Source organism: Rhinolophus ferrumequinum, chromosome 24 (assembly GCF_004115265.2).
Source record: "Rhinolophus ferrumequinum isolate MPI-CBG mRhiFer1 chromosome 24, mRhiFer1_v1.p, whole genome shotgun sequence".
In the NCBI taxonomy this organism is placed as follows: domain Eukaryota; kingdom Metazoa; phylum Chordata; class Mammalia; order Chiroptera; family Rhinolophidae; genus Rhinolophus; species Rhinolophus ferrumequinum.
Window position 1 is genome coordinate 29,674,940 of NC_046307.1, and position 70,431 is coordinate 29,745,370.

At 42.5% G+C, this 70,431-nt stretch overlaps 4 protein-coding genes across 8 annotated transcripts; 1 reads left to right on the forward strand and 3 right to left on the reverse strand.

Annotated features, from left to right (window-relative positions):
* Positions 1–1,473: 1,473 nt before the first annotated feature.
* On the reverse strand, positions 1,474–18,343 carry C1QTNF2 (C1q and TNF related 2). Of its 4 annotated transcripts, none has more exons than XM_033096455.1 (5): positions 18,216–18,340; positions 8,973–9,084; positions 7,821–7,900; positions 5,249–5,504; positions 1,491–2,253 (listed from the first exon to the last, which is right to left on the reverse strand). In XM_033096455.1, exons 4-5 carry the CDS (start codon positions 5,493–5,495, stop codon positions 1,640–1,642), a joined length of 861 nt encoding a protein of 286 aa, XP_032952346.1. In that variant the 5' UTR covers positions 5,496–5,504; positions 7,821–7,900; positions 8,973–9,084; positions 18,216–18,340; the 3' UTR covers positions 1,491–1,639. The 4 variants fall into 4 exon arrangements, with proteins under 4 accessions (XP_032952349.1, XP_032952346.1, XP_032952347.1 ...); XM_033096456.1 differs by lacking the exon at positions 18,216–18,340 and adding an exon at positions 17,809–17,826; XM_033096457.1 differs by lacking the exon at positions 8,973–9,084 and having other exon boundaries at positions 18,216–18,306.
* Positions 18,344–31,596: 13,253 nt separating this feature from the next.
* On the reverse strand, positions 31,597–37,138 carry FAM200C (family with sequence similarity 200 member C). Its single transcript, XM_033097026.1, has 2 exons — positions 36,732–37,138; positions 31,597–33,625 (listed from the first exon to the last, which is right to left on the reverse strand). The coding sequence occupies exon 2, from the start codon at positions 33,575–33,577 to the stop codon at positions 31,793–31,795; it is 1,785 nt and encodes a 594-aa protein (XP_032952917.1). The 5' UTR covers positions 33,578–33,625; positions 36,732–37,138; the 3' UTR covers positions 31,597–31,792.
* Positions 37,139–39,833: 2,695 nt separating this feature from the next.
* Positions 39,834–50,314, reverse strand: SLU7 (SLU7 homolog, splicing factor). Its single transcript, XM_033096889.1, has 16 exons — positions 50,205–50,314; positions 48,334–48,519; positions 47,558–47,711; positions 47,149–47,229; positions 46,684–46,848; positions 45,302–45,370; positions 44,784–44,831; positions 44,428–44,559; positions 44,076–44,173; positions 43,830–43,897; positions 43,549–43,688; positions 42,559–42,720; positions 41,254–41,358; positions 41,030–41,101; positions 40,802–40,918; positions 39,834–40,140 (listed from the first exon to the last, which is right to left on the reverse strand). Exons 2-16 carry the CDS (start codon positions 48,501–48,503, stop codon positions 39,961–39,963), a joined length of 1,761 nt encoding a protein of 586 aa, XP_032952780.1. The 5' UTR covers positions 48,504–48,519; positions 50,205–50,314; the 3' UTR covers positions 39,834–39,960.
* A 2,772-nt stretch (positions 50,315–53,086) lies between these two features.
* PTTG1 (PTTG1 regulator of sister chromatid separation, securin) lies at positions 53,087–60,145 on the forward strand. 2 transcript variants are annotated; one of them, XM_033095607.1, is made up of 6 exons: positions 53,087–53,188; positions 53,648–53,748; positions 54,219–54,400; positions 55,868–55,961; positions 59,089–59,247; positions 60,003–60,145. In XM_033095607.1, exons 2-6 carry the CDS (start codon positions 53,658–53,660, stop codon positions 60,080–60,082), a joined length of 606 nt encoding a protein of 201 aa, XP_032951498.1. In that variant the 5' UTR covers positions 53,087–53,188; positions 53,648–53,657; the 3' UTR covers positions 60,083–60,145. The 2 variants fall into 2 exon arrangements, with proteins under 2 accessions (XP_032951498.1, XP_032951499.1); XM_033095608.1 differs by lacking the exon at positions 53,648–53,748 and having other exon boundaries at positions 53,146–53,188; positions 54,216–54,400.
* Positions 60,146–70,431: the final 10,286 nt, after the last annotated feature.

A 70,431-nucleotide genomic window follows, 5' to 3' on the forward strand; every position in this document is an offset into this window, starting at 1 on the left:
GGCTACAAAGAGTTAAGTCCACTGCCTTCAAATGTCTCTGTCCCAGTGGGAAGAAAAAGGAAGTGATTAAAGTTGACCCTAAAAAAGGTAAATACATAAATAAATACATACATAAATAAATAAATAAATAAATAAATAAAACTATTCACGAAGGTGCCCCTCAAGCTGAAAAGCTAGCCCCTTCCCCCAGGGGTGCCAGGCAGGATCCCGACCCACACATTAATCTGTTTGGGTCGCAAACCCCTTCCTCGGTTTCTCAGACCCACCCCAACCCCATACTTCTGTGGCCCAATGAGAATGCAGCTATTTTCAATAAACCCCATCTTATTGGTGAAGGGTGCCACCCCTTCCAGGACCACTCCAGGCAGTGTTCCCTGTTCCTGAGGGTCCCACTGGCCTCTCCTTTCCAGCTAGAGCTCAGTGAGAGCAATCTACCAGGGAACTGTGGCTCCATCAGAAAGTTCTCTCCAGCAATTGACCTGTGGGGCCCTCCACACCAGCCCTTTGTACTGTGGTGTCTTATGTCCCCCAGATCCCTGCACATTGGAAACCCCTGGCGCGGCAGCAAGATTCATTTATGTGCTACCCATGTCTGCTGTCTTAGAGCTGCGGTTCTCAGGCACGTGGGCATCCTGGTGTAGCTCACTGAGTGAGAAGTGGGCCTGCAGGGGATTTGTCAATACTAGTAAGAAAGCGCTTAAGTGTAGGGCTGACTTGACTCGTGCATGGACCATATTCAAGCCTACCCCTACATGCGTGTCGTGCTCACTCTTGCATGCTGATAAGCTTTCTTGAGCGGAACGAACTCTGTGAGGTTCTGTATAATCTCCCAGCCTCGTGCCTTATGCCTCCTGTCTCCTTCGTCACTTCACTGCATCTCTCTGGCCTTCAGGTCAGTTTCTCAGATGTGCCAAGCACGTTCCAAAGTCAAGGCCTCTACACTTGCAGCCCCTTCTGTCAGGACACCTCTTCCCCCCAGACCTCTGCATACATCTCTCTCCTGCTTCAGTGCTCAGCTTAAAAATTAACCTCTTCCTGGTACTGACTTGGAGGGGACTTAAGAGAGCTTTGGGGAGCTGGTGGGGCTGAAAATACTCTGTTCTTGATCTACATGGAGGTTACAAGGTGTGCACATATGTAAAAATTCACTGAGCTGCCCACTTAAGATTCGTAGACTTCACCCTATGTAAGTAAACCTAAAAAGATGGAATCTAAAAAAAGGAATTCCACCTCTTCCCTGCCTGCTGTTATTCTGAATACTCTCGGCCATGGCATGTGCATTTCCATCTTGGCACAATAATTACATTATTTGTTTATTTACTTGTAAAGTGTATCTCTCATTAGAATGTCAGCTCCACGAGGACAGAGCCTCTGTCTGTCTTGTTCACTGTGGCAGCTTCCAGAGTGTAGCATAGTGCCTGTCACACAGTAAATACTAAAAAAGAAAATCAGTGCATGGATAGAAGGCAGGATGAATAAAAAAAGCTTGGATTTAATGATGGGGAAACAGGGGCAGAGGAGGTAGGCCTGAGTGTGGAAGCTCCCAACAGCCAGCCCCCAGCAGACAGTTCGGGGGTCTTGGTCTGTAAGCACAAGTCCAGGAGCTTGTTCCCTCCATGGAGACCCAGTGCTGGCCTGGCTACACCTCGTTGGGGTCGTCCTGGTCGGCATAGATGAGGAAGCCTGTGAAGAGGCTGTCGGTCCAGTAAGGGTCATAGAAGAGCCCGTTCTGCTCTGAGTAGAAGATTTGCAGCCAGACCTCGTCATCCTGCTTGAGAGCCAGGATTGTGGAGCCCGAGGCCACGTCGTGGTTGCCTGTGTTGGCGTCGAAGGTCCGGATGCGGTACTGGCCGTTGTGCACCAGGCCGATGGCCAGGTGCTTGTTGGCCAGCGTGATGTCGTACGTGAAGTAGTAGATCCCTGGCACGCTGCAGACAAACTTGCCGCTGGATGCATTGTAGTGGCCGCCCTCGTTCATCAGGATCTTGTCAAACTTGATGGGCAGCCGCTCCCGCGGGTAGCTCTTGGTCACTGCCACCGAGAAGGCCGACCTGGCGTGGCTACTGCTGCAGCTGCAAGGGCCCGGGAGGCCCGGCTCCCCCTTCTTGCCCTTGGGCCCCTTCTTGCCTGGTGTGCCGTGCTTCCCCGGGGCACCACTCACCCCCTTGGGGCCTCGAGGGCCAGCCCGCCCAATGGCCCCGGCTTTGCCCTTTGGTCCTGGCTTTCCCCGGTTACCTGTCCGGCCAGGTGGACCTGGAAGACAGAGCAGCTGTTGTTATGGAGGGGCCCTCAGAAAACCAGGCAGAGGCAGTGGGCCTTGGCTTTTCATTCTTGGAGCACAAGCCTTCGGGTAATGGGAAGAACAGAGGCTTTGGAGTCACACAAAAATGAGTACTCATGGGATAACCTGGGATACTTCTCCCAGTCTTACCGAGAAAATGGGAATGGTGATATTTACCTTCCAGAATCATTGTGAATCAGGGCAAAAACAACCTGTACCAATTCACACCCTCCCCTTTTCCTGCCTTCTAAGAAAGAGTCTAGTTTGTTTGCCAGACCAGTCTTTCAATGGGTATTGGGTTGGGAAGAGAATTGGAAGAAGCCTCTTGATCTCAAAACATTGATCTTAGTGAAATCCCGGCCTCGTGCCCCAAATTCCTGCCCACATGTGAAGGGTATTTAGTGCAGCGGTGCTTGCAATAGCAAACACTCAAAACTAAATGCCCATCCCAGGGGAAATGAAAAAATTATGGTGCATCCATGATGTGCAATTCTATGCAAGAGTTTTAAAACTGAGGCAGATTTACGGGCACTGTAGGAAAACTTCTCTAAAATACACTGTTAAGAGAAACGACCAGGTGACAGAACCTATTTTTGTTAAAAGGAAACCACAATGCTACATATTTCTATCCCCATTTAACTGCATAGAAGAATGCCTGGCCCATAGTCAACAGTGGCTAAATACACTTGGCATATCCTGCAGAACACTTCCTGTACAACAATGCCTCTTGGTTTTTAATACCCATATTTCATAAAATGAGCATTTCTCTCAATACAACATTTTTGGCCCACGATTATATAGGAAAGATTTACGTTCATGTCCCCTAAACTCAGTGCAACATTTTAAACAAAACATAGTACAGGTGAAGATCTGAGTCACATCCAAACACAACTGTAAAATTGGGACAATTGATAGACTGGCAAAATTGGCTGTAGATGTTTTGAAAAGCGTGCTGAATGTCAATCAAGGAGCCTGCTTCTGAAGGTTGCTGGTGCTAAAGAACATTTTAGCATCATTGTGCACAAGGCAACTCTTTGTTAGCCACCACATGATGGGGTAATCAGAATGTAAGCATTTTACATCCTAACAAGGTCCTTTGCTCTTACATGTAGATATGTAGGCATTTTACAGTGTTTTAGAGTTTTGGGTTAACATGTAATGCATTTAAATTTTTTCTATTTTAAGTAATTGGGGAATAGATTCCCAAATAGTATTTTCTCACTGAACATCTAATTTTCAGGAGCAGAGTGCTTATACTAAGTGCCTGGCAATGCCTGGTATTATTATACGCATATGTAAATACATAGAAAAAGGCCAGGAAGAATACCCATTTAACTAGTTATCAGTGGTTACCTCTGGAGGATGAGGTGAGGACAAGAAGGGGTAGGAATTAAGGAGGACTGTTGCTTTATTTGTGGTGTTTGAGTATATTACAATGAAAACGTATTTGTGTATTACTCATAAAACGAAAAAATAAATACAAGGAATGGGGGAAAATAAAACTTAGAAAGGTCACAAAGCTGTTCCTTGAAAAAATGAAAATAAACAAAAGGTGGGAGAAGGGGTTGAGGGATGAAGAGGAGTAAAGACACAGACGTCTTGGATTTAACTTTTTGAGGAAGACAAATAAGGAAGCTTATTGGGAAGCTTCTACCATGTGTTATGTGATGTGTTTCCTTCTTGATTACTTTTCTGAGAAACTTCAGGAAAAGCTGACTTTACTTTTCAAGACCTTCCTGGAGATGGATTTGTATGTGTCTGTGAGGGGTGGGTGGTTGGATGTTGTCCTGTACTACGACTGGGCTCAAGGTGACAAGGCTTTATCTGGGTTACACATGTCAGGACTCTCTATCTCTCAACTCTGCCTTCCTTGGTATATTGGCTGAATGCTCAGCAGAGACTCAATACATGGCACGAGAGGTGGCCCAAAGCAGCCCCAAGCCTACATCCTCATAACTCTTGATCAAGGGGTAAAAGTCAATAGCAGAGATACCCTCCCTTAGGGGCCCCCCGAGACCCCTGAGGTGAATGTCAGGGAAAACTCGGGCTGGCCCTGCGTGGAGCACATGCCCAGACCTGAGTTTACCACTGTGGTCAGGAAGTGGGATCATGCTTTGTCAGTGTTAAAGTGCCATACAAATAAAAGTCACGATGATTTCCCTACTGCTTAAAGTGTACACTTTGGGATATTGCTGACACTGGAAAGTACCTGGTTACTGGGGTGGAATTCAGAGATATAAGGAGTGTCAAGGCCGAGAGAACCTGCCGAGAGTATGCAATCTCCCATATCTGCTGGCTGCCTGGCATCCCTTCTTCTGGGAGCAGCACTTGGCTGTTTCATGGGGTCCCAGTGAAGCTGTCAATCAATGACCAACTGTCCTCATCACCCACCCCCACACATACACCCAGGGGTGGGCACATGACCCAGTCCTGGCAAATGGTGGTACCTCACCTCCATGGTCAAAGGGACTGGTCCAGGACGCACATTTGATCAAGGAGGATAAGTTATCCTGAGATTTGCTCTATGGATTATGTCCTGAGGAGGAAGGCTTGAGCCCACCAGTAGCTATTTCAGAACTTCCAGCGAGAATGTTGTGAGAACAAAACCAACACACAGAGAGAAGCAGGGCCTTGACAACAATATTTGAGCTCCTGGACCCAGACACTCCTAAAGCTCAAGCCAATGAATTCCATTTGGGGCTATCAATTGGGTTTCTGTCACTTGCAACCAACGGAGTTCTGAAGAGTATTTCAGGAAACTTGCCCAACATTACTCAGCAAATCAATGTTGCAGCTGGGGAAGGAACATAAGCTTTACTACCCACCGTTCCTTTCGGGAGAACATGTTAATTTGGTTCGTCATCAGGTAGGATTAATACGAGTTTTCACAACTTCACAAGCCCCCTCTGGGCCAGATGCTGCCACCCCCGGGGTAGAAACAGGAGGGGCAGGCACTGGGCCTCTTACCTTCCTCTCCGATGTCTCCCCGGTCTCCATCCTGGCCATCCTGGCCATCTTTGCCGGGAAAGCCCATTCTTCCCACCATTCCTGAGGGCCCTGGGACTCCCGGGGGGCCGGGCGGGCCCTGGGGACCAGGCAGGCTGCAGACAAGCTGAGGGGAGCCCTTCTGGAGCCCTTCTCTGCGGGCAAAGGCACCAAGCAGAGGGTCCGCCGCACAAGGGAGCGCACAGGCCAAGAGCACCCAGGGGATCATGGCGTTCACCTGTGGGAGGCAAGGGAGCTGTGAGCAGTGGGTCCCATCACTGAGTGGACTGTGGTCTGTCAGGGAGGCGCCAGGGGGAGGAGGTGGCAGCTGAGACAGACTCAGTTTCAGCTGTGGCTCCTGCTTTCTCCTACATCACGTACAAGTAGCTGGGCAGTGCCGTCGTGTCCTGGGTACATATTTGGATGAGCTGAGTTGTGGGCTCAGAGTATACTTTGGAGGGGCCCTGGGGGTGAGGCAGCCATCCTCACACCGCCATCCTCTGGAGTGGCAGGACTTACAGCCCAGTGACAGCTGACTGGGGGGCGCTGTGGACACAGAGAAACGATCCGTGGTTTTCCTCACATATGAGGCGCCAATGGAAAGCTACAAGGGCAGAAATACTTCAAATTGCAGGTGATGATTGGCAACCAGGATGCTTCTCCCAGGTGACTCGGGGTGGCACATCAGCAGGTGAGGAGAAGTGAAGCTTCCGTTCTGAGTGACGGTGCCCCAAACCTGAGCAACGACCCCCCGCCTTTATTTTTTTTTTTAAGTGAAAAGTATTAATTGAAATAATACACTCACACTGTTTACAAAGTCAAATGATACTGTGTGGCTTACAATGAAAAACTGTGGTCTCCCACCCATCCTTAACCTCAACCTCCTGCCCCAAACTCTTTGGGCTGTTTTTCTGGGTGTTTACTTCCATTAAAAGACAGTATGCTTCTACTCATTCTTTTGATTCGTCGATTTTAGATATTACATTTTGAATCTTACTACGAAAGATGAGGATTCCGGTCTCTTCCATCACTCACTCGGCCCCTATTTCGTCTCCTTCATGGAGTTCAAGTATAATTTTTGACTTAATCAAAATTCCCTCTTTGAACTATTATAAAAGTATTGTTTACTGCTAAGCTAAGCACCGTCCTATATACATAGTTCCTTTTTTGTACACACTTTTCTTACTGGAGGTATTAATAACGTTTATTCTTTCATTTGCTTAGTGTTAAATGTCACGATTAACTATAGTGTCAAATATATCAGATAATCTATCAGTTCCATTTATTTTCCTGAAGGCATAAGTCTGGAACCCTTCATTCTCCTCCTCTAATCCTTGAACATGCCAAACACTTGTCCCCCCAGGATCCACTTTATAATCATTGTGGTGATTCTCTTTGCCTCTCTCCTCCGTTTATCTGTTTTACAAATCCCACGTCTCTCTCTTTTCTTAAAAAAAAAAAAAATTATTATTATTTTTTACTTCCTCCTTTTGGTGACATATATCCTGTAATAGCTTCCTAGGAAAGAGGTAGGGAAGTAATAGTTTGGAGACTTTGCAAGTCTCCGTGTGTCTTAATTGGACATTGTGTCCCTAAGGCTGGTGGCAGCAATCGCATGCTCGCAGCAACACTGGTGTTCCATGCCCGGAGGGCTCCAGTCCCTGGCCCTCGCTGTGCAGACGCAGAAGCCAGGAATAAGTGGCCTGTCCAAAATCTCTCAACACACTGGCTCAGTCACTTTGCAATCAACAGCCTCTCCCCTGAGAATGAAGCCAGAAAGGGGACTGTTCAGGTATGGCTTCCTGCCACGGGGATGAGCTCCTCAGTGGTAACTTGCTGTGTGACTTCAGGCAAGCCCTTTCCCCCTCTCTGGGCCTCAGGTTCCCTCCCTGCACAATAAGGGGTTGGTTCCCACACTTGTGCGTGCATCAGACTGTCCTGGAGGGCTTGTTCAAACCCAGATTGCTGGGTTCCCCCCACAAGTATACGATGGATTTGGATTTGCATTATTGTTAAGTATCCGAGTGATGCTGCTGGGGGTGGTCCAGGACCCCCTTTGACAACTACTAGACTAGATGGTCACCAAGGCCAAGGCGCCCTCCCCTCTGATGCTGAGCCTTTCCCACTCCAGTCTTTCCTCTTTCCAGATATGAAGCTTTGCTGGTGTCACTCTTCCCACACAGCCTTAGGCGACTGGGGCCCCTCCGCCTACCTACAATGCTGGGGGCAGGGCAGAAACCCTGCTCCGGGGTGGCCCTGACAGCTCACATTTCCCTCCTGGGTCCTCAGCCTCCCTTCCCATCACACTCTGCTTCACCCTGGGCCTGGGAGCCTGTCCAGACCTGTGGGCCACCTCGGGAAACAGGCTGACGGCACCTCTCCTCCCGGCCTCTCCAGAATTGTTAACCCTGGGGACAAATGAAGAGGAGGAAAAACCAGGCTTCTCCTGCCAGGGAGGTGGGGGTCACAGCACTGCAGTGACCCGGGACGGGGGGGTGGGAGGTGTGGGGGTGTGTGGGGGGGTGTCTGTTCCACTTTCAGCCCCGATGCTTACCAATAGTGTGACTCTGGACAAGTCACTCTCCTTCTCTGAAACTCAGAGGGTTTCTGTAGGGAAGTGTCCTAGAGGTGCCCCTAGATAGAGATGATTCAGTACCAGTTATTGCTCGATATATTATCACATCATATAGTAACTAAGTTGTTTTCTTTCTAGTTTCTTCAATCCTGATTAAGTCCAGAACAAACAGTTCCGGTCCGGGCACGGCGTAGCTTTAATGTCTCCATACCCATTTCTAGTATCCCTTTTTAACGAGGAGCACTCTCTGTAACTGAACATCCATTCTAAAGGAACCCTGGTCAAGCCCCCACAAACATGCACGCAGACCTTGGAAACCCCCAGACAGGAACACGGCGGCAAGGCCCTGAGGCAGAGCCTCTGCGGAGACGTAAGGAAGGCCTGTGGAACTACGTGAGGAAAGAGACTTGCACGGAGGCACGGTTCCGGGGACCAGGTCCTTGGGAGATGGTGCAATGAAAGACAGTGGATGAGTGTTAGAGGGGCTTGAAATCAAAATTTCTGCCTGGGCACCAGGACACATGAGACGCTACATACCCAACTGAGGACCCAAATCAGGCCAAAGTGAAGGATTGACAAAGGAACCGTTTAGGAGCTCCTCGTGTGACTCCTGGCACTCTTGTCAGATCAAGGATTTAAAAAATGTAACCCCTGTCGCGGGGAGGGGAAGGAAGAGTGAACATGCACCTGAGGCCTGTGTGAGGAAGAGAGAAGGCAAGAGACTGGCTGTCTGCCTGGGTGGACGGGGAAAGAGAGCTCACGGCTGCTGCCTGGGAAGGGGGCTGTGAGCCTTCTGGCCCTGCTTGGTAGATGGGGTGCGCCAGACATTCCACAGTGGGAGCTGGCCTGGGACAGAGGCATCCTGACAGAGAGCGAGCAATGATAACCACGAGGGGCTGCCACCTGAAAACCAGAAACTGAGGACGAGGCTTGGACATGGCAGCGATAAAAAAGTGTGCATGGCTGGCCCCAGGGCCATTCAGCCATAGGGCCAATATGGGAACTCCCACAGAGCCAGCAACCCCACGAAAGAGGCAGCTTCAATATTAGCCAGCACAGAGAGGCAGGGCAGGTTAGTCTCTGTCCCAGTCGTGACACATGGAAGAACCCTCCTGCTGTCTGTCCCCTTACCTGTCCTTTCTCTCCTTCCTTCCACCTGGAAAGAGGTGAGTTGAGAAAGGGAGCAGATGGCTCTTCCAGCTTTGCACCTGCACCTTCACTGGGGGACAGAAAGAACTCGCACCTTTAAATGAAGATCAAGGAAGACAGATTACCTGGGAGTGGGTTACCAGTGGCTAAATTATAAAGCGGCAGAGGGAGGCAAAACTAAAGCTGCAGCCCCTGGTGTCACATATGCTCACCATGGAACTGTTACACACATGATGTACTTTTGGAAAATGGTGCCCTAGACACAGCCCAGGCCCCGGGAATGGAGATCTCCTCCCTCGCCTACTTGATGAGAGTCTTGGAAACTGGTTGGTGTGACTAGTGAGCTGCGACACCTCTGGGCCCCTAGAAAAGAAACCGAATTCTTAAAGCAGGTTTGAAATTGGAAAGTTGCAATCTGCAAATATTTTGGACGATATAGAGAGGGAAGAAGGGAGCAGGAGCCAGCCTCCGAGGCAGGTGAAAGTCCTGTGACCGGCTAGATGAAGACAGGCAGGAAAGAGAGACCGCTTGATGAAAGGAGAGAGGGGATTACCCCTGTCCGTTTACCACGCCCTGCCCTGGCCTCCACTGTCAGCCACACAGGCCCGGCAAGAGGGAGGAGGCTCTGCTCTGAGAGCCTCCTAGCACCAAGGCCCAGCCTGCCTAGCACCAGCCCCTTTGGACAATAGGGATCGTGCTCAATGACGGCTGGCCCAGGGCAGGCCCCAGTGGAAGGGTGGAGGAGCAGGGCTCTGGAACACACAGGGAGCAAGGGATTTCTCAGCGCTGGAGCGGAGAAGTTCCCGCAGCGCAGCCGAGCCAGGAACTGTTTTGGAAATAAAGGCAGGGAAAATAGATTCTGGTTCCAAAGCTAGAGGGAGGGAGAGGTGAGACCTTGCCCCCAAGGCACCTCCAAGGAAAACAAGGCTCCAAATAGCCCTGCTCCCAACCTGTGCCCCCACCCCTCCCAGGTTTGGTCCCCCAGCCTGCTCTCCACACCAAGGTGGTGAGAAAACCTGCGGGTGGGGTGTCAAGGCACCAAGCAATCCAGATAGGTTACCGCCTCCAGGGTCTTTTAAATCAATTCAGAATCACAAACTGGGGAAGGCCGCAAGGAATGGTCTGATCCAACCCCTTCAGTTACAGACAGGAACCCCAAGGCAGAGGCAAACCGATGCACTGAACCCCTACACCATCCCAGGCCCTGTGTGCTGCTCTTTCCCTGAATTCTTTTGTTCGAAGTTTATAATAAACCCTGGGAAGGTAGTCAGCTTAATTGTTCCATTTTTCAGAGGAAGAAACAGAAGCTCTAAGAAGTCAAATGATTTACCGAAAAGGCACATAGTCAAAGCAGTGGGGATAGCGTTCGAACCCATGTCTGAGGGGCTCTGCAGACCACACGTAACCCACTGCACCTTGCTCCCATCCCCTGCTATTTTTTCCTCTTTCGGAGAAGAGGAAACTGAAGTTCAGAGAGGCTACTTTGCTCATGTTTACACAACTAGTTCGCGGCAGAAGTTATATTTGAACTCGGGTTTGGCTGACCCTAATGCCCAAATGCTTTCCATTATGTCAGCGTTTCTTTGATTTTTCCTCCTAAATATCCCGAATTACATAAGAGGCCTGGAAGTACATGGCAAAACTGCACAGAGCATGAGAGATTTCTTTGATATCCTGTGTTGTCATTACACACACACAACTTTGAAAATGTAAAAGTGATGCTTTTTGTCCCCCTCAGGATACTTGAGTAAACCGATGCTTGAAGAATACCTCCTGTTCTTTGAGAGGCCTGTACTTCGCTTAGCCAAGATGAGGAGGTGGGTGGCCAGAGGGGTAGCCTCCTGGACCCTGACTCTCCTCTGCAGGCCCCTTTGGAGTGTTAATAGTGTGTTCCCAGGGGCTCAACCAAAATACCGGGGTGCACAGAGCATACCCCTCGCCCCATCAGCTCATTTCCTTGCTCGGATCCTGCAAGAGCCTCCTCCCTGATCTCTTGCTCCCCTCCATGCTCAACATGCGCTCTCCACGTTGAAGCCAGAGGGATCCTTTAAAAACATAACTCAGCCATGTCACTTCCTGCAGGATCTCACTCCAGTGGCTGCTGGCTGCAAATAGCAAATTTCAGAGACTCTGACATGGTCCACAGGGCACTAAACGAGCTGCCCCCCTGGCACCACCCTAACCCCAGCTCCTCCTGCCCAGCACCCCCTTCTCCTTCAGGCTAAGCTCCTTTATGCCCCTCTGCCTGAAACCCAGGGGCCCCACCCTCTTGGCGTGCTGGCTCTTTGTTCTTGTGTTTCAGCTTAACTGTCACTTCTTCCAAGGACTTCCCTGACGTACTCTCTCAGACAGCTCTCCCTTTGGACCCCAGCATCTTGTTTCTGTCTTTCCAGCCCTTGCAAGCTCACCTGTATTCACCGTATTTGCCTGCTCACCTGCTTACTTGGGCCTGTTGCCTCTCCCAGCTGTCTCCCACGAAAATGGAAGCCCCATGGGAGCAGGGACCGCAACTGCCCTGCTCTGTCCCCAGGGCATCCAACTTCCTTGCACACAGTGGGTGTTCAAGAAACACTTGCTTAATTAGTGAGTGTTTGAGACCCAGCGTCTGTCCTCAAGAAAATCCACAGCAAAGGGAAGACAACGCAGTGGACTAAATCCAAAAAGGCCCTGATCCTCTTGGATTTAAATAAGTTTTCTCCCTTCCTGTTTTTTTTTTTTTTTTCCCTAACCCAAACCAGATCTAACCCCTCCTTGCTTTTGACCTCCGAGAGCACAGGGCCCCCACCCCTACTCGGTGGGGGTTGGGAGGGGGTTTGCAGAGGATTTTACATATAGCAGGTGCTCCATAAATATCTGTCCAACTGATCAAACAAAAAAGTACTAGTCCTTCCAAACCTTTTTAAAAAACCTTAGTTCCTAAATTGTCCTTTCTGATGTGAGTTGAAATGGGAAGTCTCCCTGCGGAAGGGAAAAACAATTGTTAGTTGGTTAAACCCCCAAAATGGAATCATGAGGTGCCAAACTTGGATGAAGTTCTGTGGTCTGGTTTTAATTTGCCTAACCCCTGGGCCTCATCTCTCAGTTAAGCAGCTAATGATTCAAAAATACACGTGTTCCAGGAAAACGCTGGGAGCTAAAGGGCCCAGCCTGAAGTCCACTGTCGAGGAAGGAGACTCCCTCTTCCTTCTCCCTCGGCCCCTGGCTCTCAGGACATGGTCCCCGGGTTCCTTCCCAAGGGCCTTCCACCCAGACTGTGATGTGAGAGGGGCCCAAAGTGGGACGTCGGTCTCTCGCTGACTCTACCTGAACAAGCTCTGTCCGTAGAAACTCTGGAGACGCTTGTCTGCACCTTGAGCAAGGCTGCTGAGACTGAGTTCTGAACAATCTCTCCTTGGAGATTAGAAGATATGAATTATGCTCAAATAAATTTGACCGGTTGGTTATCTGGCTGTGATACACTGATAGGTAGGGCCTGTTGTTTAACTCAGCGATGAAGAAACATAAGAAACCCAACCACTTACTTTCCTCAGCTATCCAATGGAGATAACAGTATACTTACTTCGTGGAGTTTGTGTAGGAATAATGAGATAATGTAGTCAAAGCGTCTAGTCCAGTGTGTGACACAGTAAATGCTCAGCAATGGGACAGAACTCTGCCTAAAACGCCCCCGAATGCTAATTGGCTCCCTCCTCATCCTTCTGGTCTCAGGTCTAATATCCTCCCCTCAGACAGGCCTGGCCCAGGACAGGATATCAAATAACCCACCCACCCCTGTTTAAAGGCTCAGACCACCCTGGTCTTCCTTTGAAAGCACTTGGCCCAAGTTGTGGTTATATATTTATTTGTTTCTTGAGTCGTGAACCGTGTCCTTGCCCTGAAGTGGAAGGTCCGGGAAAGCAGAGGTCCTACCGGTCTGGCTCCCTGGTATGTCACCAGAGCCTAGCACAGTGCCTGCCCTGCATGCAGTACGTGCTCAGCTCATACCAGTGGTTGTTCCAGCCTTAAATGAAATGGTTATTCATAATAAAAGAGCAACGGGATCAAAAGGACTTCAGCAAGTGTGTGGATGACAAAGCCACACGTGGCTACTGAGGGAAACCTAGTGAGGTGACTGGACTTGGATTCAGAAGATGTGGGTCCCTGTCCTATTTTTGTATCTTACTGGTCATGTGACTGTAGAAAAGTCATTTCCTCTTATCTGGGTGTCAGTTTCCTCACTTATAAAATGGAGGTAACACTCACACCACCTGCCTCACAGAGTTGTTCTGAGAATCAAACAAGATAATGGATGTTGAAAGCAAAGCGTGATACACAAGCTAGAGCCTTGTTTACAATTGTAATTGCCGCCAACTGCAGCGGAACTACTAACAGCACGCAGTCCTGACCTAATACTCGGTGCCCCTGGAACGTTTCACCGGAGGCCTCGTTCTGGGTAGGGGAGGACACAAAAATCTGACCCAACTGGGCAATTCTCTGGGTGTTTGAAGTTAAAAGGGAAGGGCTGGTGGTTGGAATGGGGCAGGGCTTGCTTGTAGACGAACCTCGCTAAAAATTGGCTTTGACGGGAGTGCAAATTCTATAATGAAAAACACTCCACACCCTCCTTGAATTCCAGGAAGAAAATTGGGAACAGCCCTCTCCGGCTTCTCTGAAGAGCCGAGAGAGACCAACTGCCGGAGAGAGGGGCTGGCTGCAGCGACTCACTCGTGGCTCGCCCAACGGTCCCCTTTCCTGGGAACTCCAGATTGATCCGCACTTGGAAACACTCCAGCATCCAGAGTCTAAATACAGAGCATTAGAAGTCATTGGGCCCATCTGCCAACAGGCTCCAGGAAATATCTGATCTACTGTTTTCTCTCTTCCACCCTCTATTTCTGGCTCAGTCTAGAAAAAGAGATCCAAGGCCAAACCATGACCTAATCTAATGAGGTCTCAGGCGCCAGGACCTTGTGGGTTTGTCTCAGCGGCGCTGCTGAAAGCACCCAGAAGTCAGCCTGGTGGTCATGGTATTACCATCCCAGATCCTTAGAGGCCAGCAAACGTATCATCTGGGCCCTGGGCTGCTTCTCATTGGACCTCAGCTGTGAGGGCCACACTCAGGCTTTGGGGTGGTTGAGGCCAAAGACATCAAGCTTCGGACCTGCCCAGCACTGCAGCGAGAGAGAAGGATGCAGCAGGTGTGGGGGGTCTCCTGACAGCCAGCCTCCAAGTGACAGGTCAGAGGGCTGGGGAGCACGTTTGAACAGCACTATCCAACCAGCATAGGATGTGAGGCCACATACGTCACTTCACATGACCTTATTGCCATGTGCAAAAGGTTAGAAAGAAAAGCAGGTGACACGAATTTTACTAAGGTATGTTGTTTAGCCTACTAGGTCTCAAATAGCATCATCACAACATGTAATCAATGTAAAAATGATTAATGAGAGACACTTTACCTTCTTTAATTAGTACTAAGTCTTCGAAGCCTGGTGCGTATTTACCACTGGAAGCACATGTTACTTCAGGCCGGCCACATTTCAAGGGCTCATTTCACATGGCAGCTATTGTACGAGCTCTAAGCATAGCTGCTTGACTTGAAATTCCACCAACTATCTGTGGGGCCTTTTACAAATTACTTACTCTCTCTCCCTCAGCCCTGTCCTCTCCAAAACGGGGACGACAGTAACAGTATCCATCTGAGAAGGTGGTTACAATACACAATGTTCCTGGAAGAAGGTTTGGAATATGGTAAGAGGTATAAAAAGCATTACCTATTATTATGCATTATTTCATTATTTTCTTGTCCTTAGAATCAAGCAAGACAATGGATGTTGGAAGTAAAACATGATGCAAAAATTTAGACCCTGTTTAAAATTGTAATTGTCACCAACTGCAGTTGAGCTCATGAGAAACAGTTCTGAGCTCCCTCCGTGCGTCCCGTGGCGTTTCAGGTAGAGGCCTCTGTAATCTTCTAATCAATTCTCCATTTTCATGTAAGCTAGTTTGAGTTGTGTCTCTGTCAGTTGCTACCAAAAGGGAGTCCTACTGAGGCCCCACACCTGTGAGCCGTCTGGCGTGTTCAAGCTCCATAATACAAAGACACGTGAGTCCGATGGGACAGTGCTTAGCTCGGCAAGTGACAGGAGGCCAAATGGGACATCATGCGTGCCGGTGCGTGGCACCATGGCTTCATGAGGATGCCCAATAAATAGTGTTGCTTATTCATGTTACCTTTGAGGCCAGACACTGGGGATCTGAAATGAAAATGTGTGGTTGCCACTCTTATAGGGCACAGCATCTGGTTATACCGAGGATCCAGCCTGGCACACCTGTGTGACTGGGAGAGAAAGCACACTTCGCTCCTCCTTTCTCTTTGTAACAGGCTGTCTCTCAAAGGGCAGCCAGGACCACGCTGAAGGCAGGGAAAGGAAATTTGGGGGTTAGATGATCCCTTGGAATGGTATAGCAGGAATCCAGGAACTGAGGGAGAGGAACAAAGTCTGAACTCTGTCGGGCTGGAGAGAAAAGGCTAGCTTTTCCTTGACTTCCAAGGGCTTGCTGGTCTTCATAGAGTCACTTCTGGTCAGACCCTGACAGACTTTTGGGGTAACTCTAAAGATCTGACACAAGATAGGCCTTTAAGAAGCACAGAGATGGTCTGGTGGTTAAGAAATGGTTAAGAATCATTTTCTAGCTGTTTGACTTTTGTCAAATTATTGAACCTCTCTGAGCCTCAGTTTCCTTGTCTGTAAAATGAGAAAAAAACAATACTGTATGGTCATATTTGAATCATTTGAATTTGAAATCGCATGATACAAAAATATTTATGGTTTCACTTTATGTGTGAAAATTTGTCAAGGACCTTGCAAGGCAGTATGAATTATAAATTGTAAACTGTATTAATGCTACAGCCACACAAGACAGCTCTATTCTAAGAGGTGAACAGAAATACTGCCGTCCTTCGGCAGGTGAGTTTTGAAGGATACCAGCTTGCATGATTTGAGGTCTTTAGGAATGTCATCCTGAGTGATTTGGTTGCCTGGGCCTCCCTTTTAAAGTAACTATGAGGATTAAATGAGATAGTGCAGTAACCAGCCCACAGAAGCACTCAATAACAGTAATGTTCTCTGATATAACAATAATATGTGAAAACAAGGAGAGATATGATGGGAGAAATTAAAAGATATTATCATCCCCATGTGGCAGGAAAGAAAACAGAGCTCAGAAAAGTGAAGTCATTTTTCCCAGGTCAAAGCTGGGATGGAACCCAGGCATGTTGACTCAGAGCCCAGGGCTCATGTCCACAAAGCCTTAACATGGCAGCTGTGCATGTGCGTGTGTGTGTGTGGTAGAAATAAGCCATTTACAGAAATGCACAAATCCCAGGAAGGATTATTTCCTTGAAAAAAGATTCGGCATCGAACTCCTTTCAGAAGTAAACCTGGACTAGAACTTGCTGAGTAGGACTCCTGTTTGTGCAAGAGTGCACCTCCTGGAGGCAAAGCCAGGCTGGAGGCCCTGGCCCTGGAGGAAGGAGTAGTGTGAAACTGTGAGTGTCTGCAGGGACTCTGGTACCTGATGAAGACATTTGGGAGTAGGAGGCAGCAGAGCAGGGGCTTTGGGAAAGAAGGTTCAGTTGTCTATGTCCACTCAGCGGACGACAATGAGAGAAGGTATAACATGGTAGGGCAGAATGGAGGCATTTACAGAGAAGGAAGTAACTTCTTGGGGACTTTGCTGAATATTTGATGGAGGCAGAGTAGCTTCAATGATGACCCCAGATTTGTGAAAGAAATCTCGGTACATTTGTGAAAGAAATCATTGGTGCAAAGACACACTACGACAGAATTGTAAGAGCAAAGCAGGTCTATATATGCAGATACGGAAAGATGGCCAAGATACACAATGTGAAAAAAGCAATTTGCAGCATGGAATGTAAAGTATGATTCTCCTTGAGTTAAAAAAAAGATAGATGCACACAAATATATATGAAATTTCCGAAAGGACACAGCATCTTGTCGAAGAGGTTACCTTTCAGAATTAGGGAGGGGTGTGTGGGCATTTTACTTTCCACTTTCTACCTTCCTGAACTGTCTTGCCATGAGTATTGTTAGTTTTAGGTCATTTAAAACAAAAGGTAAGACTAGTGTTTTAGGATTAGAAGACAGGCAAGGTTGGTGTCCCTGCGAAGGCATGGGGAGAAGTCAGACATTTGGGAAGAAACAGGCTCTGCGGTGCACTTGCTGTGTTAGAAGGGAGGGCAGTAGTGATTCTCTGACAGGGTGGAGGGTCTGACAAGTTGGCAGTGGAAAGTGGGCATAATGGATATGATGACCAGGTAAGAGGATAAGTCAGAGGAGAACTGTGCAGACGGGAGGGCAGAAATGGAGATGGGCGGCGACAATGCTACCTGAGTATCGGTCTTCAGACATTGCGGTTGCACAGCTGCTGGTTCACATGGCAGGGACGCAGGGCCTCTGGGAGATGGCCAGTCTAAGGGGGTGACTCTTGAAGGGTTTTGGGCAGGAGAATTTCGTGGTAAAAGAACAGAGGAAGATCGCAGAGAAGGGGCAGTGGCAGTGGGGATGGAGAAATATGAACAAAGAAAAAAAAGAAGACAAAGCTTGCAGACAAGCAGTTTGGAGGAGGAGGGAGAGTGAAGAGAGTTACGAAGAACTGGGTGCAAATCTCAGTTTGCCATTCAGTACCTTTGGAGCTCAGTTTGCCCATCTGTATAATGTATTTAATTAAACAAATATTGTGAAGAGTAAATGAGATAATGCACTGGATAAATGTTAACTGTGATTGTTAGCTCAGGTATTGGACTCAGACTTACCAGGGTTCAAGCCCCTTTACCACCGGTTACTAGCTGTGCAACCCTGAGCAAGTCATTAACAACTCTGAGCCTGGTTCCTCGTCCGCAGACCGGGATAACCTGTTGTCATGGAAATGAAACAGCACAGGCAGAGGGCTGGCAGGGCCTGGCACAAAATAGGCGCTCAATAAATGGCAGAGCTGTTCCGATCAATAGGTAAACCACTGAGCACAGAGCCTGGCGAGTGCTCAATAAATGTTAATTCATGCTATAATTCAGAAGGCGGAGGTCGAGAGCTAGGAATCCGCGGGCTACCTGGCCTGCAAAGAGAGAACGCTCGCAGTCGTCCCCCTCCCCCCTCCTCCTACAGCACCGCGTATCCTCCCCTCCCCGCCCGCACGTTCCGCGGGCAGCGGGCGGACACTCACCCTCGCTGCCGCGGGCCACGTCCAGGAGCGTCCGGAGCGACTAAGCAAGTGGTCGGCTGTGCTCCGCGTCTCCGCCTCCCGCGGCGACAGCAACCCGCTCGGCGCCTGCCCCAGGCATACTTTTTCCATCCCGTCACTAGCCGGAGCTCCTTCCTCCCGGTCACGTGGGCAGGCCTGCAGCGCAGCGCTCTCCCTTCGGAGACGGTTTGGAAAAACTTCCAGCGCAGGTTACAACTTGGGTGTCCGGATGCATCTCTCTGTGTGTAGAAGCCGTCAGTGTGTTTGGAGGTTTACATGCACGAGAGTGATTGTTATCCAGGAGTTTGCAAAGGTGTGGGCACGTCTGCTTGTGTGTGCAGAGCCACCTGGGTTGCGTGCATGTGAGCATTCATCCACTGTGGATTTGAGGGTACGTGCATGATGTCTGTGTGACACCTGTTTGTACAGGGCCTCATTCTGGGGATGCTTATATGTATGCATGTCTTGCTGTGGATTTTGTCCAGATGTGAGTGTGCACACATGTAACAGTGTGGAAAGGTGCCCTGTGTCGCAGCCTTCACCTTCCTCCTCCCCAGGATTTGAGGCTTTGCTAGCCTCACTCTCTGGCCCAGCCCTGCTGGAGTTCCCAGATCCCAGAACAGGCAGAATGATCCTGTTTAGGTAGCAAGCACACACTAGGGGAAAGAAAGGTCATCAGAGGCCTGGCTTTTGCTTCTCCCTCTTTGTTCCACTGCTCTCTTCCACTGGGTACCAGTACTTCACTCAGCTGCCAGAGCATCTGGTTAAATGATGGTATAGGATCCGGGATTCACAGTCAGAATTTTAATGCAGATACGTATTTGAACTCTAATGCGGGTTCCGCCACCTTAGACAAGTCAGTTAAGCCATAGATGGTGTTTCATTTTTTGAAAAGTTGGGAGAATAATAATATGACTGCACTATCTTTACCCCCAAAGTTGGGACTCTCACTCATAAAGGTGTTTGGTAAGCCATTGAACCATGTAGAGACTTATATTACATAAATAGTATTGAGGATAAAAATTAGTTGGGCTCAATGAACATTCATTCAGCAAACATTTAATGAGCATCTATTATGTGTCAGCCCCCAAGGTAGGTGCTGGGGATATAGCGGGAAACCGAATAGGCTTGGTGTCGGCTCTCATGGAACTGAAGAGTCTAGTGAGGACGATGCAAGTCGTTTCATGTGACATGAGTGTTACAGAAGAGAAAAAAACTTTGAGTATATAGAACTGGGTGGTCAGGGAAGGCCTGGGGAAGTGAGGTTCAGTCGAGCCCTGAGGGGGGACTGAGACTGGTTTGGGTGAAGGGGAGGTGCGAGCTTTAGACATGAACGAAGGATGAGGTGAAGTAGAGTGTAGTGTGTTGATTCACAGATAGCTGGAAAGGGGGCCTCTTTCCACCACCCGTTCTGGGTAAGTTGGTCTGTTCCCAGATGTGTCAAGAGTTGAAAAAGTGAGGAAACCTGGCTTAGAATGCCTGGAGGCCCTTTAGGATCTAAAGGGCTCATGAAAGCACCTTTCCCAGGTAGAGGAGGGATCTCGGGGCTCCACTGCAATAGAGGTTGAAATCACAGCGTGTTCTTGCTGGTAAGGAAATGGTTAATGAGAAGACTAGGAAAAGGCATTGTTGCCACCCTTGGCACACTACAAGCATTTGATAAATGTTCATGAGCTGAATGGATGGATGTTTTTCCAACTTTTGGAGGAGCCCTGGAACTTAGGTCTCCTGAAGCCCAGCAGAGTCCTTGGGGCCTTGTCTGTGGGTTCTTGTGTTGGTGATGGCGTCACATAGCAGGAAATCCAAAATACTCATGAAACGGCTGTGCCAGGAGCTGCCTCAAGCTAAAATGGGGCTCAGAACTTGCTCCCTCTAGCTTATTTCTGTCTTTAATTCAGTCCACAAACATTTATTACCAACTATGAGTGTGGGGATATGGAGATGACAATCTGCTCTACAAGGAAAATGAATGCGAACACAAATTACTGTAAGGGGCAAAATGCAGTAGTGCCATTAGAAAGGTATCAAGTGTTGTAAGAAACGAGGAGGCCTTTCCCCTTTGATTCAACTCAATGCATTTCACATCTGTTCACGCCTAGAGAATATGCCCAGCATCAAACAAGATAAGATTAATGACATTGTGACATTCATGGCCCCAGAGTTTACAAGCCGGCAGGGGCAGCCATGTGACAGATGTGGTAGATTTGACTTGCTCCACATCTGTCCAAACTTCTCTTGTTCCACGTATGTCCAAACTAGTGATGGTGCAGAGTTTGTGAGACAACTTACTTTGATTGGAAGGTCTGGGAAGACCTCTTAAGTAGGTAACATTTAAGCCGAGTCACGAAGCATAGAAAAGGGCCAGCCACGCAAAGGCGGCAAAGGAGGCATGGGGAGGGCTCAGGCAGAAGGAGCAGAGGGTGGGACAGCTGCGTTAGCCTTGCTTCACATCTTTCTAATGCCTCCCTGTGTGATAGTTATAGAATAAAGCCTGAGCACCATAGCCTTTCTGTAGCCTCGCTAACTGAAAGGTCTCTATGATTTGACATCTTTCCAGCCTCTTCTCTGAGTTTTCCTGTATGTCAGGGTTTCTCAGCCCCAGCACTATAGATGTTTGGGGCTGGATAAATCTTCGTTGTGGGGACTGTCCTGTGCATCGTAGGGTGTTGAACAGAATCTCTGGCCTCTACTCTCTAGATGAGAATAGACAACCCCTATCCACACCCCACCCGTGTGACAACCAGAAATATGTCTAGACATTGCCAAATGTCCTAAGAGGGGCCAAATCACCCTTGATTAAGAACCCCTGCCCTATGGGTAGCCTTGCTTTGGTCAGGGTATCCTTCTTGCTGGATCCTAAATGAACTTTCAACTTTTATGTTTCTACACCTCCACTGATGCAGTTCTCTCTAACCAGTGCTCACTCTTGTGCCTCTCCACAAAGCCTTACCCAGATGTCTACTAGAAATGCATGGCTTTTATCTGCCCAGTACCCCTCTGTCCATTGGGAAAGTCTGTATGGGTGAATCTTAGGTGTACTGGGTGGTAGGGAAAGAGTGGTCCATCCCAGCGTTCTGCCTGCCCTCTGGCTGCAGGGGCAGGGGCATGTGGACCAGGTACCCTTTCCTTTTATGCCCAGTGAAGAGTCCAACCTGGGCATGAGACCCAAGCAAAGCCAATCAGAATCTTTCCATGTGATCTCCATGGGAGGGCACTGCTTTTCTTCTGAATTGTTAACGGTAAGGAAATGGCCCTGGGTTGCCACTAGCCTATTTCCTGCCACTTGGAGAAAGTAGACACCAAGTAGAGGCAGATTCAGGAAAACTGAAAGGTGCAGAGCAAGTGCTATGACTACATTATCAGGGTCCTTTGTTCAGATACTTGGGCTAAAACATTCGCATTCTCATATTCCTTCTCTTTCTGTAAGCTGGCTTGAGTTATTTCTCTCAGTTACCATGGAAAGATGTTATCCTAACGCAGTGTCCTTCAATGCCTGGTTCAAATTGCTCCTCTTCCGCGAAGTCCTCTCGACACAGAACAGGATAAAGAAAACGCTTTCTTTAAATTCTCAACTGGTGCTGTGCTGGAGCCAGCAGCCAATTCTGTGACTCTCTTCCTAACTCTGAGTTTAATGATGTCACATTAGCAGTTTGAAATCATCATAGTGGGAATAATTAGAGTATGGAAATCAGTATATGCTAGAAATCAAGGCTGTCTTTCCCCCAAATCAGCCCGTTTACCAGGACATCACTGTCTAAACCCTCTTTCAATTGTAACACTCATTTTTTGAATATGGTGAAGTTGGGAGGAAAAGTGCCCTGACTCACACTGCATCTGAATCTTCAGCATTGCAAAGGAGGAAGGGGCTTAAGAACTAATTTGGTCCATCATCCTCATTTCACACGAGGACAAAGAGGTCCAGAGGCCTGCAGTGAGTGGGTAGACAAAGAAAGTCCAATATCTTTTGTCTTCCATCTGTTATCAAAATGTAGGCCTTCCTGTTTGCCTTTTTTCAACCTTTTTTTTCCTTCTCCAATTTTGTTACAAAAGAGGGTTTAAAAACGACTGTTGAATCATCCCAAACAGCTAATGGCCAAGACCCAAGATGTCGATGTTTACTTTCCACCAGGGGCTTTGGAGCTGAGACGTTCTCCAGCATTACGTCATTCCAGATGGGGTCTCATGACCGTGGCAGCACGGGGAGAACAGCTGTGGACAGACAGAACTTGCTGCCATTCCACAGAAAGATGGCGATATCGGAGAGAATGTTGGCCGATCTGTGTATTATGTCACTGAGAATGAAACAAGATGGCAGTTGAACTGCAAGGAAAGCTTGCAGATTTATAAAAATGAAAAATACACAATTTATTTTTTGACATAGCTGTTCTATTTCCTGCAATATCCTGGAAGTGAGTATAAGGATATTCATTGCAACCTTGTTTGAACTAATAAAAGACAGGAAACAATCTAAATGCCTAGCAATAGGGGACTAATTAGTTATGATACATACAGAGAGGCAGATCTCTATATGATATGTATTATGGAATTATCTCCCCAAGACACATTGTTTAGTGAGAAAAATAGGAGCAGAACAGTGTATATAGTTTTCTACCACTCGAGTTAAAAAAAGAAGAGGTGAGGAAAACACACAAACACATGGATATATGAGCATAATATATCTTTAGAAAGATATACAAAAAATTATAACACAAGACGTCTCTGCAGAGGGGAACTGAAAAACAGTGGTAAGAGGGAGACTTATTTTTCACTGTATGTCTTTTGGAACAATTTGATTTTTAAAACCGTGGGAATCTATTACTTATTAACACCCATCCCCTCAATATATATATATTCTTAAGTATATGCTATGTTGCAGTTCCTGGAAATTCTTCCTTTGCTCTTATGGATGAGCTGGATCTGGGAAGGGGCAGAGAGTTTAGAGAGTTAATGATAGTAAACTCCTGACAATTATATACTTTTTAAAAACAATAACATTACAAAGAGCAGTCTGTTCCACTCTTCCAAGTTTGGGACAAGTATTTCCCCATTATACAGCCGCAGGAACTGAGGCCCAGAAGCAGGCCATCTTCCCAAGGTTACACAGGGAGGAAGGGCAGAGTTGGGATGGGACCTCAGATCTCGCCCCGTCATACGCCCCTTCCACGAGACCATATTTAGCTGGGCAGAGGCTTTCAACAAGCAGAGTGGTTTTCATGGGAAGGAAAAGAGTTCTGAGAGGTTCTTCTGGCCTCAGGTTTCAGGAGAGTTAAAGCCCTGCCTGAGCCAGCTCGAGCCCCAGCACAGATGAAGTCAGATTAAAATAGACACCACTTATGTTCAACGGGAAATGACCCAGAAAAGATCCAGCCAGTTTCCAGATGTAACTTGAAGGGCCTCAGTTAGAAAGACTACATTGGAGAGAATCTGATGCAATAAGCTCTTGAGGTTTCTCAACTCTGTGTGGGGATCAGAAATGAACAGACGTTTGATGGGAGGGAAATGCCCTGCAAAGAAGGTCTAGAGGTTTCTGCTTTATAGAATCAAGCTTGGGGAGAGCAGTCCATGAATGAGTATAGCAGGGCTTTGCCACGTTTAGCCAGAGACATTTTGGGAGAACATATAAGAAATAAAGGGTCTATCCCTGCCTTTTGGATGGGAAGAAAAGCAGAGATCCCAGATTAAGGAAATGAGATGTGATTAAACTGCATACATGAAATTCAGCTAGTGGCTGGAAAGAAATGTTTTCTCTGGTGGCTGTTGCGAGGTGGAAGGAAACTTATTTCTCTAAATCTTGTATTTCAAAAGACTTCTACAGATTTCTTTTAAATAACACCCAGATGACACTTAGTTCTACATATCTCATCCACTTGATTTAAAATATATACAATAAAAAATTAAAAATCTTAAAGCAAACTAGAGTGTGTCTAATGTGCTACCACTTATGAAAAAAAGGTTACAAAAAACACACGAATGTTTATGTGCAACAATCTCTTTAAAAATACATAACCTGATAACAGTGGCTGCCTCTGGGGAGACCTGTGAAGCTAAGAGATAAGAGGGGAGATGCAGCCGCCACGGTACTGTTTTGATTTACCATATGTCTATATTACATGTTAAAAATAAAACATACTCTTAAAAAAGCTCAAGGAGGAAAACATACCTTTATAATGGAGAGATTTGGTGGCCAGTCTATTAACCAAATAAGGAAATTTAGCATTACCAAGGGTATAACAACCTGACATTATACGATGCATTAAGGGTTTTAACCTGAATATAATCAAGCCTTCCGATCTAACCTCTGATTAGCAGAAAACATACAGAAGACAGGAACTAGTTAAATGATATAGGAGAAAACAATTCAGAGAGTGAGACATTTTTTCAAAATGTTATTGCCATACAAAAATTGAAAGGTGGTTCAAAAAATTAGTAATAAAATATATTTTGGGGGCAAATTGGAGGAATTTTGAATATTGTCTGAGTATTAGACAATCTTAAAGAATTACTGTTAGTTTTCCCGGGTGAATAATGCTTTTGTGGTTATATAGGATGATGTCCTTATTCTTAGAAGATACATGCTGAAGTATGGAAGGGCGAAGAGACATAATGTTGGAAACTCACTTTAAAATGGCTCAGTCCTAAACAAAAAAAAAGCTAAAGGAGTACCAAACCAGTATTACAAGAAATGTTAAAGGGAATTCTTTAAGAAGCAGAAAAAGAAGAAAGATAAAAAAAATATTTAATAATAAAATGGCAATAACTACATATCTATCAAAAATTACTTTAAATGTAAATGGATTAAAAGCTACAATCAAAAGACATATGGTGTCTGAATGGATAAGAAAACAAAACCCTTACATATGCTGCCTATAAGAGATTCACCTCAGATCAAAAGATGCACACAGGCTGAAAGTAAAGGATAGAAAAAGATATCTCATGAATACGCAAATGAAAAAAAAAAAAGCTGGGGTAGTTATACTATACCAGACAAAATAGTTTTTAAAATGAAGGCTATAACAAGAGACAAAGAAGGGTCCAGTAATTCCACTTTTGGGTATTTATGTGAAGGAAATCAAAATACTATTTCAAAAATACGTGTGCATCCATATGTTCACTGCAATATTATTTATAATAGCCAGGATATGGAAGCAACCTAAGTGTCCATCAAAAGATGAATGGATAAAGTAGAAGTGGTACATATATACAATGGACAATTATTCAGCCATAAAAAAGAATGAAATCTTGCCATGTACAACAGCATGGATGGACCTAGAGGGTGTTATGCGAAGTGAAGCAAGTCAGACAGAGAAAGACAAATACTATATGATTTAACTTATATGTGGAATATATAAACAAAATAAACAAACAAAACAGAAACAAAGCCATAGATACATAGAACATTTTGAAGGCTGCCAAATAGGAGGGAGGTTGGGGGATGTGTGAAAAAGGGGGATTAAAAAATACAAGTTGGTAGCTGCAAAATAGTCATGGGGATGCAAAGTACAGCATAGGGAATATTGTCAATATTATAATAGCTATGTAGGGTGTCAGATGGGTACTAGATTTATTTATAACTTCATAAGTTATAGAATGTCTAATCACTATGTTGTACACCTGAAACTAATATAATATTGTATATCAACTATAATTGAAAAATAAAAAATGATTTAAAAAATAAATGGGATCAGACAATAAAAAATAAAGATAAAATGGCTCAGCACACACACACACACACACACACACACACACACACACACACACTCACAGTTGGTTATTAAACTGTAGTCTCTTAGCTTTAAACTCGGCTCTGTGATGCCAGGGCTGAGACTTCGCCAAATCCCATCTCCTTGGCCAGCCGCCCTTCTGTTAGTCTGCCAATAGGCGGCGCTAGAAGGAGACTGGAAGTCTAGAAGAGGCAAGGAACTGCTCCTTTCTGTTTTGCTTCCTATTACTGTCAGTGTCACCCAAGTAATAGTTCCTTACCCTGGCAGTGACAGAGTTATTTCCTGTAGGAGCAGCTGGTTCAAGTTCACATTTGTTCCCCAGTCTCAGAACCACCCTCATATGCTGCTTCAGACATACCGGTATCAGCAGGTAGATGCCTTCTGTTTCAGCTCCATCAGACCCTTCATCTAAGCTTCTAAATTTTATGAACCCCACGCTCTTCCCCGTGTTCTCCCAGCCCTAGGAATGGTAACCACTTTCTGCATTTACGAGAGTATTCCTTTTGCCTTCTCAGTTCTCCAATACACGGTTAACAATTCTTTATATTAAATTCTCTCTGCAAAAGTAACTGGAGGAGTTTGTCTCCCAACTGAACCTTGACTACTACAGACATTTGTACCAGGAGCCGCAGGAAACAGACCCTTAAAGATGGGATTTTCTTAGGTGTTTGGGTTTGTCTTTAGACTTGAATGCAGTGTTGAGCTGGCGGGGTGGGTGCCTTCTTATGAGGGCTCCGGAGTGCAAACAAAATGAAAAGGACACACTCAGTTCTTCAAAATCCCTGCTCAAGTTCCAGTCAGAGAACTAGAGAGATTCTGTGGCATTCCTAAAAGTGTCTCAAATGTCTTGTAGCTGCAAATTCAGACATAATATTTAATTGTGAAGATTGCAGAATTAAGTGTAAATTGAATTCACAGCCTACAGCTTTCAACAAAAGTTAGGATAAGGGTTGGGAAAGAGTCTCTAAGACTTGGAATGAAGACGTCTGTATGGATTCTGATGAAGCTGAAAATCGTATCCCCTAAGTTACTCTGAGCCTTCCTGGCCTTCACCTTCCATGTCTGAGATTAGGCTTCCTTTGCTTGAGGTCCCTGTAATAACCTCATCTGAGGTGGGTGCCTTTCAAAGGGATGTCTATACTTTCCAAGACCGACCCCAACTACTTCTTGTTGCCACGAGACCCACAACTAGGGTCAGATGATTCAGCGTATTCCAAGGGAACAAGTACAAAGTCTGATCCTGAAGGAAAGATTTCATAATCCAAAACACTGCGGGATGTTTCTAATGTATGAGTATACAGGTGGAAACTTGGTGAGTATGTGTGGGAATGGGATTCTACGAGTGTTAGATCGAAGAAAACAGAGTATGACAGATCAAGGTTACTGATACGGCTGTACTTACCAGGGATTCTGGATTTAATGTGAACTTGCATTAAGAATTTACTTACTTGGATGCAACAGTGGCCTACATATAATGATTTTGAGATCCCAGAACTCCCCCAGCATAATGTAGAGAAGGGATCTCAAAGACTTAGGGAGATAGAAATGTTGGGGTAACCTTATGTGTGACTTTCAAACTGCCCTCACCCACTACCCCCACTTCTATTGGTTCAAGAGGCCCCAGAGGACACTCCTTCACTGAGGTATTGAGCAACACATTAATGAGGAGATCACCAATATCCTTGAAAATCTCTGTAGGCAGGTATGATGGTTGAAGATGCTGCCACTTAGATAAATTCATTGATTCCAGTGAGGTTGATGGAATCCTAGAGCAGCGACCAAGTGGCAGATCTTTAGTGTTTAGTCACTAGAGATAATGTGGATGCATTTAACATAATGCAAAGCAGGGACAAAATGGTAATTGGAATATTTTGGCCCACAGGGATCGTTGATAGTAGCTGTGATGGTTAATTTTATGTATCACCTTACTGGGACACCAAGTGCCCAGCTATTTGATCAAAGATTATTCTGGGTGTTTCTATGAGGGTGTTTTAGGACGAGATTAACACTTAAACTGGTAGACTTTGAGTAAAGCAGATTACCTTCCAAAACTTGGATGGGCCTCATCCAACCAGTTGAAAGCCTTAACAGAAAAAGATTAATCTTCCCCAAGCAAGAGAGAATTCTCTAGCAGACTGTCATCAGACTGGAATTGATTGGCTCTCCTGGCTCTCTGGTCTACCCTGAAGATTTTGGACTTGCCAGCCTCCATAATTACAAGTCAATTCTTTATAATAAATCTTTCTATATATCTATACTATCTATCTATCTATCTATCTATCTATCTATCATCTATCTATTTATCTATCTAATCTCCAGTTGGTTCTGTTTCTCTGGAGAACCCTAATATAGTAACTAATTGGTACAGTGGACTTAGGAATGAACTAGACGGGTAGTCTACTGAAATATTGCTTGATTTATACAACAGGAAAAACTCTAGTAGGTCTGGTGCTCAGAAATCTGACTAAAGTCATAGCCTCTTCTCCAGTTTCCAGACCTAGCAAGGATGGGACCAGATAGAATGGCAGGGTGGTAAGGAAAGTTCCTCAAAGAAAAGTAAGGGTGCTGTTATTAAAAGCGAATGAATGAATGACTGCTGAGCAGGGCAAAATAAGAGATGACTGGTCTGCCAGACCTTGATTCCTATATGCTAAGGGCTATAGAGTTTACACAGCTAGTAAGTAGCTAAGCCAGGACTGAAATCTATTTCAGTATTAGAGTAAGAGAGCAAAAATGTAAAACACCAGGAGAATACCTTAGGTCTCTTTATTCTCAGAAGATAAAGTACAAAATGCAATGAATTAGAGAATTTCCTTATACTGACCTTTTCAATCAAGGCAGATTAAAAGCTTCACATTTGATTTTTCCAAATGTTTGGTCGATATTAAAGCCAAGCTTACTATATTTTGATAGAATTTAGCGCTAAACGATTCTATAAGTTTCAAGAGGCTATTTTTTTTAAATTGAGGTATAATTAGCATATAAAATTTAGCCTTTATTTGGTTTTAATTCCTGTTGAATGATGTTTGAAAATGCTGACCTATTTACCCACTTCAAGAAGTTTTGGTGACTTAAAAAAGCAGCCAAGATGTCAAAAACCCATCTGGTCAACTGAGTGTTAGAGAAAAAGCCATTTATACCTTCTCTTTTCCACCCTGGTTTTCCAATTTCCTGCAGTCTGGTGGTTACTTGGCTCCACCAGAATTCTGTCTGCTAATTTTGAGCCAGCAGAAGCTCAGATGAGGCATTTTAAATTTGAGCTACTAATCGTTTTCTAAAGATGTTTAAAATCAGATATTTGGCAAAATCTGTAGTGTGGATGAGTTTGCTTTCAACCAATCATGCCCAGAGTGACATCTGCGGTCATAAAGATTATGCCTTTATCCTGTCTGACTACTCTTTGCAATTTATCAATGACCTTAATTATATAGTAAAAACACAGGAAAATTATCTCCTCCTTGGGAGAAAAAGAAACCAACACATATGACCCATATGTGCCAGTATATGTACATTGTGAGATATTTTTTAAACTAAAAAAAAAAATTAAGTTTCTTCATTTTAGCAGACACTGCAGTCTTTCCTTTGATCAGGAGAAAATAACCTGTTGTAGAATTTTAAAATCAATCAAAAATCACTTAGCTATTTCCTTTAAAATGTCCTTTCGTGTTTTGTTTTACAGCAGAAATTAAAAAATTTAGTCTAAGGGAGTAGTCTAGTGTACTTACTGAAAAACTATCAAATGCTTCTGGAATTTCATCCTTGTCCTGCTATTCTACTGTTAGGTTCCAGGCGTCATACATGCACTTGCTCCCCTCTTTCCTTCCTCCCTATCTTTAGATACGTACACATATTAAGCATTATACATACTCATCCAGATTTATTCCTTTCGTAGCTTTGGAAGATTTTCCGACGGGTCTTGATATTAGATTATACTAGGAAAAATTAGGTCTTATATTTTATAACTACATTTTTAAATGAAAGCAAGCATGTATTATAGTTACTGATAAAGATGTTTTGATGGATGGTGATAAGGTCAGTTTTGTGTAGAAAATATAAATTTCAGTTTGCAATATTCAAGAGGTATCTAAATTTGGTAGTCAGATGCCATTCAACTTCAGGTTTTTTTCTTTTCAATTTTTCACTATTATAAAATGCTGTGATCACCCACCTTATAAATAACTTTGTGGACATCCCTGGTTCTTTTCATGTGGTAAATTACTAGAGGGAAAAATCCTTAATCAAAGGGCTATGAATATCAATAGAGGAATTAAAATTAGTACCATAATAATAAAAAATTGGTAGTAGGAGATAGATGTTTTATAAATTCAAGTCTTACCTATTAACTACTGTGTTTCCCCAAAAATAAGACCTAGCTGGACAATTCAGCTCTAATGCATGTTTTTGGAGCAAAAATTAATATAAGACCCAGTATTATATTATATTATATTATAGTATAGTATATAAGACCTGGTCTTATGTTATAGTAAAATAAGACTGGGTCTTATATAATGTAAGACTGGGTCTTATGTTAATTTTTTTGCTCCAAAAGACAATTAGAGCTGATTATCCGGCTAGATCTTATTTTCAGGGAAATGGGGTAGAAGTCAATATATAACTTCTAAAGCTAATAAAACAAAGCTGGCATATGTGTTTGGTATAAATATGCTACTTAAATATATGGGTGGAACCACAAAAAGTTAAAGCAGAAATGGTTAAGGTAATGGGGCAGGAAGAGGACTGCGGCTTTTCATTATAGGGCTCATTTCTCCCCCTGAGACTTAAGCATACAGTACTTTGATAAAACATTAAAGTTTTGAAATAAAAATGTAAATTTATTTCAATTTAAAAATATTTTGCCAAATTATCATCCAGAAAGAATACATTAATTTAAATTCCCATGGGAAGCTTTTCTGATGGCCCTTAATTACTACTGTGACTTCATGTCAATTTATTATTTATATTCCATATTAGAAAAATACACATAGTATCAGATGTAAAACAAGAGAGGAAACTGGGGTAAAGAAAAAATAAGTGTAGGAGAAATAAGATGAGGCCAGAGGACCAGCAACTTCACCAGAACCATCTGGAAAGCTGGTTAAGAATGAGGATCCTTGATCTTACCGCAAACCTGCTACATCAGAATCTCTCGGGTAAGGCTCTGGGATCTCCTTTTTAGCAGCCTTTGTGACTTGGGAGTTGTGATGTAATTTAAAAGAAGACAAGGAGTGACTAATAGGTTATTAGGATATTTATTGTCATGGTACTTAGAGCATGGTATCTAGAAGAATGGACATTGTGAGACTAACTCCAAAGAATACATTTAAAAATAAATCTGATATAAACTAGCATCATCCCTTCTCCCACTAGAACATTTCATAATCCTCTTCTGATTTCATTAACCTACCCATAACAACACTCACAGAAATGGGAAGATTCAGTCTGTCATTTCGTCTTTTGACTTATACTCTTAACATGAAGATCCACGTTCTGGGAGGTCTTCTCTTTTTTTCTTGGCTCCATTCCTAGCCTACCGCACCATTTACCTGCATATTCTAGTGCCTGGGTGTCTTTTTGATGTATCACATCAACAGGTTAAACAGATACTTAGAAGAATCCTATGTACTAACTAGGCAGTGGTACACAATCTGTTCTGCTGCTTGTGCTCTTAAAATATATTTTCACATGATTCATGAGAAAATTAAAAGTTAAAGATGCTAAATTTTTGAAACATAGGATTTAGTATACCATAAATATAAAAGGAAAGAGATAGAATAGCTTAGTTTTACAATGGAAGGAATTGAGACTATTAAAAATTATACATTACAAAAGTGTATCAGCTTACAGTGACTTCTGCTGTAGCTGTAGTTTTTGTTCAATGATGTCTGAGAAACGAGGAACTTTTTTTGAAATAGCCACACGGATGTCATCACTCACATTAAAGCAGCTTCTGGACTTTGTTTTAAAATGTAAAAGTGATGAAAATCCCAATTCACAAAGGTATGTTGTTGCAAATGGTATAAGGATTTCCAGAGCTGTCTTTGCCAGGTTTGGAAACACTGTGAATTGGACACACCAGAAATCCTCAAGTTTCATTGTCTCAAACTCCATTAAAATTTGGCCACTAGCTCGTAATTCAGCAAGATCATTTTTCATTAAATAACCATCATCAACAAAATCCAGATTAAAAAGAAATGGATCCAGTATCCATTTACTTGCCTCATCAAGATCTCCAACGGAAAAATAGCCGTGGAAGAAGTTGCTCAGCTGTTGCAAATGCAGTGTTATTTCAGCTGCAATATTTTCTGCTTCATTATCGGAAACAATTATTTCTTCAAGAAAAGGAAAGTTGGTAAAATTTCTTTTCTCAATTCGCTTTAGCCAAAATGGAAACTTCCTAACAAAAGCAGATAACTTCTCTCTAGCGGACACGGTGTTCATCCCAGTCCTTTGCATAGATGCGCTAAGTTCATTTAGGTGTTTGAATAAGTCTGCAAGGTACGCTAGGTGAATTTTAAACTCTTTATTTTCAAAGCCATCAACTAAATTACTGCTTTGGTGGTGAAGAAACTGATTTATTTCTTCGTACATTTCAAAAACATGAGTAAGTATTTGGCCCCGGGAAAGCCATCTCATTTCAGTATGGAAAAGGAGGACACTATACTCTATTCCGATTTCTTCAAAAAAAGCCTGAAACAGGCGATGATTTGGAGCTCGCCCTTTGATGAAATTTATTACCCTGATGACAGTAAACAGAGCATCCCTTAGCTCTGTAGGCAATGTCTTTGTGACAAGTTCGTGAGGGTTCAACAAACAATGTGTGATCACAATATGTGGTACCTCTTTTTTCACACAAGCAACAAATTCTGAATTTTCTCCCAGCATAGAAGAGGCACCATCGGTACAAACAGAGCCACATACATCTAGTGCTATCTGATGCTTCAGAAAGAAGTCTCTGAAGAGATTGAACACATCTTTTCCTTTTGTTGTTGGCTGCAATGGTTCACAGAATAGGAATTCTTCTATGATCTCTCTTTCTTTTATGTATCGCACAAATGCCATGAGCTGACTGCAGTCACCCATGTCAGTTGTCTCAGCAAGCTGAATACCCACTTGAAGAGGACTGGCTCTGATATCTTCTAGAATTTGCTGTAAGATATCCTTGCTCATTTCATCAATTCTAGAATGGATCACGTCATCTGATAAGGGTACCTGCTGGAGTTTCTTTTGTGCATCTGGTCCCAAAACTATCTGTGCTATTTCCAATGCACAAGGTTTTACTAATTTTTCAGCTATCGTATGAGGATTCTTCTCTTTGGCACATAAATATGCAAATTGATACGATGCTTGTAATAAGGCATCCTCTTGAGATGCAACTCCAAATGCTTTCAAGGTGTCACTCTGATCAGATGGTGTTGGCATATGCTTCAGGCTATTGAGGTCATGCCCACCTATACCACCGTGCTGTCTGTTAAAATGGTCAGACAGTTTTGAGGGTCTGAGGTCAGCATTTGAAAATATCGAGTTACACAATACACATTGTGGGCGCTGAGTTCCATCAACCTCTGTTGTACAGGTGAACCAGTAACGAACATAGTCATCATCCCATTTGCGTTTCTTCGACATGGCACCCCAAAATTCTCAGCAGTATTCCAGAGATGCCGCAGAATTTTGCTTTGGGAGTAAAATATAACCCACACATTAAAAATCAGTGGCTAACCAAATTAAAACAAAGCCACATCACATGCCATCCTGTCATCTGTGTTCATGTCAAGAAATATCCTGTAAGATGCCTGTTCAAAGAAAGCCATGCCAGCATGACAGTCTAACTTAAAGCCAGCAACTCACAGCTAATGCCCTGGAATACATGACTTGCCAGCAAGTTACATATAGAAGATTTGGGCTTATGCAAGTTGTGAATACCCGTAAATCCTCTACTGGTGAATTACAGTTATGGCTTAATTTGTTTTCAAAGATGTATGTTCCAAACAGATCTGGTACATTTTGTATCCCCAGAAAGGGCATCTCAGTACCACTCCCTCCTTCCATCCTGTGCCAATGCTTCCATTCTGTGCCAATGTATGCACACCCCTTGTTATGAAGCACTGAACAGAAAAAGAAATACTTCACTACATACTCTAAGGAAGGGCAGATAGTTTGATAGGGTGGCCAGTTCTTTTTAATAGTTAAGAATTAAATAGATCTGTAAAACGATTTGATCCTAGAGTGGCTTTGTTTGACTCCAACTTAAGCAGGGAATTTCAAACAGGTTTGATTAAGGCACTCTTGACATAGAAGTAGGACACAAATTTGGCTCAGAGCTTTCTGCCACTATCAGTCCATGATCATACTGTCCATATAGAAAAGGAAAAACCAGTTGCTCAGGAGAAACTACTATTCTTGTTACTGAGATTTCAGGAAATTTTCTCTCATAAAGGACACCTTAATTACAACAGAAATTTCATGATGCTTTTTCATATAGCTACCCCTCAGTAAAAGCAGTCACGGGAGAAGCCGAAACAACAAAATGAAAATTAAGCAGTGTTCCTAAGATTTGGCTTAATCCAAGGACTGGATGTATAATAGAAGGCAGTGGTTTTTTACTTGAGTAAATGGAGGAATCATCTAAGTCTCTTGCTAAAATGCATATTCCTGGGCCCTACCCCCAGAGATTCTGATTCCCTAGCTTTGGAGCAGGGGCCCAGAAGCTGTATTCTAAATAAGCATTTTAGATAATTCTTATGACTGGTAACTAGAACAGTAATCTTTAACAAGAGATGCCCATCACAATCACCAGGTACCCCTTTGAAAGCATACATGCCCCTGTACTACTGTAGAACTAATAATTTATCGCCAGTAGGACAAAAGAATCAGAAATAAAGTTGTCCAGGTGATTCTGATACACATCGTAGTAGATAGTCAGATTGAGAGGAATGACAACATATCCTTCAGGTCAATTCCTATCTTGCAGATATTCTAGGTTGCTAATAATCTAAATGCTTTAATAGGCATTTAAGTTTTCTGAGTTGATGACAACCTCCTAGGAAAGTTGAGGGGCCTCAAAAGAAAGCTATGCCTTTCCTCTTTTTCTTCCTCCTTAGCAATGAGCAACGGTATAATCCTAAAGTAGGCTCAAATATACCTGAGAAAACAATGCTATCTCCCAGATAAATAAATAAGTGATCTCCAAAGTTTCCAAAGTTCTAATGACACAGAATGTGGTTGAAATAACAGGGACACATTAAAATCCAAATGCCCACTTTGGCCAGGAAAAAAAAAAATCACAGTAAATCACAGTAAGTAAGCCAAGAATATTTACTTAAAGCACTAGATTTCTAGTGGCTCTGCCAAGATTAACAAACTGTAAAATGTACTTCTATGTAACTAGTCCGTTGACCTGCCATGTGGTTGTTTGTTATGAGCCAGGTGAAAATTAGAAGATGTCTGCCAGTCAAGAAAGATGATTTAAAGTTTAAAAGTTGAGCTTAAGCCTTCTTTTGTCAAATGATGAGACGAGAGGACCAGCAGTGTTTGGAACCTCTTCTAATTGATAACAATAAAATTATGACATCAACATAAAAAATGCTTATCTTTCTTATTCTGTTATGTATATTTACCATGTATGTTTTGGGGAACAGAGCTTTTTCCTTGAGTCTCATTACAAATTATAGGATCAGTTAAGAGTCCATTCCTACCCACCCCAACTATGCTACTTAAATATATTTTGACTGAAGATGTACCTGTTCTCAACCAAATCATTTTTAGAAAAATTCATTTATAGCATCCTTCTCCATCTCCCTCAGAGGATGAATAGGCAGCAAGAATTTTCAAGGTCTTCAAAGATGAATTTATCTACCAAGAGGCTTTCTTGTATTTTAGAACCTCACAATTTTCACTTTATGCTTTGTGGTATTTAGTGATCACAATATTAAAAAATATGTAAACATTAAAAAAGCATCATCACAGTAAGATATCATTGTTAATTTAAACAGGTATGATAATGGTATGGTTGTGTTTTTTTTTTAAGTCCTCATTTATTAGAAATACAGACTTAACTATTTACAAGTGAAATGATAAAATGTTGGGATTTCCTTTGAAATACTGTATACTTCACACACGCAAATACACACAAAGTGGGGTGGAGATAGAGGAAATAAGACTGGCTTTGAGATGTTAACTGTTGAAGATGAATGATGGGTACTTATCACTACACCATTCTATTTCTGTATGCTGGACATTTCCCCCTAATAAACAGTAAAATGAGCAAACAAAAAGCATTACCTGAAGATTGGTATAATTGTTATTTTTCAGAATAATTTTTTGAGAGATATCTTAAGATGCAGAATAAAAGATCTAACAAAGTAAAATGTTTTTGCAAATTTATGAAGTATAAGGGCAGATATGAAAAAGTATCACGATTGAGAGAAAAAAGGTTAGAGGTGAACATTTACATCACAAATATTTGGGGAATGCTAACACATAATTTTAGCAGTGACAACACCAAAGTGCAGTTGCAAAACCTAAAACTCCAACCAAACACAATTCCGCTTCTACCTAGCCACCGTTTAGGCCAGTCCACGGCAGGTGCAGGTGTCTGGAGAGGCAGAGGATTTAATCATTACATTTTACAGTTAAAAGTAACAGTCAGGAGAAAGGGACGGGAATGCAGTAGCTGAGTAAATGCTCCAGAGGCAAAAGCCTGGGATCCTGGCTTTGTCACTTCCAGACTGGGACCTTTCCAAGCCTCAATTCCTCAAATGGGGATGACAATAGTACCTACCTTATAGGGTTGTTGGGAGGTTTAATTATGAGCATGCATGTAAAGAACACGCAGCTCGCAACTGGTAGGAAGGACCTGTTGGTGTATTATTAAGGACGTTTAGGAGGCGGCCCGGGCGAGCAAAGGTCGCCGGCGGCGAGGAAAGACTCCACTCCGTCTCCAGCCTCCCGTCTCCGAGCAACGGCGCAGGCCCAAAGGATGCTCGGGCTTCTTTTAGGCGCCCGTTTCAGGCTCCAGTTCACTCTCCGCTCAGGTTGGGGCTTAGCTTTTGGACGCCGGAACCCGTCTAGGCAGTGGTTACTCAAGTGCGACCCCGGAGCAGGAACCTGCGGAGAGTGGTGACACAGAAGCGCCCGCAGCCACCTCCACCCCAGCCCCGCCGGGCTTCCATCCGGGTTCTCCCAGTGGCTTCCCGCCCGCAGACTGGGCGAGGCGTCTCCCCGCACGCAGGCGCATTAGCTGAGGGGGGGGGGGGGGGCGGCTGGCTTGAGAAGGGAGCATGCGTGCTGGCCCTCTGCATTTTTAGATTGTGTACGTGGAGTTGAAATTTTTTTGTTGTGTCTGCCAGAAAGAATGGTGGAAAAATAGAATCTAAGGAATAGAAAGCATTGTAAAGTCTACATAGTTCTTAAAAGCACTGGAAATAAGATTTTATATTGTGTCAGGCTTTAAGATTGAAGGTTGTAAAGCTATAATAATTTACCATTTTCTATGTGGTCTCAGCGAGGAAATGGAAGATGATTGCACTCGCAACTTAAACACTGAGGCAAATGGTACAGTCTGTAAGGTACAGTGGAAGATGTGCTTCCAGGGCTTGTGTCCTGTTGCCTATTTAGGTCACCCTCTCCCATAAATTAGATCAAGTGGATGAATTTCCTGAGAATCATCATCCATCTTAAAGATTTTTATTTAAAAAAATTTTTTTTAACAGGATCTTATAGTAATAAACCCAGAGTAGAGAGATTTGAGAGATAAACCCCAAAGGAGAAACTAGAAAATATTGTTGAAAAAAACAAGCCCAAATATAGCCCTCTTTCCTATTTGGGGGGTATTTTCTTCCAAAATAGACACTTAAGGAAATGCTATTTTATTCATTTTTGAATAGTTGTTCTTGTCAGAATCATTCCACAAGACCGGGAGAGGAGGAAGTGCTCAAGAATGTGAGACAGGTGAATCATTTTCTGGTGTTGAAAGGTGACCTTGGTAAAGATTGAGGGTCTGCTTAAGGTTTCTGTCAATGGAAGAAATTGCAGAAGATCAGCCTTCCTGGCCCAGGAACCAGGGCCTTAAATACTAGAGAAAGGAGTAGGCTTTAAAGTCAGAGATACTTGGCTTTGTGTCCTGGCCCCAACACTTTGAACTGTTAGGCCTTGAGCAAAGTACTTGGGCTCATTATGCCCACATGCTTATTATAAAATAGGGTTATCATCCATTACTCACCCCATGGAGTTCTTTTGAGGAGGTAACATATGAAAATTACAGCACATAGTTCCAGCACTCAAAAGGCAGCTATTATTATTGGTAAGTAAAATCAAAGCACACTGTCTGGAGTAATGTTCTGGGTACTACCTTTCTTCCAAATTGAAACAGAAATAAGATGTGATTTCAGACATTACAGAATTCTTCCTAAAATCAGAATAAATTAGGTTTTACAGAAGAGGAGCAGAGGCCCAGAAAGGATAGGTGACACATTTTTTGAGTTAAAAGACCCTGAAAATTTCTGATTCAAACTCACACAAGCTAATCCTAGCTCCATTTTCTGTCAAATATTTGAAATAATGCTACAAACCACGCATAGTTTTCTCAATTATATATCTTTATTAACAAAAGATAAATATACAAAACAAACACCAATTGCAGACATTATGTAGAATCATCCTATGTTAAAGTAGGAATATGAAAACATAAACTTTTAACAATCTTCAAGTGGGTGAGATTTACATTGCTGTTTTAATTTCATACCAGTCTGAATCTAGATACCATGTATACCCATAGTACTTGACAATCTGATTCAGTTACTCTCCCACCAGAACTATTTTTGAGATGCTAACTTAATGTAGCATTCTAACGGTTTTTGGTAGCTCAGAAAATTCAATGAGCTATCAACAATGTACTCATGTCAGAGCTTTTTAACTGGTTGTTTACACAGATTCCGCTCTCACTGTCAGTGTTATTTTCACACTGTTCTTAGAAGAGGCCTGAGGATCATGGCAGTCTCAGTTCCTGGTAGCCCTAACAAGCTATCCTTATAATTCTTCGAAGAAACCTTCAACTCCACGTTTTGCTTTTTGCACATTACATAAAGTGACACCTGCTGGCTACAAAGATTAGGTACAAGGGATATTCTATAAGCTTTTAAAATCAAATTTAATATTTGCAATTATTATAGAAAGGCAATCAGAACTGAAACAAAAAATAGTATCACTAATCATATCCTCTAGAATAAAGGATTTGTGTCTAAAGGCTCATGACCAGAATGGTAAAAGACGATGTGCTGATAGGTAAACACTGATTCATGAATGACAAAAGTTATTTTTCCACTCAAAGACTAACAATTTAGTTCTGGGTGTAAAATATGAGGACATATTTTACAAATCAAAAGTTTATAAATAAGTGAAAAACAAAATTACCACCACGCAAGACAGTTATTCATGTGTTCTACAAATTTCCTTTCAGATTGAATTTTTTTAGCTGCAGACCAGGAAAACCTTAAAAGGCAAAAACGAATGACAATAAAATAACTACACATAGTTACTACTAATTAGAAAAAATTGAAGCCCTGGTTTTGAGAAAGAGTAGTTAATCTCCCTTTAAAGTATGTGCAAACACTAGATAAAGGGACATAGAAATTGAAGAAATATAGTTTGAGATTTAATTGTTGAGTCAGAGTGCGGGGGGGAGGGAGATAAGGTGGGAGGGTGGGGGGGAGAAAGACAGAGGGGGGGAGGGAGGGAGAGAAGGGGGGGGAGAGAGAATGCGCAAGCAAGTCAGGGCCTCTTTCCCTATCACGAACATAAAATTGGAAATAAAATCTTATTCTGTATTTAATGTAGCTCCTCTTTTTCTTCTGTTTCTTCAGTATAGAAAGGAATGAATTTACTATGAGACTTCTGGAAGCTTTATTAAAATCTGCTTGCGGATACTGATTTTTCCACCTACAATCAGCAAGAAGCTAAAAAGAGTATCACATCAGCTGTTTTTATCTTGGGTGACCGTCTGTGACTAGTTACTACTGTCCAAGGAAAGAGGCCATTGGGTCATCGGGCCTCTGACGTTTCATTCTATAGGCCTCCATTTCCTCCTCAGTGGGTTCCCGAGTTTCATATATGCTATTGTAAGGCCGCTTCCTCTCATCAATCTGCAAGAGCTCCTTGACATGAAGAAGGCGGGCCTCCTCCGCATTCAGTGCCTATAGAGAGAGGAAAAACAGGAGAACCGTGGCTCTCCATCAGTTCGCTTTTGTTCCAAAGGGGCAGAATATCAAAACACTCTACTGAATAGGCACTGCCACATCAAAATTCTAGACTGCCTAAAAGAGCTTGGGAGTCAGCCCTTACACCTGTTAAGCGGCAATTACTATTTGGCTCATATGATTATTTTTACAGAGCACAAAACATTCTATTTCAATGTTAAAGCACTTTTGCTTAATTGCAAAAATTGAATGACGGTCATTTTACCGACAGAAGCCCACAAGTGACGCTTCTGGTAGAGACCGGAATTCTGACTTTTCCTAAGGACTTGCTGAAACTTACAGACTATAGAGCTAGAAGGCAATTCTTTCTGGACAACATAATTTCAATAACTCTGAAATTACAGCTTTACAAAGCACATTTCTTCTGTGCATTCATGATATTTGTCAAATATTCTACGAAGCAGGCAATACTGAGACACATAAAATCTCCATTCGCATTCTAGATGTGATACAAGGTGACCTGAGCAAATGACCCAGAATGGGGCCTTGTTTCCTCATTTTTAAAATGAGCTGGGAGCTAGAACTAGATAATTTCCTAAGGTCCGCCACCAATAAAGAATACTGTTGTCACTTTCACTATTTAGACTTCACAAAGTACCTTTTTCAGTTTTTCATGTTTCTTTTCTTCGTCATCACTTTCTGAACTGCTCTTTCTATGCTTCTTCTTCTTCTTCTTCTTTTTCTTTTTATCCTCTTTTAGTTTCTCCTGATGTATCTGACAGGGAGGATTGAAACATAGTGTTATTGTGAAAACAATGCTCTAGTGCAAGTTTTAAAGTCCTTCCTCTGGGATTTAAAAATTCAGGACAAATGATTATAGACTTACCTCCATGAGGGTCTGAGGTTTTTTCACAGATTCTTCTCCAGTTATTTCATTTACAGTACATTCCTCTGAATTCTGTAGGAAAACATGTAACTGGACTTGAGTATCATAGTTACCAACCATCTAAGAAAATGTTAAAATTTGAAACATGAGAAAGCATGTTTCATACAGATTTTGAGTTAAGAGCTGTGTTTAATAGGTCTAAGAGCTAGAAAACAATTACTTACAACAATCTCCTTCCCAGCTTCTCCAGTACAATAGGAATACTTGATAAAAGAGTGACAGCATTTGTATCCCCATCGGCCTTCTTTCCAGTAAGATCCCCAGATATGCTGGAGAGAGAGAGAGATTACTTAAAATGCAACCTGAACTAGGGCTAATTGTAGGGCTAGCTAATAGGGAAAGGCCGGCCAGACCTCAAGTATAAGAAGCAGGCATTACAGTTACAGTGATCTTATATTCTATTTCTAACATGTATAAAATAATTTAGGATACGTGTCTTCTCTTGAAAAATTAAGGACTAGGAAATTCTGTGCTCACATTCCCACTTGGCAAGACAGGGTTTTTGTTCTACAGTTTATACAATTTTCCTGGATCACTTCACTCATGTATGTTTACTGCCCTGGCTCCTATAGGTAGTTATGCTTTTAACCCCTAACTTAGAGAGACAACTGGTTATTTCAATAATACAGTAAGTGACAATTATATGCTTTATGATGTGATACAATATGAAGTACTCTGCATCACCTTTGAAGTGCTGTCAAAATATTTAACAAATTAACAAAATATTTAACAATTAAGCCTTTAGATCCTTTGGATCTGAATTCCTGTTTATCAAAATACAAGGGAAAGAAGAATAAGTTATATGATAGCTCTAGAAACCAGTCAACTACAGAATATGAGCCAGTTTATAAGATAACTGGCCTGATCTATTAAATAGTCACTGTCATGAAAATAGGAGAGCTACACTCTAGATAAAAGAGACATAACAACCAAATAACAATCAAAATACACTTTGACTCAAAAACAAAAAACAAAACTCCAAATAGCTATTTAAAGGCATTTGGGGATGTATTTTGGAAAATGAGATTAAGGACTAGAGATTAGATGCTGCTAAGGAGTTACTGTCAATTTCCTGAAGTGCGATAAACGCAATGTAGGTACAAAAGAGAATATCCTTCATTTTAGGAAATACACGATATAGTGCTTATTGGTGAAACGTCCTATCTGTAATTTCCAAATGTTTCAATCAAAAAAATAATGTAAAAAGTATGTATACACAGAAATATGTATTTCAGCATGCATACATGCACACATATCTAGATAAAGCATATACGGCAACACGTAAAAAATTTCTAAATCTAGTGTTGGGTATGTGGGTGAACATTCTTTTACATTTTTTCTATTTTTGGAAACATTTCACAAAACAAACTTAAAAGGTAAGAGAAAAGAAAAGCACAGCCATGACTCAATAATGACGTTATAACATGAAACTGTAATATAGAGCAAAATGGCTCTGATGCAGCACATACCGTGTGGTTGTGGATCTTCACGTCTTCCTCATACTTGGAGCAGGCGACCGCCCGCTCCTGCCCTTTAATGACAGTCCCATGTCTGGAGTACTCCACATAATCTTCTGTCTGAGCTAGAAGCAATTCGGCTGGAGGGGCATCCAAATGTTCCTGGCCCCCATACTATTATAAAAAGACAGTGAACGTTATTAAATCCACTTTACAACAAAGATGTGCACTCAAACCTCTACTGAAGGATTTATTTCCAATCAAAAAGATTAAAGAAATATTCTTTATGGACCTTGTTATGTAAGACACAGTGAAAAAAAAAATGCCACCAAATAAAAGATGTCTCAGTTGCCACTAATTTGTTGCAGGTGGCCATACGTTCCTCTTATCCTTGTACTTGTGCCCATTTGCCACATGACTTTGCTGCTCCTCCCTTCGAGAGTGAGTCTGCGTCTCCATTCCTTGAATCTGGGGTTGTCCATGTTACTTGTGCTGGCCTATGGGAAACTGGCAAGTGTGACCCCAGCAAAGGACCGGAAAGCACTTGCGGGCCTTTTTCCTGGGGCATACTTTTTGTTACTAGTCTCTGGTATCCCGAGAATGCCATGGAAAGAAGCTGGGCGAGCCTACTAGAGGATGAGTGCCCAGCATGGGAAGCGATGAGCTGTTCCAGAGGACGCCCTCGTAGGACAATCAGCCTAGTAACTGTTAGACCAGAGTCAGGACATCTTAGATCCTCCAGCCTCAGATAAGCAGGCCCAGATCAGGAGACCCAATTGACAAATAGAATAATGAGTAAAAAGAAATGTTTCGCAAGTTATTAAGTTTTGGGGTGGTTTGTTTTGCTGCAAAAGCTTAGAAATACAGCTATATTATTACTGTTTGCCCATGGATTAAGTCAATAAGAGGAAAGGACTATTCCCAAAGGACTAAAAGGGACTCTGTGTATGTTGTATTTCAACTGTAAGGAATGTTCTTCTTTAGCATTTTGGTCAAAATTACCTTTTCCAAGATGCTTTCTTTCTGCTGTTCCTTGAAGTCTTCCTTTTTGACTTTGAAGGACTTATACAATAGCTCTAGTTTTGTAGGATCGGCCTGCAGATGTACTTCAGATCCCTTGTCGTAGGCTTCCCATGCAAACACTGTGGCAATGAAAAACATCTTCATGAGCAGTCAGCTACATTTACTGCTCTAGTTTTTAAACAATGCCCCCAAATTTCTTTTTCCCCCCAAATTTCTTATGAGTTGATATAAAATGCCTTGACAATACAACAAACACTTACACTGCGTCTGAGCCATCGAAATGGTATCACCTGTGTATCTAACAAAGTTATCTCCCGCGTAGCTCACTCTGTAAATACAAATTGAAAAAAGAATTGTTTCAGAGGTTGATTTTTTTTTAAGGATAGTTAATTCTTCTCTGACCGAGCCATAGATGATGTGTATTTTAATTCAGATTCAGTTTTACAATTAAAAGCTGCCCTCACCCCCGCCAATCTTGAAATCTGTACATTTAACTCAATACTTACTCATCTGGATTCTTTCCTGCATTGGCATAGGGATTTTCTCTCATCGCTCTCGTTTTGGGATCATAGTAAGCAGAATTTGGATCTAAATTCCTCAAATACTAGAACAGAAAGATGTTTAAGGACTGCATTAATGTTTACTTCCATCTAAAAAAGTTTCAGCAGACTAGGAGTTGACCATAATCAATTTAACGTGTGAATGCATCCTGGGACACAGATGAAGAGAAAAAAACCAGAAGGTACCTAATTTGGGAATGACTATGTTACCCACCTACTGCCCAGATACTAAACAACTAGGTGAAATTTAGGTTGGGAAGTATTTTTTGAACGTGTACGTTAAGTTGGCCAGGCTTACTTTTGCAATATCTTCTCGAATCCTGAGATTCCGAACAGTAATCCGTCTCTTAGAGTCAAAGTTCTGTCCAGGCATGTCAATATCATCTGCATACTTATCTTCATCCTCATCTTCACTATTGTGATCTTTTTCCTGAAAGAGGAAGAGGGGAAAAATGAGCAAGAAAAAAAGAACAGCATCTAGTTTTTCTTTTCCTTTCATTCCCCTTTAATCATACCCTCATTCACTTGTATTATTTAAAGCTATTATTATTATTTATTAATATAATTAGTAATAATAATAATATATTATTATCATATTAGCCATCAGAAGTTGAAAATTTCAATGTATACCCAGATAAGGCAAATATTTATTACCATCTGAGAATTTGGTTCCTCTTCTCCCCACTGGTGTTTTGGAGAATTCTGCATCATGACAGAAGGAAAAAAAAAAATTGTCATTTTATTCTACTACATCTACTGATTATTTAACACTTTAAAAACATAGTTAAGATAATATACCAAATCTAATTGAACAAATTCTCGTATTTCTCACTTATAATGAGCATATAAGTTCTGAATACAAGTATGTCATTGTTAAATAGTTAATTTTATTAGATGCCAGAAAATTTCTAGAGAATTTTTAGATATAGGATCATAATCACATAAAGGTAATAGAAAGATTAAATGACCAATGTACCCAATAAATATTCAATTTCATATATGTTCATTTTAGGCATACCATTTTCATTAACCCTCACTAGTTTTCTCAAGTCCAAAGATATACCAGAAAAAAAAAGATATAACAGAAGATACATAAAATGAATTCTTGTTTCAGTTTTTAGTTTTTGTTTACTAAGATTTGACATTTTAAAATAGATCATTCTATTACTTACAGCCTGTTCTACTAATTTTCCTGAGGCTAATTCTTCTTGGAGTTTCTGGGCTTTCAGTGTTCGTTTTGCCTAACAAAAAAAGAAACATTTGAGATTTATTAACAACATTCAAATAAACATTTAATTATTGTAGTGCATTTAAAATGACTAAGTTTGGGGCAGCTGGGTGGCTCAGTTGTTTAGAGCACGAGCTCTGAACAGGGTTGCCAGTTCGATTCCCACATGGGCCAGTGAGCTGCGCCCTCCACAACCCACGACTAGACTTTGATCGAAGACAATTAGATTGAAGACAACGAGCTGCTGCTGAGCTTCCGGAGGGGTGGCCGGATGGCTCGGTTGGTTAGAGCGCGTGCTCTCAACAACAAGGTTGCCGGTTCAATTCCCGCATGGGATGGTGGGCTGCACGCCCTGCAACTAAAGATTAAAGACTGAAAACCGCAACCGGACTTGGAACTGAGCTGCACCCTCCACAACTAGACTGAAGGACAATGACTTGGAGCTGATGGGCCCTGGAGAAACACACTGTTCCCCAATATTCCCCAATAAAAAATTAGGAAAAAAAAAAGACTAAATTTGTTTTCAGAAAAGGTCACTGGACAAGGTCATCTCTTTGCGGTTTCTTGTAGCTCTAGACCTATGGCTGTCTAAAAAACAAGGAGTTACAAACTCTTGTTTGAACCAGGCATTAATGGAAAATGAGTCAGACAGCACTGGTGAAAAACTGTAGAGAGCAAGCCCTGTGCAAAAGGGGCCGTTGCCACCTGACTCCAGATGACTGACGCTTGCCAGGCAGGCCCAGGATTACAATATATTTCACTGTTTAAGAAAAGATGAAATTCAGATTAAGTGGAATCCAATGATTTTTAAATGTTAACTTCCCTTTAGGAAAAAAAAAAGGGCAGTGTGACTGCGGTTTTTAAGGAATGGAGTGAGCAGGTAAAATTGTAACAGAAAAAAGTTGAGGCAGAATTAAGACACCATTCTTTTTTTCTGAAACAAGTTATCCTCGTCCCCTGCTACCACCCTAACATGCTCTGAGACGACTGTCAAATAGGCTCATGGGCAGGATCCAGTCTGGGAATCAAGTTTATAACCTCAGAAAGCCAGGGGTTTGGACACTAACCTGTTCTCATGCTTCTAGTAATTTTTGCAACCTAAATCAAAGAGTGAAGGACAATACAAGAATCAATTTAAAAAAATGCTGCCAAATAGGGCTAGCACACTGGTTATTTTCACTATTCAATTAGGATTACTACTGCTACTACAATAAAAATGCCCAGTTTTAAACTGCTTGAAGACTCAGAAAATAGAGTTACCACATTAGACATAGAGCAAAATATCCATTCTTTAAGGATAGTAGGAAGGCAGGGAATTTTGCTCACCAGATCAACTTTGGCATATTCTTCTACGATTTTCATGTGTTCTTCTGGATTGTAGCCATTCCACCGGTCCCTCTTCCCATCATAGTCAAAGGTCAGCTGAGGCTGGACATGTTCGTCTGGAGCTATATTAGTTCCTGTAAATTTTGCTCCAACTCGTCTGGGTCTCTGGAAAACACATTAAAAATTTTCCTAAGTATCTGTAACCCAGAGGAAAATTTCATATAATCTTTACAGAGCAGGTGTGGACATACCATAGGACTTTATGGTCTATTCAATAAAATTATCAGTTCGTCTTCCAGCAGAAAAATTTGGTGATGTTGAACTAATTTCACTCAAATTAATTTTAATTTAACTTGTACCTAAGTACAGATAATTTTAGAAAAATAGGGTTAAGTTTTCTGACAAGAAATGAAGACAGAAAGACTCTCCGACAACAGTTTCCAAAATTCTCAAAGGTGAATTTACCTCAAAGCAGTCTTTCTTTTTGTGTGTCATGGCCCCACAATTTTCACATGCTCCTTTGCGGTACTTAGTAGTTATGGAATTCTATAAATGGATATAAAGAAAAATAAGGAAAATATTTTATTTACCTGGCTCTCATTATTATATTGTCTAGTGAAATGATTTATTCATTAAGAGGATAACCAGTTAGTCTCTACAGTTTTATAATGAGAAAGTTTAAGGACTTCGGCAAAATAAAACATATAAAAGAAAATGCAGAAGCTAATGTAATACGCATTGTGAATTTTAATACCAGATAAAAGGCTATGTAATGTTTCTATTTCATATAGTATTGTATTAAAGGTTCTTACATTAAATTCTTAAAATAAAATCTCCATTTCCACACGGATGTATATACAGGTTGCTTACATACCTCTTTGACACCCCTCTTGTACCATTCTCCCGAGGAGCTGAATTGCCTTTGTTTTTCTGGTTGTGGTCTCTGGTGCTTTAAAGTAGGTCTTTTTGACGGATCAATATACCATGGCACTGAAGAAATATACTGAGGGATATGAGGGTTGATGTCTCTGTAATAAAGCAGAAAAGATTTTTAAAGAATAAAGTTTTAAAATAAATGATATTATAATTACTAAAGGTAGTCTATACAGAATCTAATAGAGATACTGCAGTGCGGTAGGGGGGAGAGGATATGCTTGGTATCTCTATAATAAGAAAAATTAAAGATATTTAGAGTTAAAAATTTCCAACAAATTAAGAATAGTGATATAACTGAAGGAGGAAGAGAGATAAAAAAATACAGGGATGTATATTAGTGAGCTAAATCTTGTATCAGAGCAAGAGATAAACTGATAATGTCTTGGAGTTGATTAAAATAATGGTTTAGGTATATTATGTAGAGATGTGGAGGTATCAGCCAGAAAAAACTCAAAAATAGAAAGATTTAAAAGCAGTCACTTTGTAGAGCCGGACAGGGAGTGGGAAGGGTTGAAAAGGTTTATAGCTGTTCATTGTAAGTTCTTTAGCATGATTTGATTAATAAACCTTACAAATATGAGTTTGATAAAATGAGTAATAAAAAAAACACACATGATATAAGTGGTAGCTTCCTGTCAAAGGATGAGGAATTGAAAAACCAAGTAGACATGAATTTGAATTCTGAATGAACAGATCATGCAAAAAATTACTTACTTTCCTTCTTCATCAACTTCTGCAGGAGCATTACCCAGTTTTCGCTGTTCTTCTAGCTCCTTCTTCTTTCTCCAGTCCTCTCTGGTCATCTTCTTTGGTTCCTCCAAACTCAATTCTTTGGACCCCGACAGGGGGGCAGTATTAACTGCATCTACAGCTGCAGCCGACATGGTTATCTGGCCTCCTCTATGAAAAGGAAGGAATCTGTATTAATATAAACTAGGCCTTCATGAGTTCATCAATGAAACTGTCAAAAGTACATTCTAATAACACACATGGTGGGTTATAAATGTTTCCTATGTTCTTATTCTTTCATAGTATTTGTAAGGGAAGGTTCTCTGTTCTCTTTCTGCTAAACAAGTCTCTACTGTCGTAGTTACTCCCTCAACTCTAATTTACAAATGGAGAGACAAACACACATGTATTTAAAATTTCATAAGATTTTCTCTCATACACATTCCTGAATTCCTCTCTTACTATGTATGGGTCAAACTGTTCTACCACACTAACCCTTAATGGGTCAACAGAGTCTGATCTCTGTTCCCCTTAAAGAATGAATGCCTTAAGAGTTATTTATAGTTGTTGCCTCTATTTCCTCATCTTCTGCTTCCCTCCCCACTCTAATTTAGTTTTCACCCCTTACCACTCTGAAGAGTTAGTTGCCACTAAGTTATCAGTGATCAATATGCTACATACATTGGACATTTTTTCAGTTCTGTTCTCTGTCTTTGATATATTCTTATCTTTTGGCTTATGGGACACTATACTGCTCTAGATTTTCTTGTACCCCTTTCACTACTCCTCCTGCCTCCTTTGCAGATTTATCCATTTTTGCCTAGTTATTTAATTTTGGATTCTGCAAGGCTCAGTCTTAGAGCATCTTTCATCACTCCACTAGTAGACAAACTCATCTATTTCTAAGGCTTCAGTAGCCACAATATACTGCCATTGGCTCTCCAATTTATTTCTCTACTCCAGACCTTTTATCTGAGCTTCAGATACACATATTTCAATTGCTTTATTTCACAGCATCTTCACTTACAGGTCTCAGACACACCTAAACTCAACAAATCTTAATTCAAACTCACCATCTTCTCTATGAAATCTAGTCTCCTTCCACAGTTTCCTTTTAATGAATATCACCATCCATCCCTTTCCTTAAGTGTTCCAGTTAATGCCCATTTCATCATTAAGAATTGTCATTTTCACTTTCTGAGTATCATTCAAATTCATATACTTCTCTATGTTCTCAATCTTACCACCTTATTGTTATTACTTTTTCCTACTTACTAAATCTGATGCCAGCCCTAGACGTCATTTTAAAAATTCCAGTAGCCATATTAAGACAATAGAAAGAAACAGGTAAGGTTACTTTTGCAGTATTTTATTTAACCCAGTATGTCCAACATGTTACTTTGCCACAAGAAAAAAATAAACTAAGTCTTTAAAATCTCATATGGATGTTACACTTACTTAGACGAGCCACATTTCAACTGCTTAAGAGCCACAAGCAGCTAACAGCCATCATACTTGGCAGTGCTGCGCCACTGGCATCTTATAGATTTTACTCTAAAAACCACCGAAGACACAGTCCTTGGTCTGATGGGCCCAAAGCACCACATCCGAGGCTTAGGACGGCGGCTTCCTTTTCGGTCCGCGTTCCCTGTTCCTTCCTCAACCTGGTGTTCATCACCCCCGCTTAGGACATAACTTAAGAATCAGAAGCTTTCGGCCCATATTCCGGGGTTCTCTAGCTTCACCTGCTTCCCCTAGTACCGACCTCCACCCCGTCTCGGCGCCCGCTCACCCCCGACCGTCACGGCGCCCGCCAGCCCGCCGTTCCCACCTATCTTCTCAAAATAACTCCTCACCTAGTCCTGCCGCAGCCGAACCCAAATCCCTTGGATAGAAACAAAGCCAATCCGCCAATGTTTACTTCCTGTTTTCAGCCCTTCCCGGCAGCCACCGCGGGACACATGCGCATTAACAACTCTTTGGGTCTACGGCTCCCATGAGTCTTTGGTCTCGCGAGATCTTGAGCTTTGCCATTCTTCTGGTTCCTTCCAATCAATTGTCCGCACTGCGGTGATATTTTTTTCAAAATCCACGTTTGATCCTGTCGTGTCCCACCATTCATGCTTACAACCCTCCAGGGAATCGCCGTCCAAGATTTAATTAGTTTCATTGTCTCCCAGAAATGTAATTTAATCAACAAGTCTGGAATTTTCTGGTCGGGCATGTCAAGGAAAAGAAAACTTGAAGCTTGGTAGGTTTAAGAAAAGAGATTTATTTGACCCATCTGACGACATTGCCTGCGAGCCGAGTTCCAAGAAGCCTTGAAACAGTGCTCCAACTTTAGCATAAAGTGAGAGGATGTTTATGTAGGGTGGAGGACAAAGAAAAACAGCTATGCATCAGCAGTTCTAGTTACGTACACTCAAAGATTAACAGTTTTACATCAAGTGGAGAGAATATACAGAGAAGGTAGGGTCCGCAAGCACCTGGAGTTAGCTGTCTTGAGAAGGGTTCCAGAGCAATTATTTTTATAATTTTCTCAGGACGTAGAAAGAACAGGCCCTGCCTTCTATAATCATTTATCTTTTTAATTGGAGTTGTTGGAAGGTATATTGGCTAGACCCACTGGAAGGCCTTGGTTAGGAATTTATTGCATTCCCTTGATTATTGAGGCCATCTGCATGATGAAAACCATTCCCATTCTTCTCTCCCCCCGCCCCCACCTGAAAAAAACAAAACAAAACTGTCCAGGCCCCAAAATGATTCTTTTGTTAATATCTCCCTTGCCCCACCCTTCTGTTCTGGTCTTTAAAAAAATTTTTCTTTTTCAAAATAACATGTATTCCTTTCAAAGATAAAAGTGAAAATAGCTAACATTCTTGCCTCAATAAGATAGTCCATTAGAGTATAATTTATTTTTTTCCTTATTAAAAATTTGCAGTGCCTAGAATTTAGGACCATAGATACTAACTTTGATTTTACAGGGCAATAGATGAAGGAATAGAAGGTGTCAGAGAATAGCCTGAAAGTGAGTAGTCAGCGAATCAACCACAGTTGGTTTTTATCTCCTTAAAACAATTATCGAAATTTGCTTGGAAGTGTTGAGGCCTGTTAAGTTAAAACCACCAGGGAAAAACTGGACCAGTGGGAAGAATCTTTTGTAAGGTTTGGGTTTCCACCCTTGGAGGATTTATTCTGAGGAAGGTCTAAGGAAGCCGGGATCAGATATGGATGGGTCATGGTTTGTAAATCCGGATTAGGGTACACTGGGATTGGTTAGGATCTAGGTGAGGGTGGTTTAGCAATTGGTATCTCTACTAATAGTTTGGAATAACAAGGTGGGTTAGAGGCGTCGTTAGTAAGAAAACAGTAATCACTCAAGTCGGCAGTGATTATGACATTTTACAGTTACTGCATGACCTTGAGACAGTGCAGTGCTTTCTGTTGTAAGGGGAAGGCTTACCCTGGGGAGACAAACCTTGCAGCCAAAGACCTTAGGAGATAGAGAATCCTCACTTGGAAGTTGTAGGTGTTGTACAGATTTAGTTTCAAAGTGAGCACTTTTGGGTGCCAATGATGTAATGTGGAGTTGAGACACGTAGAAGGAGATGCAGGGAGAAAATAAGGGGAGGGGTGGGGAAAAATAGAAAAAGGACAGGGAAGGGGCAATAAAGGTATGCATGAATTTTTGTCCTTTTCTTCACCTTGAATTAGGATCTTCTTGATGCTGGCACAATGTCCAGCATTCAATATTTGTTGTTTGAATATTTGTTGATTTAATGTTTGAATATTTGTTGTCTGAGTATTTGTTGATCGAATGTTCGATCAACTTTGGTCCTTAAATACTACCAGGGAAGAATGGCCAATAAGCTGGCATATATTGAGAACCATGTCTAGCTCTGTTCCTATTAAATGATAGAATTTTTAAGAAAGCCTGAATTAGGTATTATTAGGATCATCATTTTTTCCCTAAGCCAGAGATTCCTGTCGCTATGATAAAAACAGCAGCATCTTAGCCTGAAATGTTGAGGGGAGCCCTGCAATTAAGGAATAATTAATCCATTCTTAATCACAGCATAACAGAATGAGTCAGATATTGCTGTTTGATCTATCTGTAATTGCATTTCTTAATGTTTAATTCTGCTCTGCTAGTGTTCTTTAGCCCTAATATGGGTTGTTTGCCCCCACCTGACTGTATATGTATTTTTTCATATCTCTAATCGAAATACAACTATTATGTATCCATTTTTCCTCGGTTATTTTTCTGAAGACTACAATGGCTTTCCTTCAGGATGCCTCTTCTTTATTATTTGATCTGATCTATATACTCTCTGGCTGAATAGTTGATTAGTTGAAGACTTTAGGAAAATAGTTCTCACTTCTCTTTAACCTTTGGAACCTCACAATCTTTTCATTTCACAACGTCTTGTCCACCCAAGTGTCTCAAGAAAACAAAACAAAACTCTGTTATTTTGATATCATAAGAATCATAATAATTATTATATGTCTTGGAATTGGAGACCATATTTACTCCCCTTCTATCTATGTGGGGAACGGGTTTAAAAAACTCCTAGCAGTCCATGATTTTGGTGTCAGGAGTTTTGATTTTTTTTATTCCCGGCAAGCCAAGCTGTAAAGTTCTAGGAAAAAAGCTTTCGGGGCGTAGCCCAAGGAGCTTAGGTTCCTCCCATTGGTTCTTCCTGGGAGCCTCGGCCCCATTCCGGTCCTGCCTCCTTAGTGGATGAGCCAATAGCAACGTGATGTGTGGTTCAAATGCCGAGCGTGGCGCAACCGCTGGAGGCTGAATAGTGGATGATTTTGGCTGTTGATCCTAACGACGGTGAGTGGAAAGGTCGCGAGTGGTTGGGAGGGTTGGGGGTAGGGGTCTGGCGAGGAAGGAAGTGGGCTGGGGACCGGGAACCGGGAGCCGGATTCAGGGGGCCGGGGATAGTGGCCCTGGGGGCTTCGGTCTTCCCCTCGTAGTCGGTGAGCGCCGAGCCGGGTAGAGCAGCGCCCTTGGACTTCACCCGTGACCCACGACGGTTCGGTTCTCTTGAATACCAGGGCCTCTGCCAGCCCTAAACCGCTAACTCTTCTGGAATTTAGAGCTTCTGACGCAGGCTTCAAGAGTTAAGAGCTGGATTATGTGCCTGTTGGCTCAAGATCGGGTTTTGCTCCCTCTGCTTAGCCCTTGTTTTTGCGTGGACGTGCCCAGGGTGGGAGGTTTGGTCTGTGCTACACCTTAGGTTCAATCGTCTTCCATAACCCCCAGGGTCTAACATGTATTTCACACCCCTAGTTAATCCAGAATGGCTACTGTGATCTTTGTTGATAAGGAAAATGGAGAACCCGGCACCCGTGTGGCTCCTAAGGACCGGCTGAAGCTGGGGTCTGGGCCTTGTAAGTATACAGGCTGCAATCAGATACACAGGTATTGTGAGTCAATTGTGGATGTGGCCTGTAGCCTAGGGAGGCATTTTATGTTCTTTGTCTGCAATTGGAGTCAAGTTTACTGAATACAGGCATACCTCCTTTTATTGTGCCTCGCAAGATGTTGTAATTTTTACAAACTGAAGGCAAGACCCTCCACCAACAAAAGGATTATTACTCGCATTATTACGATATTCATTTTATGGTTTTGGTCTGAACCTGCAATACCTCCGGGGTATGCCTGTACTGCTGTTGCAACATGCTTGTACTGAGTCTCTTTTTTATATTCAATATCTGAATGAGATTAAGAGGGTACACCGTCAAAAATGGGGGTTGAGTTTGGGGGTGAGAATTAGGCCAAGTTTATATACACGGGCAGCCTTCAAGTTGCTCAGCTGTTTACTGCCGGAATTACCCTATGGTACTTTTTTTTTTAGCAGTCAGAGCTTTAGATGGGAGATCTCAGGATTCAACTCCACGTGTTGGCAAAATGTTTGGTGCTCCACCAGCCTTACCTAAAGCTGCCAGAAAGGCTTTGGGAACTGTCAACAGAGCTACAGAAAAGTCAGTAAAGACTAATGGACCTCTCAAACAGAAACAGACAACCTTCTCTGCCAAAAAGGTAAGGGTTGGCTATAAAGACACTGTTTAAACACTTCAGCACTTTTGACTCTTAAAATGACTATTGGTATCCTATCTGGCTTTCTTTCCTTTGAGTAGGGCAAATGTTGGCCAGCAAACAGAGATTAGCGGAAGAGAATCATACTATCTTTGGACTTCCTCTGTCCCTGGAGATCAGCTGGTGAATATTTTCGCCTCCCCTGCCCTTAACTAATGTTTTGAAGCCGATTGGTTGGTAGGCATGCCTCAGACATGTTTCAATTGGGTTCCTGGCCATCATAATAAAGCAAATGTAGCAATAAAATGAGTCATCTTTTTGCTGGCAGAAGGTCTTGCCTTCAATTTGTAAAAAAAAAAAAGCAAGGCCTATGAAGTACAATAAAGTGAAGGCTGATAAAATGTGGTATGCATGCCTCTACTTACACATATGTAACTTATTGAGAAGGAAGGTACTTTGCAAGATGTCACGTTGCTGATATAATAGCTCAGGTGCTGCCATCCTGCTCCCTACCTCCCAGAGCAAGCACCAGCTTGTTAGGGGATAATTTGCTGGCACACTGACCTTTGTGTTTGTGCGTGAGCTATAGGTCGGTGCATCCCCGACTGAGAAAGAGGACTTCGGCATGTGGATTAACACTTTATTTGAATAATTGTTTTGTTTAATGTGAATCAGGAAAAAACAACTAGTATTTTGCATCAAACTGAGACTTACACGTAGCGTGGTTTAGGACAAGGATGTCTTTTTAAAAAACTGAATTAAGTTAAGAGAGAAATGTTAAATGCAAGTATTGGAAGGATATGGCAAAAATAATGAGAATATTACATAGAACTAAATTGTGGGAAACTCTGCCCTCGGGATTTCCTCTAGGTATGCACACTTGCTGTATGATTAAATCAAGAACATGCAGGCTTCCATTTTGGCCTCCCTGTCAGTCCAGACTTATCTGTCAATCCAGGGAGTTATCTATCCATTGTGGGCTTCTAAAATCCTTCACTGTCTATTGCTACCTCCCTTTTACTCAGTGTGTATTTAAGGAACATAAACTTGTTTTTAATATTAATGAAGCAAATAATTAAGGTAACATGATGGAAAAATCACACTTCCAAAAGCCAAAAATGGCTTCTGGGCTCTCCTGAGTGATTCGTTCCCCTTTCTGCCTCTGTTGGGTTGATTGATTGAGTTGATTACTTGCACGTTGCATCCTTGATGACTTATGCTGACAGGTGCTAATACTTCAATTTCACACTTAACTCTTGAGCCATGCTGCTAGAATTGCTTGCTGAATTGTATTTGTGTGTAATCATGAGAACCTAAGGATTATGATTTCTTAGAAGTCAGCATGAAATTGAAAAAAATTCAAAATGTGGTGAAGCCTTCACCTGTCTTGAAGAAACCCTACTATGGTCTCTGGTACTAATCAGTTGGCAAGACTTCCACTCTCACTCATATTTTCTTGGGTTGTTTTAGGTGACAGAGAAGACTATTAAAGCAAAAAGCTCGCTTCCTGCCTCGGATGACACCTATCCAGAAATAGAAAAATTCTTTCCCTTCAATCCTCTAGGTAGTATCTTTTGGTATTACAAAAATGCTGTAGCCTTGAGTTTCTCTTAGAATTCAATTCAGCTGTAACTTGATATGGATATGAATATGACACGTGACCTAGAACTACAACGAGACTGTCTGAACCTGGTTGCTTTGAACAAAAATGAACAAATATTGGTGTGTTTATTTGTAAGGTATCATCTTAGATGGAGAATTAGAGCAGAGATGTGGAGAACAATGTTCCTGTCCTAAAAAAACTTACCACCTAAAAGGGAGAGAAGATGAGTTCAGTAACCTTGAACGAGTTTAAAGTGGACAATCCTAGCAAGCCTTTTAGAAAGGGGGCTTTATAAAAGCCTGAGCAATGCCTGAAAAATCCATGTAGCCATTGACGACATGTGCTTTTTATTACTCCTGCAACCTGCTACATGTATCTGAAATATTTTCTATGATAGAACCTGCTTTTCAAGCTTTAATTTACTTACATTTGAGGAGAGCTTACTGTCTGCCAAGTAGTGGTGGGCTTTGTTTACAAGATGGGTCTCACCCTGAGGGGAGCCCACAACTTGGAAAGTCAAACACAGAGCAAAGCCTCTCACTGAGTGTGAGCAAAGAGAAAACAGGCCTGGTAAGGGGAACTGAACCTAGCCTATCACAGCAGGAAAGCTTTCTCTCAGGGTGTGACAACAAAGTAGAAGGTATAAGGAGATAGCTAGGTGAAGAGGGGTGGGCAATGCAAGGGAATTGTTCACAGAAGTGTGTGCAAAGATCCTGAGATAGATGCAGGACTGGAGTGGGTCTGGGAAATGAAAGGCAGAGTGAAGGGTACGGGCGAAGCAGTGGGGGCAGATCATGCAGGGCCTTGAAGATTTCTTAGCTGGATTTTTTTTTGCCCTTCCATCCACAGGGCATTTAGTCATTCTACGAGTCATATCCAGGATGTCTCTGACTTTTATACATTACAGACAATTCTGCAATTAGTATCATGGAAATCATATTGTTGTACATTTGTGAGTGTATCTGGAGAGTACACTAAGGATTGCTGAGTCTCGAAGGGTGTGTGATGACATTTTGGTACAATGTTGTGCATCCATACTAATGATTACCACTCAGCTATTAATGAAAAAGGGGTAGATTTATGCATATTGACCAGGACAGAGGACTACAAGCAGTATGCTCTTTCACGGAGGAGATATTGCCAAGTTGCCCTTTAAAATAGGAGCATAAATTACTGAAGGATGAGGATGCCTGCCTCCTCCCTCTTCTCTAACTGCACGTTTTAAAACTCTAATCTTTATCAGAAAGGCAATGGGTATCTAATTTGTTTTAAATTGGGGTGTGTGTGTGAGTATATTTGAGTTCTTTTAGTAACTTCCTGTTTGTATCTTTGTTTTCCTTTGATTCTCTCTCTCTCTTTTCTCTCCCTGTTGTGTTGCACACTTCTTTCTCTAGAGTCTTTTGTCTGTCTGTGGTTTCCTTTACAACGCAGTGGGTTTTAAATTAAATAGTCACTATTACTTAATTCCTTTTTGACTTCTGGGTTTTACCAGGCTTCAAAAAGAACAGATGAATTCCTAGTTGTTAGGCTTTAGAGAACTTTCACACTTCCCAAATTTTGGTTCTTTGTTCTTATCTTTTGAGAAAACGCTTACCCTCCTTGAAAAGAGGAAAGACTCAATATTTAAGTTTTACTTTTTTTACTCTCAAGAAAAATTAGTTGTTTTAAATAACTAACACAGTGGTTCTCAAATATTTTATTTAATGACTCTTTCATACTCTTAAAAATTAGTGAAGACCCCAAAGAACTTTTGGTTGTATGTTTCGTTTATATTTCCTGTATTAGAAATTAAAATTGAGATGTTTAACCAATTAATAATTTTAAATAATAAATCTATTACATTCACATAAATAACTTTTTTAAACCATAAAATAACTTTTCCAAAACAAACAAACTTATTGAGAATAATGCATGGTTTTATATTTTTGAAAATTTGCTTAATTTGGCTTACTATAAGATAGCTGGATTCTCCTCTGATTTCTGCATTGAATCTGTTACATCTGTTTTGATTGAAGTATATGAAGAATATCTGGCTTCATGCAGGTATGTAGTTAGGAAAAGGAGAAGCATTTTTAATAGTCTTTTAGATAAGTATAGATAGTTTTCTTTGATACTACACTAAAAATCAATCAGTGGCTATTTCTGAACATAGAGTGGCCATGTGAAATCTGGAACCATATCAATGAACATTTTATGAGTATGCTCTGACCGTAAAATCCATCGGTCTATTTTGCACTTCAAATCTATCTTTTGTCCTTGGATTCATCACGCCTTGGTCATTTAGGAATATTGGTTCATTGGGAAATGTAGATTATCCAAATGTTGCAATGTTTCATTATGCAATATGAAAAGCACATTTGTTAATATCACCATTGATCTCATTAGCAAAGTCTAAGTATTAGGAAGCTGTCAACCTAATAACGACAGATAAGTTTTCCAAAATAATAGTTTTTTTCTTGAAATTGTGAATTTTATCATTGGCAACAAATCCTGTTTTCCTCGAAGTGATAGACGTCTTTCATTCCTCTGAGAAAGTGTGCAACAAATAACCAAGTAACCAGTTTGTCTTTCAGTTGTTTTTTCAACTAAATGGTGTTCCAGGAAAAAGGCCTCTAGTTTAGCTTCAAATCAAATAATTGCCCAAATCCTTTTTCTTTGAGATTACCATTGTAATACTTGTGTATGCAACAGAAGTGCTTTCTGGCATACTTCTCATTTTATCATACAGAATGTTAAAAAGACATATTCTCAACGGTCGAGAGCTAATAAAATTAATACTTTTTACTGCCTATGGTAAAATGTTATGTGCAATTGACATTTTTTACTACAGCTGAATGGTAGTAAGGAACATAGTAACTACTGAAGATAGTTTATTGCCCTGCCCCGATTTGTGCTAAGGCACAGCAGTGTTATCCACTATTGCTTTTGTACCGTCATTGCAGATGTCAACACCATGGGAAAAGGTATTAATATTATGAGAAAAATAGTTTTGACCTCATGGACCTGCTGAGAGGGTCTTGGACCCCCAGGAGTCCACTGACCACGCTGAGAACTGCTGCCCTGACAAAATCCTTTCCCTTTGTGGCAGATTTTGAGAGTTTCGACCTGCCTGAAGAGCACCAGATTGCACAGCTCCCCTTGAGTGGAGTGCCCCTCTTACTCCTCGATGAGGACAGGGAATTTGAAAAGCTGTTACACGTAGGCCCCCCTTCGCCTCTGAAGATGCCCCCTCCACCGTGGGAGTCCAGTAAGTGAACAAGTGCTCTTCTACGAGGGCTGCAAACAGTTTGTGTCATTACACTTCCATTCCCGTGGGGACGGAGTGGTGCAGAAGGGTGGCCCTACAAGTAATTTCTATCCTTCACACTTCAGGATGCGGTTTCAGAATAATGAAAACTGTTCTCAGTTCGTATTTCTTTCTAGTTCCAAATGCCCAGGTAAAATCAAGTCGTTCTGGAATCTGGACAGTCTTAGATACAGCAAAACAAGATTGAATTTAGCATGTAGCTCCTTCAATTATAAATTAAAGTATGATAAACTTGCTTGGAATGAGAATTCCAAGTTGCATCCAAAGCTAATACCTGTGCAATAGCCTAGAATGACAAAATCTTGTCACTGCACAAGATTTGAGGTCTCGGTTCAAACTGGTGGTCAGAAGCCATCATCAGTGTGTTTTCTATTTGTTCTGATGGGACAACTTATACTATTTTATAAATTTACATGAGCGATATTTTTGGCTCTTGGATCTCTAAGAACAGTAGAGTTTCAGGTACTACTAAGATCTGTTTCCAAATAGAGGTTCATTGTGGTACCACTGCACTGTGGTACCACATTCCAAGAAGGGAGTGTGTGTGGGAGGGTGGAGGGCTGAGGTGGGGAGGTATGGATTCAATAAACAAAGGGAAAATAATTGAACATTTAAAGTGACAACTAATGTCTGTGTTGGGATGGACAATGAATCAAGTATTTGCAGATATTGAATAAGAAATTCCTGTTTTCTAGATCCGTTGCAGTCTCCCTCAAGCATTCTGTCAACTCTGGATGTTGAATTGCCACCTGTTTGTTACGACTTAGATGTTTAAGTTTCTTAGTGCTTTACAGTTTGTGTGTATGTATTAATAAAACAATTCTTAACAGACTCTTAATATTGCGTTTGCTATTTGTAATTTGCTTAAAACAGTGTAAAAACTAGTGGAAGTGTGAACGGATGAGAGTCTATAATCTGACAATAGACATTTTATCAGATTTGGAAAAATTTACCTTAAAACCCTTTGGTTTAACAGCTTATTTTAGAAGCTGGCACCGTTTTTCCTGAAACATACCCTTCAATGTGTACCTTATTGCCTGTTTGTGGCCATTAACTAGTGACAGTGACTGGATCTCTTAATGAGAAGAGCCACTCCTGGCTCAATAAATATCTATTGCTAGTTCTGTATTGTTGGTTCTATTTAGTTTCTAATGACTTTAATACTCAGGACTCAGCAATCAGAATTTGAAAGGCTCTAAATCGCCTAAGAATTCCACCTCCTTGGGATTTTCAGTTAGGTTCTTTGAAGATCCCAGCAGATAATTTACTGATGGTAAGATCGACTCTTATAGGAAACTATTTTGCTTACCAGGGTAACAATGAAATTGTTTTAAGTGTTAAGTATTATTGTGTTTCATGTTTATGACCCTATTTTTCAGGTGAGGGCAGTGAAGCTCAATTTCATTGACAGGCCTAAGATACCAAGAGCTAGAAATTGATAGAGCTGGCATTTTGATTCCAAATCTGAGATTGGAATCAAGAACATCAGAGAGTGAAAATGATTGCCCAGAGTGTTTTCTTTTGGGGGGGGTTTGGACTATTAAAAAAAAAATAATTGTTGTCATTTAAAATTTTAGTCTCATATATCTTTGATTTTGGAACTTTCTTTGGAAAAGCAGATCTGGCAGTAGTAGGCCCTTGTTTTTAACACTTGGTGGACTGGCTGTGGAATGCTGGCTGCCTTTTAGGTGGAGTGTGGGTTTCAGGTCCCATATGGCCCCATGTGTGATGGCCTGAAGGGAGAACTGAAGTGTTCCTTTTATTCTTTGTCTTCTCTGACCTAGCCTGCTTAACTCCCTTTGCTTTCTTGGGCCATGTATTCAACGGAATTTGACCTTTGCTTAATACCGTTTCCCCGAAAATAAGACCCATCCGGACAATCAGCCTCTAATGCATCTTTTGAAGCAAAGTTAATATAAGACCCGGTCTTTTATTATAGTAAAATAAGACGCTGTATTGTATTATGTTATTATCATATAAGACCCGGTCTTATAGTAAAATAAGACCGGGTTTTATATTAATTTTTGCTCCAAAAGACGCAGTAGAGCTGATAATCTGGGGAAACAGGGTAGGAAGCATTTCCGCTGAAACTCTGTAGCATCAATGGTCAAGCTCGAGTGCGAACCCGTTCTTTTCCATGGTTTTTTGAGGAATCCGCAAGAGACTAAGCATGAAATACCAGGAACACATACCGATATTGATCCTGATTTTAGAACTTTTACCCTCGAAATAGAACTGAATCAGTCTGAATTTCTGGAATTAGTAGAAAGTCTTCTACTTGGGGTGGTTGGCTTTAGGGGAGAGTATTAGATCTAGCATTCTCGGTTATAATAGGGCCACTTTGAAAAGCAAAGCATCATTTTGAATGGCTTTCATACTTGACAGTAAATTTGGAAACTTGGGAAAATGATCTCTTGTGGAGCGAAGAACGAGGTGACTCGTCAGTTCTTCACGGATTCGTTACTGCCCTCGGGCAGACATGAGCAGGAGTCATCTCTCCGTCTGCTGCTAATCAGATTACAAAGTGCTTAATGTTTGAGTCTTTAATTGAGAACTTTAAACATGATTTTCTGTTAACAGATGATTTTCATTCTGTGGGGATCGGTGCTGTTTGTATACAATTTACTAAATGTGTTTGGCTTCATGACTTATCTGAAGCTCTGTTTGGAAGTCTATAGGTCTGTCCAAGTGGTAATACTCTAGGATTAAAGTTTTCTTCAAGGCAGACGGTTGCACAACACTGGACCTGAAGGGTGCCCTTATCTATGGGAGGTTCACCCACCCCCAGCTAGCTCATCTGTTGGTATTTTTCAGGCTTCAAATTCCAGTTAACTTTCAACAGGAGAACGCAAAGCTTTTTCAATGTATTAATGTTAATATTCTCTGTCAGATGAATTTGGAGCCACAATTTTGGAGCCACAATACTAACTCACGAAAGGGTCAGTACTACAGTAGAAATTCCTAAGTTTACTTTGTTCTTTCCATGAGCTTACTCATAAATCGTTTACTGAGACCTCACTGTGCTGGAGTCCTATGATGGTTACGTAATACACCACCCCCGCCCTCAGGTGCCTGTGGTCCAGTGGGGAAGATGGTACCAAACGCTATCGTGATACAGGGGCATGAGTGCAGGGCCAGGACCTGCCGGGTATGCAGGGAGCACAGCCCAGCTCAGTCTAGGGAAGGGTGGGGTAAGCTTCCTTGTGCAGGAACATGTGCGTGGAGACCTGACGGAAGGGAAGCGTTCTGCAAGGAGGGAACAGTGTACACGTGCCAGGAGGCAAGAGAACACAGCTTGTTAAGTGAAAGCTGCCTTTTCATTTTCTTCATTAGGTTTGGGCGAGGAGTGTGGTTGGGAAGAAAAGAGTCTGGAGCATTAAGCAGGGGCCAGATGGCTTTGTAAACTGTGGAAAGGGTTTACAGTCTGCCTGAGGAGTGTTGGGTGCCATGGAAAGATTTTAAGAAGGGAAGTGATGTATGAATTCCGATGCATCTAGAGATTCGTGTAACCACCCCACAGTTAGGATGCAGAACAATTACGTCACACACCCCACCCCCGACTCCCTTTTCCTGTGTCCATGTAGCGGGGTTGGCAAAGGACACCTGAGTCAAATCTGACCCATGGTCTCTTAGGGTCCAGACGCTAAGAATGGTTTTTATATTTGTAAAGTGTCAAAAGAACAAAATCAACAAGCAAAAATATAAGAATAGGCAACAGAAACCATATACAGCTCACAAAGCCTAAAATATTTACTATCTGGCCCTTTGCAGGAAACATTTGCTGACCCTCTGCTTTACAGTCATGCCCTGGCCTCACCCCTAACCCACAGAAACCACTAGTCTTTCTCTGTCGCTGGTTTTGCCTTGTGGAGCATGTTGTATGCACGGTGGCAGCATGTAGTATGTAGCCTTTTGAGACTGTGGAGAGCAATGCCTTTGGGGTTCATCTGTGTTGTATTCGCCAATAGTCTTTTCTTTCTGTTGCTGGGTGGGGTTCCATTATATGGATGTGCCACCATTGTTTGTTCATTTGCCTGTTGGGGGACGTTTGGGTTGTCTCCAGTTGGGGGCATTTATGAATGGAGCTGTTGTGAACATTCAGGTATAGATTTTTGGGTGAATATACATTTTTGTTTCTCTGGGGCGTTTGCCTGGGAATGAGATTGCTGGGACATATGGTAAGTGTACGTTTAACTTTATAAAACACCGCCAGACTTTCAGAGTGGCTCTACTAGTTTGTATTCCAACCAATGATGTCTGAGAGTTCCGGTTGCTCTTTATTGTTGTCAGCACTTGGTATGTCAGTATTTTTTATTCTAGCTGTTCTCATAGGTGTGTAGTAGTAGTTCCAGGTGGTTTTAATTTGCATTTCCCTGGTGGCTAATGATGCTATCTTTTCATATGCTTATTTGCTGTTGTATATCCTCTTTGGGGAAATGTTTGTTTTAATCTTTTGCCATGAAGAAAACCTTATAATCTTATTATGAAAAGAGTGGGGGAAGCGACATGATCAGGTTTGTGTTTCAGAACCTCACTCTGGAGGCTTGGAAACCAATTTGCCGGTTGCTGCAGATGGTGATGAAACGACCTTGAGCAGGTGACAGTGGAGAAAAGAGTAAGGCTTCAAGAGAGATCCAGGAGTTAGAATTGGCAGGGGGCAAATGGTGGGTAGAAGACACAGGAAAAAGTCAACGATGCATGGGAAAAACACTCATCTGAGTGTCCCCAGATGTGTTTATAAAGATGTTTGCTGCACAGTTTATCATGGGGGAAAACATGATACAGGTACAGTGGCATAAAATGTATTCATGGAAAAGACAAAGTAGATCTACACGTGTGGACATGGAAAGACCTACAGAATGTTTTCAGTGTAAAACAATGGGTTATAGAACAGTACAGAGGGTGCCCAAAAAATGTATACACATTTTAAGAAAGGAAAAAACTATTAAAATTGTAATACTCAATATAAACCAATAACAAAAGATGACTTCTGCAATTACAAGACGTGCTCAAAGTGGTTACCATCAGCGTAATTTTGATACAGTTTTTTCCCTTCTTAAAATGTGTGTACGTTTTTTTGGCACCCTCTGTATTTAGGAGCACTTTTACTTTAAATACATGCTAGTTATGTGACACAGAAATGCACCATGGGGAGGTGTACACCCTCAAGAATTGGGTCCTAGCTCAGCAACTTAGTTGCGGTGTGACCTTGGGCACATTGTTGAACCTCTCAGCACTTGATTTTTCATCTGTGAGACTCATAATAAAATTTATCTTGAAAGCTTGTTAGAAGGATTATATGAACTAATGCATGAACACTCAACACGGGCTTGATGTGCAGTAAGCCTTTTGTGAGTTTTAGGTACTATTACTGTCAAGTTTATTTTTGAGTGTAAAAATACCTTTAAAGCTATATTCTTATCTCTTACCAGGGCGATCTCTTGTGTGCATATGGGATATTAGCATTGTTTAAATTTATAAAAGTGTGTATGTTAATAGTATTATACCATTTAAAGAAAGAGACACCGCCCTTCCCTCTGGAACCTTGAGAACCTGGAGTCTAGAGAGAGTCTTCCTCTTGCTGATTTCCCGCAGACCTGCCTTTGGGGTTGGGGGCGTCAGGTTTCAGCCTTACCTTGATAACTGCCCCTAAGGTTCTGGGAGAGCTGAACACCCGGCTTGTGACTTGAGTTGGGGTTGGGGCTGCTGATTCTGAAACAGCCTTCAAGGAGGCTGGGGGTGGGCTGTGGTACTTTGGGTGTTAGTGCCTTTTGAGAACTGAAGATCGTTCCTGGAGCCTGGAGAAAATCACCCAAGGGAGGTAACCTGCATCCCTAAGGATTCAGGATCGACCAACTTCGTGAGCTGACTTGGGCATGCAGCACTGCCTGAAAATTGTACGCTAATACTCATTCTCCCATTTGGAGTCAGCAGTTTTCATACCTTCTCCACTCTTTAAACTTACACCTTTTCCCCACCACTCTGCCTCTCGGGAACTGTCCCTCCCTGGTAGAGGATGTAGGAGCCACCAGTTAAGAACGTCTTCAAATTGCTACCATTTATTCTAGAAGCTTCCAGCACCTTGCAACAGAGGTGTCCCTCCTGCTATGAACGACTACTCCCTCCGCCTGTGCTCTGGTCACTGAAGTATAAGAGACACAGCTGCTAGATTGTTGGTGCCTAGAATAAAAACTGTCTGTCTGGCCCCAATATCCAGGCTGTTCCCTCCCACCCCCAGCTTCTTTGAGATATAGTTGACATACAACATTGTGTAAGTTTAAGGTATGCAACATGTTGATTTGATATTGTAAAATGATTAACCACCATAGCGTTAGCTAACATAACGTCACGTAATTACCATTCTTTTTTGTGGTAAGAACATTTAAGATCTTTTAGCAACTTTCAAGTACATAACATGTTTCCCCGAAAATAAGACCTAACCAGAAAAGAAGCCCTAGTATGAGTTTTCAGGATGCTCGTAATATAAAATAAGCCCTACCGTATTTCCCTCGAAATAAGACTGGGTCTTATATTAATTTTTGCTCCAAAAGACCTATTAGGGCTTATTTTATATTACGAGCATCCTGAAAAATCATGCTAGGGCATCTTTTCCGGGTAGGTCTTATTTTCGGGGAAATACGGTAATACAGTATTATAAACTGTAATCGCCATGTAGTACATTAGATCCCCGGAACTCATAACTGGAAGTTCCTACCTTTTGACCAACATTTCCCCATTTTCCTTACCCCCCCCACCCCAGTCCCTGGTAACCACCATTCTACTCTTTCTGAGTTCAACTTTTTTAGATTCCAAATATAAGTGATATCATACAGCATTTTTTCTGTCTGACTTTGCATAACGCCTTCAAGATCCATTCATGTTGTTGCAAATGATGGCAGAATTTCCTTCCTCACAGCGGAATAATGTTCCACTGCATATATTCCATTGTCTACATAAACCACGTCTTTATCTAATCTCTGTTGATGGACACGTGATTATTGTGAATAAGGCAATGAACATGTGAGTGCAGATAGCTCTTGGAGATCCTGTTTTTATGACCTTTGGGCATATACCCAGAAGTGAGATCGCTGGATCATTTGGTAGTTCTAATTTTAATTTTTTGGGCAATGAGTTAAGACTCTTAGTGCTATATCCACTGTTCATGAATTATGAAGTTTTCCAGTCTGGCTGTTTGGAACGGACACTTCCCAGCCATGTGTGGGCTCCGGGCGTTCTTCCCTCTAATCCTTTCAGGTCGTTTTCGCCCGTGCAGGCCTTGAGCTGTGCTCTTCTGAGTACTGGAGGGAGAGGGAGACCCTCTGCACGTTTCCAGGGTTTTCTCTGTGCAGCAATCTCCTCCAGCGCTCTGCCCTGCAAACTCTAGCTGCCTTGGCCTCCCCTGACTCTGCTGTCTCTCAACTCGTGGGGTGGCTTCGCTCTGCCTGGGACCCCTTTTTTCCCCCACTCTGTGGCAATCATAGGACACAGATCCTTTATTTCCTATTCCTCAGGGATCGCTGTCCTTTGTTGCCTGATGCCTATTTTCTTAGAAACCATTGTTTCCTATATTTGTCCTGTTTGTTGTTTCAGGCCGGAGGGTAAATTGGTCTTGGTGGGATTGAAAGTTCCTCCCAGGTGTCATTTACTTTTTTTTAACTGAGGTAAAATTCACAGAACATAAAATTCACCATTTTAACCATGTTAAAATGTACCGTTCAGTAGCTTTTAGTACATTCCCAATGTCGTGCCACCATCACCACTATCTAATCTCAGAACGTTTCGTCACCAGAAAAGAGAAACCCGTTATTAGGCAGTCATTCCCCGTTTCATTTAAGTTTTAATGATGCCCCACGGCCCTTGGGATAAAGTGGCTCCCGAGGCCACGTGGGAGATGAGGTGTGATTCCTCTCCCGGAAAGCTCTTCCCATTTGCGGGGCTTCTACCTATCCATCTTTCAGCTCTCCACTGAGACACTTCCCTTTCGGGAGCCTTTCCTGATAACCCAAGATTCGGCGAGGTATCCTCCTATTTGCCCAATTCATCCCAGACACGTAAACTTCTAGCACTTCGCACACTGAGCTGTGTCTGCCCGTTTGTCCCGCTGTCTCCTGGGCAGCCCTCATCCCCTCCCCTGCCACACAACTCCATCCTGTTTGTGTTTTCTCACAGCCCCGCCCACCTGTTGACTGAGAAGGTCCAGGTCCTCAGGGTGGAAATGTGAACTTGGTTTTCTTTCTTCAGTAACTACCAATGGTGTTTTGTTGACCTCTCTGCCCTGCTAGAGGTCAACTGCATCTTAACAGATTCCATAGCTTTCTAGTTATTTTGGTTAAAATTCAGTTTTGGCTTGGACTATGTCTCAGTCTTGTTCACTTTAAAACTTCAGTCTCAAACTCACTGTAAGCTCTCAGTCCCCAGACAGGCTTGAGATGGGACTGAAGACGTGTGGTACATGGTCTGCTCTCCACACACCTCCCCTCTCCCCTGAAGCCCAGTGCCAGGGAGGACAGCTGGAGGGAGGAGAGAATCTGCTGGTGGGACAGGCCACACGTTGGTCATGGGGAGTATCCAGGCTTCGTGCTGGGTGTTGGGCTCTACGTGATGCTGGTAGCCTCTGCTCTCTGTAGGGGCATGTGTGGCCACTCAGTTCTCTATGTCTGCGGACCCCATCCCTCCCGAGAATGGCAGCCACACCTCTTCCCATGCCTTTCCCAGGTGGGGTCTCCTGTTGCTTGGTCCAGGGGCCATCCACGGCCTCTGCCCATCCATTAATAGCCATTCGGTTCCTTTCCGTACACTTTTGAGGACCACAGAGAACGGGTTGGGGTCAAGGTTGCCAGGCATACCACATCAGAGGATCTTCAGGCAGTCTGCTACTCCAGCAGGGGAGACATCTCCGGACCAGGAGCAGGTACCAGTGTTGAAGTTCAAGTCCCCACACGCCAGTGATCCCCCTTCCTCCTCCTAGTGCTGTGAGAAGGTTGAAACAAACACACCACATTGACAGGCGCCCAGAATACTGCGCCAAGAGCCCTCTAACCCCACTTGGCTCCGTGGTGGCTCCAGGTAGGCCTACAGTTTCTAAGATGCCACTCTCCCCTTGCAGGTCTAAGTCCTCGTGTGTGGTTCATTTAGAGCTACTCTTGCCTACAGGAAGGGGAGGAAGCACTCCCTCCCACCATGGACGTGGCTTTTCCCTGCAGACATCCAAAGGCGAACCACCTCCTCTCTCAGACCCTTTCCTGTCCTGACGGTTCATGCTCACAGGGCTGCTTCTGGCAACTCTTGGCAAGCCCAAAGCTCACTTTAGAACGTGCTGCATTTAGTGGCTTTTGAGGACCAATTAGCCACGTTTGTGCTCCAGCAACAAATGGCAAATCTCCCACCCTGGCTGCAGCTAGAGTGAATGCCTGCAGAGGGGTTGTCTTTGAGTTTCCAAGTCCAAAGCCTCGCCTGGGGTAGACAAACAATGAGTTTATGGAATTAAACTATAGCAGGCAGTAGGACAGCAAAGTCGCTTGTCCATGTCCCTATGTGCACAGGCTCCCAGAAGGATTTGTGCCTACACTCCCTGTAAAGTGGCCTGTCTTTCCCATTAGAGGAGCCCGGATGACTAGCCACTTCTCGGAGCACACAGTGGAACAGGCTGCACAGGCCCTGCCTTCCTCCGGAGCCTGCAGAGTTGGAGGGGTTTCCATGGCGATGGCATGCACCGCACTGTTCCTCCCCACCGTCCCTCCCCTCCCTCGCGCAGCCCCACTGCAGAGGTAGGAGCTGACTGCCATTGGTACGCTGCTCAGAGCCCAGGCCACAGCTGGCTTCTGGCTTCCTGCACGCATACACTGGCACAGTAGAAGCGGCAGCCCATTGGGGGCACCATGGGAGACTAACCCAGGGGAGTAGTCATGGGCAGGGCTCAGAGTTAAGAGCATCTTCATCTCCCAGAAGGATCCTGAGCTAGTTAAGCACGCTGTTCTGCAATCCTAGGTTGAAAGCTGGCAGTTGTAACTAGGGCAGGAAAACAAACCGTCTTTCAGTCCTGACTTGTACATAGAGGCAGAGGGGTGAGGGTGGTGTGCAGGGATGCTGAAGGAGATAGTTGGCTGGAGGGAGATGGGGAAAGCAGGCATGAAAGGGAGACGGAAAGAACTGGGAACGAAGAAAGCAGCAGGCAACACCACAGGGCTTGGCACCTAGCAAGTACTCAAACAGGACTGTTGACTTTTATGGGAGGAATGTATTGCTTGCACGGTTAATAAATAATTGACAAAATCTAAGGCTCATCCTGACATGGCTGCCGTAACAGAATACCACACACTAGGGACTTGGACAAAACTTTATTTTCTGACAATTCTGGAGGCTAGAAGTACAAGACCAACGTGTGGGCAGGGTTGGTTGCTTCTGAGGCCTCTCTCCTTGGCTTGCTGATTGGCTACCTTCCCTCTGTGTTGTTTGTGTCTTCATCTCATAAGGACACCCGCACAGCCACCCTAAGGACCTCCTTTTAAATGAATTACCTCTGTTAAGGCTCTGTCTCCAAACAGTTACATTCTAAGCACTGCAGGTTAAGACTTCAACACATGAACTTCGGGGCTGTTAGGTGGCAGGAAACACTACTCAGCCCGTGAGAGATGTCACGTGTTTCCATTCAAGAGGTGAGGTGATGTGCTAGTGACAAAAACATAACGTACACTTCACTTTTAAACCTGTTAAAACTTTGAGAGAGATGATTCTTGACAAATTCTGAAAAAGTGGTAGGCACTTTGTTATTTAAAATTTTATCTAGAAGATGACTTAATAATCCTGTTTATTTGTATTGTTTCAAATCTGCATAGTCCAAGTCCCTTCATTTATGCAGAAAATATCTACTGAGTGGGCACTATGTGCCAGGCACTGTTCTAGGTAGTAAATACTGAACCAAACAGATAAAAATCTCTGCCCTTTACCCTAGCCAGAAGAAACAGACTGTCTACAAAATAATAGTAAGTTATACCATATTCTAGAAAGTGATAGGTGCCATGAAAAAAAAAAAGTAGGGACGAGGGTATGTCTAGTGGGTGAATGGGTAGATGAGTGGGTTGAAATTTTAAATAGAGAAGTTATAGAGGGCCTCTTGGGGAAAGT

Bases quoted from the DNA above. Each gene is read 5' to 3' on its own strand.
- C1QTNF2 (XM_033096458.1), bottom strand. From the start codon at position 5,495: ATGATCCCCTGGGTGCTCTTGGCCTGTGCGCTCCCTTGTGCGGCGGAC. The intron at 2,254-5,248 runs GTAAGAGGCCCA...TCTGTCTTCCAG, and splicing joins GGGAGACATCGGAGAGGAAG to GTCCACCTGGCCGGACAGGT.
- FAM200C (XM_033097026.1), bottom strand. From the start codon at position 33,577: ATGTCGAAGAAACGCAAATGGGATGATGACTATGTTCGTTACTGGTTC.
- PTTG1 (XM_033095607.1), top strand. From the start codon at position 53,658: ATGGCTACTGTGATCTTTGTTGATAAGGAAAATGGAGAACCCGGCACC. The intron at 53,749-54,218 runs GTAAGTATACAG...TTTTTTTAGCAG, and splicing joins GAAGCTGGGGTCTGGGCCTT to TCAGAGCTTTAGATGGGAGA. The intron at 55,962-59,088 runs GTAGTATCTTTT...CCTTTGTGGCAG, and splicing joins CTTTCCCTTCAATCCTCTAG to ATTTTGAGAGTTTCGACCTG.
- SLU7 (XM_033096889.1), bottom strand. From the start codon at position 48,503: ATGTCGGCTGCAGCTGTAGATGCAGTTAATACTGCCCCCCTGTCGGGG. The intron at 43,689-43,829 runs GTAAGTGTTTGT...TCATTGCCACAG, and splicing joins TTCGATGGCTCAGACGCAGT to TGTTTGCATGGGAAGCCTAC. The intron at 40,141-40,801 runs GTACTTTGTGAA...CTCTCTCTATAG, and splicing joins AACATGAAAAACTGAAAAAG to GCACTGAATGCGGAGGAGGC.